This window comes from Acomys minous (genome assembly GCF_964271855.1).
Source record: "Acomys minous genome assembly, chromosome: 9".
In the NCBI taxonomy this organism is placed as follows: domain Eukaryota; kingdom Metazoa; phylum Chordata; class Mammalia; order Rodentia; family Muridae; genus Acomys; species Acomys minous.
In genome coordinates this window covers 115,775,909-115,847,997 of record NC_140490.1, presented here as the reverse complement: position 1 = coordinate 115,847,997, position 72,089 = coordinate 115,775,909, and the positions used below count along the sequence as shown (strand labels likewise).

At 41.5% G+C, this 72,089-nt stretch overlaps 1 protein-coding gene across 3 annotated transcripts; it reads right to left on the bottom strand.

The window, feature by feature from the left end:
* Positions 1-21,431: 21,431 nt before the first annotated feature.
* TSPAN8 (tetraspanin 8) lies at positions 21,432-51,229 on the bottom strand. 3 transcript variants are annotated; one of them, XM_084796613.1, is made up of 9 exons: positions 51,113-51,229; positions 50,437-50,602; positions 41,118-41,180; positions 35,512-35,649; positions 31,979-32,053; positions 31,763-31,870; positions 28,318-28,467; positions 25,512-25,595; positions 21,432-21,710 (listed from the first exon to the last, which is right to left on the bottom strand). In XM_084796613.1, the coding sequence occupies exons 2-9, from the start codon at positions 50,494-50,496 to the stop codon at positions 21,657-21,659; spliced, it is 732 nt and encodes a 243-aa protein (XP_084652739.1). In that variant the 5' UTR covers positions 50,497-50,602; positions 51,113-51,229; the 3' UTR covers positions 21,432-21,656. The 3 variants fall into 3 exon arrangements, with proteins under 3 accessions (XP_084652739.1, XP_084652740.1, XP_084652738.1); XM_084796614.1 differs by lacking the exon at positions 51,113-51,229 and adding an exon at positions 50,965-50,983; XM_084796612.1 differs by lacking the exon at positions 51,113-51,229 and having other exon boundaries at positions 50,437-50,837.
* Positions 51,230-72,089: the final 20,860 nt, after the last annotated feature.

Below are 72,089 nucleotides of genomic sequence, written 5' to 3'. Positions count from 1 at the left end.
AGTAAACTGGAGGAATTCAGAATTAATACTAATTTTCCCAGGGATATTATCCTCTCTGTACATAATGAACTGAGTAACAAGCACCCTGCCTTCTTGCCTGTAAAATGAAGGTGTTGGTAAATGTCCTCCGAAGTCTTCCTAGTTCAGGAGTCTTTAGGATAACTAAATTCATATAAGAACTAGTCATTCAAGACAATTCTTTGCAAGGCTACAGTTGGGGTATACCAAAAGAAAGCAGTGCTGCTTGTAATATTACCAAAATTTTAACACATACTACATGAAAATAAAGTCCCATACAGTCCTTATGTGCATTCTCGCTATAACCCTGCCCTCAGGAGATCCAGAATCCAGTGACTTTTTTTCTATCACTGAAATTTTCCATTTTCTGTTACAACCCTTAGGAATTTGCTAGCCAAGGTGATCATGGTCATTGGTCAATAACGCAAAACAAACAATAAGCCACAATTAGAAACTGTCCAAAATTGTTACTGTTTCAGAGATTTATAACTGAGCTCAATTTATTCAAATCCTCCATTCAGCTATTAGCTATTTACAAGTGTAACAAAAAATAAAATAAAAGCAAAATAAAACACAGATAAGCAAGCATCTCTGTGCTGTACACTTTCGGGTATCTGACTAGTAAGGACACAGTTGGACCGTGTGTTAGTTCTGTTTTTACCTTTTGGGCGGCGTCCACATTGACTTCCACAGTGGTTGCCCCAGTTTGCACACCTGCAGGCGGTGAATGGCGCCCACTTGAAGACCTCTGTTTCCTTCCATAAACCTTCAGCCGTGTTTGTGTTCGCTTTCTTCTCCGTGGCCGTTCTGATTGCTATGAGGTAGAGTCTCACAAGTTTCAATTCACATTTCCCTGCAAGTCAAAACTGTCAGACACATTTCAAACATTTTTTGTTGGCCATTTATGTTTCTTCTTTTGAAAGCTATTCCTTTCATGGTGGGGGTGAAATTAGAAAGGCTGCCTTGAGAGGGAAGAAGAGATCTGAGGGAGGAGGCATGGAGGAAAGAGGACAATGGAGCACTTGGACATGGCAGCAGATGGAAGCTGTTTTGGGGGAGAATGGAGCAGGAGGAGACAGAGAAGGGCAGTGGTGCGGAAGGATGACTTAGAACAAAAATTGTATCCCAATGCCATCAGGACAACATTACTTGGCATCCTAAATTTTAAAAATGATAATCCTCCACTCATGTAATTGTGTGTTTGTGTGGTTTTAGCTTGTTGTTATTGCTCTTTTTATAATCAGTCTGCATCATGCTGAAAATAAACCTCATCATTTTCAGGCATATAAATTTTCCTATCTTCAAACAGTCAAAATCAAAGTAATCATCCTCTTTTTTTATTCAACTTGACCACTTCACAGAGAAGTAACTTATAAATCTAATCCAAATAAATCTGTTACGTATCAGCCCAGAATAATTACCCAAGTTCAGCTCAAACCCTATCCAACTGACCCCAATTGGCCAATCCTTTTTATCTCTGTGATGTTTACATAAATCTTATCTTAATCATCACTCAGAGTTTGGCTTGGGGACTACAAAAAGAATAACAAAATTTTAAAAGAACAAAATTTATGTTAAACTCACTTTTACTAGTAGTGTGCTAAAAATGACCAATTGTGCCACAATTATATAACATTGTTTGTGTTTATGAAGTAAGAATCAAGTCATACAGGAAAGCCCTCCTACTTTGCTTTTTTAAAGCTAGTTTCTGAAGCTAAGTCAAAGTTACTACCATTCCTTGGACATAATTGAAAGAGTTAATTTTGCACCCCCAGGACTCCATCTGTGAAGGAAGGCTTAAGTTTTTATTATTTGTACATGACTGTATGTAGTGTGCATATATACATGTATGTGTAAGTGTGATGTTAATGGCAGGGCCTTCCGTGATGATACTCTATTTTATGGAGGCAGGAGCTCTTGCTGAGTCAACAGCTCACCGAATCCAGTCAGTCTAGCAAGCCATCTTGCCCCAGCATACCCTGTCTCTGCCTCTCTAGTGCTGAGGTTAAAGGAGTCATCACTCCCAGACAGTTTGTTCTGGGCATCTGAACTGTCATCCTAAGATTTGTATGACAAATGTTTTAGCTAGTGAGCCATCTCCCCGGCCTCTTAAGGATTTTTTTTTCTTTATGTGAATTAATAAGTTTGAGTAATCATATTCCTTCCCATTCTAAGTCAGGTACAACTGGAATTCAATTTTTTCAGAATTTTTTTTTTTAGAGGTACTGAGTTCATACGCTGAATAGAAATTAATACCACCAATAAAGCCTGAGGAAGCACCCCAGCAGACACATGGTTGTAGTTACAGAGAAAGATGAACATTCACACTAAGAGGGATAAATATAAACCTTATTGGCAGCTTCCATCAATCCAGGACAAGTTTCTCTTTAGATAAACTACGGGAGTGGTGGGGGGAGGAGGTGTGGGAAATCACCTTCAAGAGCTTCTGGGACTTTGGAGTTAAAGTTAATGCATGGGTACCCTGGAGAGAACCAGTTCTTAAGTCTAAAGGGCGACAGGGAAAGAAGTCAGCTTCGTTGAATGCTCCCCCCACCCCAGGCCCTCCCCTCCTCACCCCCCCATCCCTTGAAGAGAAGCTGTCTCCCCATTTCCAATACTTAAAAGACTCTTCCCAGCCTTGATCCTCACTAACTGAGATGCCAGCATCCCACCTTCTAAAGGACTCCCATGAGTACACCAGCACACGGATGTGCTTGCACTGTAGGCTGTGTGGTAATTTATTGCTTCCAAATTGCAACTGTCTTCTTGTATAATGTTCACAGATTTAGATGACAACCCTACTCACAGTTGAAATAACAGCCCACCTGGCTCCGTTTAGCCCACTTTTATACTAAGAGCAATGTAACCCAAAACCTTTATCTTCAAGCCTTAAACATCTCACACAGGCCCATTAGGAAATTTACTGTCATCTTTAAAAAGTCTTGCCTTTTACATTCAATGGAGCCCACTACAGAGAAACAGCTCGGTACCTGGCGGCCATCTGATCTCTGCACACACATACCAGGGCAAAATTTCCAGATTTTCTCCTTGGAATTTCCTCTCTAAGGATGAATCTGATTAGGTGGGGAAAAAAAATAGTTCTGGGAGAGTTACAAGTTATTATTCTGAACACAAATGACATTTTCTTTAATAAGTGTTCCCAGAATAAATAAGCTTTGAACTTCGGATCTGCCTGGGTGCCTGGCTGTGCAGTGGTCACGTAGCCAACGTGATGATACTTTTGGCTGTTACCCAGCTATTTTTAATTAGCAAAGCACAGTGTACAAGACAGACTTCTTCCCCCATGTTTGAAATGTCCAGGAATCACTTTGGTGTTTATTAACACAAAAGGAACAAAATTCAATCAGGCTTTCCCATTGTCCTAACAGCTAGTGCCCACCAAGATCTTTTTTTTTTTTTTCTGTTTCTTTTTTTTCCTCCTTTATTAATTTATTCTTGTTACATCTCAATGGTTATCCCATCCCTTGTATCCTCCCATTCTTCCCTCCCTCCCAATTTCCCCTTATTCCCCTCCCCTATGACTGTTCCTGAGGGGGATTACCTCCCCCTCTATATGATCATAGGGTATCAAGTCTCCTCTTGGTAACCTGCTGTCCTTCCTCTGATTGCCACCAGGTCTCCCCGTCCAGGGGACATGGTCAAAGGTGAGGCACCAGAGTATGTGAGAAAGTAATATCTCACTCTCCACTCTACTGTGGAGAGTGTTCTGTCCATATACCACTGATGGAAGAGAAGGTAGCAATGGTATCAATGCACGATGCTGGTGACAGCACATGGTGTTGGTGGCCTGGAAGGTGCTCCAAGCCACAGTGTCTCAGGGCTGCCTGCATCTCAGACGAACCTGGAAGGGGGAGGGGCCGTTGTCACTGCAGCAGGAACTCAACCAGCAATTCCACATATACGCTTCTAACTCTTATATCTCGGAAACTCACAGCAGGATTTCAATGTGCCGGCAAGTTCAGTAGCAGCTGTCCCAAGGCATTCGTTCAGTCATTTAACACACTGAGCACAAACTACATCCTGGGATTTTTGTACTAGATATTCAGAGGAAAAAAAAATAGCCAGAGTAGCTGGAAAATAATTATTAAGGTCATAGAGGCAATGTTGTATTTAGTGAAGGAGTTTCGTCACTCATGCAGAAATATAAAGAACTTTTGATTATTTATTTACTTACTTATTGGACTAAGAGCAGCAAACACGGGGCCTTACATATGTCAAGCAAATACTCTCCTGCCGAGAAGTACCTCCAGCCCCACGTCAGATTTTACTATGACGGAAATGAAAAGTCATGGGGTAACAGTTCAATTAAGCATTGACATAATCTGATTTTGCAAGGACTTTTTTTTTTTCCTGTTCTTTGCAGAGTTAAATCAACGCAACAGATATCACAAACCAAGTTTAGGATAAGACAGAGGAAACTATTGGGAACTTGCTTTATCGTTACCTTTGTCTGGGATCAAGGGAGCAGTGTGCTTGCTAACTTCCAAAGTCGGGATTCCTTAAGGCCGTGCTTGGATATATTTCTCAAGCATCAGACAAGTGACTGACCCCTCATGTTCGGAGGAGACGTGTATGGCTCCCTCAACTTAATCAAGCATGGACTAACTGCTTCTTACCTTAGACATTCCCGTAAAAAGAATCTAAGCAATTGTTCTTCCCAGCCAAGACATGCATCTGCTTTGTGGGAATGCTTACTCCTCTGTCAATGCTCACTGGGCTGTCAAATGTTGGTGATATCCACAAGTCATTAAAACACTATGGTCTCTTGTGCAAATTCCGTCTGGGTGATAACTAAAATACTGCCCAATGTTGTCATCATGAACTGCAGAGCAAGCATTTCTCCTAAAGCTTAGATTTGTGTGTGAGTCGTAAAGCCTTAGGACAAGCTATGATGCTGACCTGAAGAACTCAGCTGGGGTCTGCTGCTGTCGGGCAGCCCTCACCTGAGAGATCAGCAGTAGCAGATGAGTAGCGTGGGAGAAGCAAGAACTATAAAATATAGCAGCACCTACCTTGCTTTGCCAGAACCTTCTGTTTCATGTTGCGCTGTCTCAATTGTCTTTCCTGCCGTAAAGGCTATTCCCAAATGTAGTACAAGAAAAATGGTGAAATCAAAGCCAAAAGCTAGAGAAGAATCTACTCTGCATAAACAGGCAGGAGTACATTGGGCCCTCTTCATTTGGATCAACCAATTCATTAATTTTAGCAAGCAAATATTAAACAAGAAATTTTATAAGATGATGTCACTGAACTATATGCACAAAAACAATTTAGTCCTTGTTATCAGGAACTACTACAGTAGCTACTAAGCTCCCTTTTCTATTGACTATTTTTCCTAAAATAGCATTTTTTCTTTTGCTGAAGCAATTTTTTCTTAGAGTAATAACTAATTTTCTTGTAAAGAAATGTATAAAGATAAATTAAAAATCATTTGGGATGAGGCTAACTCTGCTGCAAAATTTTACTAAATTCCATCATATTTTTACAGAAGACATATATACTCGCATCTACTAACATTATAGTTAACTGGTTTACTGTATTTGTAGCAATAACCCCAGTCACTCAGTCAGTGGCTCTCAACCTTCCTAATGCTGTGACCCTTTAATACAGCTCCTCATGTTCTGGTGAACCCAACCATAAAAGTATCTTGCTACTACTTCATAACTGTAATTTTGCTACTGTGAAGAGTCATAACGTAACTATCTGATATGCAGGATGTCTGATGTGCAACCCCTGTGAAAGGGTCATTTGGTCCCCAATGGGTCGTGACCCACAGGCTTGAGAATCACTGCACTAAATTATTCAACAGGTTCACTGGGATTTATAGTGATTGACAGTGCCCCTGTTCGTTTTCAGCTTGCTCAGCTGCTGCAGCCTGCCTTAAGTTTTTGTCCTTTCCCCTGTCCTAGGACACCTGTCAGTGCTCAGAATTACACATTAATTTGTGTCTAGTTGATTTTTCCTCTACTAGATTCAAATAAAAACTGACTCACATGATGCATGTCCTTCAACTCCAGGCTCATATTGGGCTCCACACAAAGTGCTACATAAATAAGTGAGTGAGTACATCCAAGGCTACAGAAGACAAAGGCATGTACATTTTAAAGTTCAATAAAGCCTTCATGGTGTTTTGTTGTTGTTGTTGTTTATTGAGACAGGGTGTAGGCTCAATCTTCTTAACAAATATATTTTATTATGAATTTATCAGCCAAAAGTATCTCACTTATAACCCAACTAACCTAAACAATAGGAAAAGAAGATTAAAGAATACAATAATGAAACCATAAGGATATCAGTTCCGAGGAATGATTCTTCTGGCATAATCAGCAGGATTTCTTCTGCTGGAACCTGGAACATCTGGAACCCTGAGCCTCAGCCAGAGCCAGAGCCCCGAAGCCTTCCCTCGAGCGGTTCTCTCTAGAAGCGTCTCGAAGTGCAGTGTTGAACAGCCAAAACTATCCCAAGTCTCCAAAAGCCCCGCCTCTTGTTTTTGGCTCACATTTATACCTCCTCTCACAATTTGTTCAAGGATGTTTTTCAGCTGGTTAATAACCAATCTCCCCCACATGATGGTTCAACTTCTAAGGGATAAACATCACCTGCTCTTTCATAAGTCTTTTCTCATGCCCCACTTGTGATCTAAACAAAAAAAACATGTTTATCTCTCCTTCAACAGGGTTTCTCTGTGTAGTCCTCACTGTCCTGGACTCGCTTTATAGACCAGACTGGCCTCAAACTCACAACAATCCACCTGCTTCTGCCTCCTGAGTGCTGGGATTAAAGGTGTGTGTCACCACGCCCAGCAAGCCTTAGTTTTGTTTCACCTGGTATTTCTATTTGTTTCTTTTTCAATAAAATAGTCACAATTGACATACAATGTGTGAATTCCATGTGCGAAAATCCCCTTTTGTTAAGTTTTGAAAAGCCAACTACTTTCAAAATCTTTTATTTTAAAGGGAAAAAATGTTATTAAGTCATGTTTATTTCTAGGAACCAATGAACAGGTTTCTGGTTTTAAAAGGCAAAGACAACAGATATATTCTCAATAATAATGGTTTCCTGTAAAACTGCAGTCTAATTGGTCAAATTTTATCTGCATTTTTCCCTGTAATAAACATTTGGGAGAAAATGCAAAGTCAAGCATTCTGTATCTTTCAAGAGGGGTTTTAAAAACTTCATGTTGACTGTGGACAGAAACCCATCATCTGCATTCTAGTCTATAGAAAAAAAAAGATGCTTTGTTATCAACTTTGCTATTGAAACAAAAACATTTTTTGTGAGGTCTATAGTATCTGAATCCTTTCTGTTTTGTGTGAAAGAACTCAACTCAAACCCACTCATGGGAGATAAGTGGCTCTTTGACCTGTTCGTCAGTAAAATGGTTTGTCTTTGCCCTCATAGTTCTGCCAGAAATATGCTTTCTCTCTCAGTGCTGGGAAGGCCGGCTCGCAGCCAATCACTGAAGTGGAAACAGAGCCCCACCCCACCCCTGTCTATAATTGATACCTGAAGCACATCATGATTTAAGTGTTCAGGAGGATCCTCCCTGTACTCAGCTGAGTAGTCAACGCAAGACGGGGAAAACAGTGGGAAGGATGGTCAGGTACTCAGAGTCCAGAGAGCTCGTAGAAAATCGCAAAGCATGATGCCAAGGGCAAACAGTAGGAAATCGAAAATGTTTGACAGGGATTGAACATAGAAGGACCCAGAAACTTATATGGGACTTTGGGGATTACGAGGGCAGCAAACTCAAGACTTAAATCAAGGAGGTTGCGTGTGACCATGAGTTAGGTAATTCTAAACCCAAGAGAAGGACAGATTTGAGAACAGGAAATTTTATATAGCGATATTTTGAAATATATTAGGACAAACTTACTATCAAATTATTGGTAATTTCCCATATGTCTGATTTTCCCACCTGATTATCTACAAGTCAAGGGCAGCACCAGTTATTTTCTTTCAATCATTTAGCCTTCGTCTGTCCTTTAGGCTCTTAGGCCATTAATGAAGAAAGAAAAAAGAAAAAAAAAACATGAGAGCCATCTGTGAAATGAGTAAATTTTATTAAGTGAGGTCTGAAGGGAGAAGATAGCACTATGAAAATTGTTATGAAACCATGTTGATTTCGGTATGAGAGCCTGGGAGCTGAAATCCATTGCTCTGGATCGAGTTTGAGAGGCTTTGAGAGCTGAAATCGATTGCTCTGGATCGAGTTTGAGAGGCTGAGAGCTGAAATCGATCGCTCTGGATTCATTTTGAGATGCTGGGAGCTGAGATAAATCGCTCTGGAGGCTTATAAAAACAAGCTTTGCCAAATTGGGGGATAGCTTCAGAAAGAATATTTCAAATTTGGTTGGCTTTACTAGCGTTTATTTTATCAAACTCAGGACCTGTGCTGAGCTTTTCTGTCGAGGACTAAGCTACGATCATTTCCTTCATTTTGAGACAAAGCATTTTTCAGCTCAGGGGACAGATAAAGACGGATGGCAATGGGCCTATCCAAACAACAGACTGCTTTGACTACTACTCCCTTTCCTGAATACTGAGGAAACCAACTGTGCTCACGGCAGTACCATCAACAAGTATGGTGTGTGCCTATTCTGCACTCATGGCTTAGTCTTTGCTTGCCAACTTTTATTCAGATTATGTTGTTTTTTTTTTTCAAATCACGATACCATCATGTTTTTACACTTGGAAACAGTTAAATACCCACTCCATTATAACCTTTAAAGTAACTTAAATTTTATGTATTCTTAAAAATAAATTTAAAATTTATTCTATCTTAATTATAAAACAAAGATTTCAGCCACTTTTTAAATCTTCACTCTTTTAGACATAATCAAATTCATCATTTTATTATAATGAACAAGATGTTCCTAAAATCTAATTATAGTTGCCTGTGCAGTGACTGTGCTCGTATTTATATTTATTTTCTGTGTCTATTAGTCATCCAGCTATGGTTTCTCTTCTGAATAAGCAGGTATGAAGATAATGTGATTTAAGATGTGGAGAAGGCTCCCTGCTCCCAAATACATTCCTTTACTCTAACCATGTTACAAGAAATAGAAATCCATTTGTTTGAATCTTGTCTTATTTCTTTTTCTGTTGGCATGACAAAACACCATGACCAAGGCAACTTTGTTTAGGGCTCTTGATTCAGTTCTAGAGTGTAGGAGCGTCCATGAGCATCGGGCCAGGGAGGAGGGAAGCAGGCAGGCCAGCAGGGTACAGGAACAGTAGCTGAGAGGTCACCTGTTGAGAGGGCAAACAAGAAGCAGAGAGAAAGAGAAAGCTAACTGGGAGTCTCTTGGGGCAATTGAAACCTCAGAGCCCAGCCCCAGTGACACGCCTCCTCCAACGAGGACACGCCTCCTCCAACGAGGACACGCCTCCTTACTCTTCCCAAATAGCTCTGCCAACTAAGGACCAAGTATTCAAACATACGAGCCTACGGGAGCTATTCTCATTCAAACCAGCACAGATCTTGATTAATCAAGTATTCATTTCTCTTTGTAGTGCCTTCTGTTTCATTTCTTAATCCTTTATTTAAAAATGTAGTAACCAATGGAAAGCAAAATGACTCATAAGATGAAAACACCTTTTAGGCCCACCTGTGTGTCTACAGGGTAGGAAGAGGGCGGGAGGAGGCAGTGAGCTAGGGGGCGTGGGGGAAACTGTCCTGGAAGGGAAGATAAAAACACACAGAAAGGAGATCTTTCTGAGTTCGCAATCGTGGTGTCTGAGATGATTTCCTTGTGTGAGTCAGAGCATAATGTTTCAATTCTTAAAAATATTAGCCTTCCTTTCATCTGACGCCACCCATTGATAAGGTTGCTAAGGGAATAAATGGAGTTATTCTTATTTCCTGAGCCTTTTATCCCCCTTTCAAAGAGTCAGGTTTCTACACAATGGTAGTAAATGAACCATGGTGGGGCAGTTTGTGGAAAGTTTTACTTGACCTGTAACTTAGCTTTATAAATAATTCTAAACAGTTATAAAGTCACTGTGCTTCGAAGATAATTGCTCGTTGGGGTAAGCGAGTAAACTCTGTTTAGGAAACAGAGCAAGAAGAAAAAGTACACTACTCACAAAGAAAACCCTTTTCTAAGGTTATGCCTTCTGGCTACAACCTAAACGCACGAGTTTATGTATTTACTTACCGTACATACTTATTGGTTCACTTACAAAGGCAATGTTACATGTTCATAGTTACATGGCACTGCAGTGTGTTCTGGTTCACCCTGTCCATCCATTTCCTCCTGCTACCACCCTTCCCCCCAAACAGCACCTCCTGTGTCCCCCTGGTGTGTGCTGCCCTCTCCTGTTGCCCTCTCTCCCTTCAGGCTTCCCCTTCTCCACTCACCTTTCTGCATTCATGCCTCACATCCATCCATCCATCCATAGAAAGTTAGGTGGATAATTTTATATAGGAATTTTTTATATATTGGGATAATCACATAACCATAAAGTTCAGAAAGCAGTTCTCTTACACACTTAGAAAAGGAAGAATTCCTCCATGTTATAGGACTTTTGATATTGTTGTTGTTGTTGTTGTTGTTGTTGTTGTTGTTGTTGCTGCTGGTGGTGGTGGTGGTGGTGTCATTGTTGGGACAATGGAGACAAGAAAACCCAAACAAACAAATGAAAGCAAGTGTTTTGCTCTGTGACAATAAGAAAGAAGTCAACAAGCCCATCGAAACCCCAGAAAGTTGTTAAGAACAGACTCAAGACCATGCTAGTCTAGACCATGCTACCCAGGAAGTCTTCTCAGAACCCATGGTCACCGAGGGGCACAGAGACTTCCGCATCTGTGGTACCATAGGGTGTACCAATTGCTCAAGTTGGCAGAACCCTCCCTTGCCATTTTCCACATGATTCTGATTTTGCAAGCATCTCGAGACTCTGTTCTTAACAAATCTTTGAGGTTTTGATGGACTTGTTGACTTCTTTCTTACTGTCCCAGAGCAAAATACTTGCCCTCGTTTGTTCGGTTGGGTTTTCAACAAGGTCTGGTTTTAGCCTCACAAAATCTGGCATCACAAATGTGTACCGCCATGGTCTTACCCATTCAATTCTATTACAAGATAGTTCCTGTAAGCATTCCTATGACAAACACTAATCTCTATTATTTGTTCCATGGGGGATGCAAAGCTCTGCCATCGGTGTAAGAACTTCTGCTGTTTCACACACTCACCAGTCCTTCCCTTAACAGTCTTTGAAGCCAATCAAACTCTCTCATTATGACTTGTAGTTCTGTGGTGGTTAATAATGTGTATGTATTTATACTATTTTGATAGTTTTCTTGTGAACTGTATTTTTTTAAAAGTTTCCTATTAGCTGGGCACAGTGGCACAGTGGTCCTAATCCCAGGAGGCAGGGTACAGAGCAAGCAGATTGTTGTGAGTTCGAGGCCAGCTGGGTCTACAAATCTAATCCAGGACAGCCAAGGCTACTCAGAGAAACCCTGACTCAAAAAAAAAAAAATTATTTGAAAGTCTTCTTTATTTATACCAAATATAACTCCTTTGAGTTCAGTTCTAATGGAAACAAAGATTGATAGCATCCAGGTCATAAATTGCCTGTAGGTCAGTGACTTTTTAAAAAATCTCTCCTTTTGTCATGTTTATAATTAAATTGCTTTTCTTCCAGTATTTATATGTTTTGAAAATATTTTTCCTGGCCTATCACTTGTGTTTTCACACTTTTCATAGTTAACCAGATTACTACTTAACAAATCAATGCTCTCCTATCTAAAGTCTATCTAGGTCTATGGTCCATCTTGAATTTATTTTTATATATGATTTTGAAGTCATGATTAAAGCTCATTTTTAACAACTTGAAATTGTTTGCCATTTATTGGAAAGACTATTGATTTTCGGCTCCAACCTCTGCCCTTCAGCTTTGTTCTGCTATGCTGGGGACTTTCAAACTATTTTTCCACTGTGCTGGCTGGCTTACCCCTTAGATTTATATATAAGGTTGGCCAGAAAGAGATTTCAATGCTGGACAAAAAGGGTTTGCTTCTCCCTGATTCCTTGTTCGATTCTTGCCTCCAGTAGGATCTTCTGTGATAGATTATTTCTGTGTGTGGCACTTAATCAGCTTTCTTCCTGGAGACCTAGGAACCCGAGCCACAGGCCTCCTCCTCCTCCAGGACCATAACTGCAAAACCCAACTCAACGTTGGCCGCAGCAGCCTTTTCTCACACTTTCTCTGCTTTGCCCTTTGATCCCTCAGCCAGACGGGTGGTAGCTGCTTTCTGCACTTGCTACACCCTAGAGTTCTCTGTTTCCTCTTTTAGTACCTAATAACATTTTACTCTGTGCGCAGTGATTTATATTAAATTTCCTGGTCACTTTACAGTGCGGTTCCCATCTCCTGACGCCATCTGTTCACTGAGCTGTGGTTGGAATAGCCTTGTGAAGAAGGTGACCTCGCAGAGATGGGTATGCTCCGGCCTCTGTTCCATGTCGTGGGGCTGCTTGTTCCTTCGCGTCCCAGAGCATCTGTCTCAGTCCTGCTATTCTTGCACTAAGTTTCATTCCTATGAGTCAAAGGCTTACAACTTTTTTTTCTTTCTTTCTTCTTCTTCTTCTTTTTTTTTTAACCACAAAGCATTGCTTTGGCTCTTCTAGCCATGGAAATTTCACCATAATTTTAGCATTGATCCACTGGTTCTCATTACAAAATATGCTGAGGCTTTAATTGGTTTCCTGTGAGTCTGCAAGACAATTTGAAATGAACGGCTGTCACATATTAACTTTTTAATATAAAATCAAGAGATATATCCACGAGGATAACATGTCTCTGCACCTCTCTGCTTACACAGGATTCTCAGAATTCATCTCAATACTATATCATAATTTCATCATAGTTTTTCACATATTTCATTGATTGCGGGTGTATGACTACTTTGATCTTGCTATGAAATTTTGTTTTACCCATTCCCCCACTTATTTGTTACTGGCACATAGAGAAAGTCATTTTTATTGATATTATATCCATTAAATTAGTTATTTTATTAATTCTAATTGTTATGGTTCTATTTCCTTTTTTGTACATTTGAGATGCTATGGTTTGAAATGAATTTATTCATTTAAACTGGTCTGTCAAATGTTTCCAAGAGAGGTTTTAGTGCCTATAGCAAGACACGTCATCAGGGTAGGATTGTGTGATGGATGAACCTGATTATATCATGAGAGAGAGAGAGAGAGAGAGAGAGAGAGAGAGAGAGAGAGAGAGAGAGAAACAGACAGGAAGACAAAGACATAGAGACAGACAAACAGAGGCAGATATACCGGCATCCTACAGTCCTCTTTGACTATGTGCCCCTGGCCATCAGAAGATCTCCGCATGAGGCCCCACTTCTCAAAGGTTTCACTACCTCCCAAAGTCTGAAGACTAGGTCTTTCTTGTATAAGCCACTGGGGGAGCAGTTACCTAAACCACAGCAGGTGGCTTCGTACACATCCTCTTTGTATTGTGCAGGCTTCCAATGGTATGAAGGAGGAAGGACTGGGGTACAGGGAAGGGAGGATGAAGGGGTGCAGTCCAACCCTCAGGACAGATGAGTTTCACTTTGCCATCCTAAGAGGAATACTGGAGGGTTTATAATGTAGGCGGCCACATTTTCTTCCATATGTACTGTTATGCTGAGATTACCCAGGTCGTGAGACCCCCCAAAAAAGACCACCAGGACTCGACACCAATGCAATATATACAGGGACCTGTATTATGGGCTCAGAGCTTCGGATCACAATCCTTCCTGATGCAGCAGGACAGGAGAGTGATACCGGAGCTTCAAGGGTAATGAGTTTATAAGGAAAACCTGTAATTAGGGGTGGGGGTCACTGGGAAGTCGACCTTCAGGCAGGTTGGGTGGAGAACGGATCTCAAGGGAAAGTTGTGAGTCTCAGGAATGTCGTCCCTCAGGCAGGTTGGGTCCAGGAGGCTGGATCTCCAGGGAAGTTGTATTATCTCAGAACATCATTGGGTGTTGATTGTATCTAATTGTTCTGGTGGAGTTTCTGGAGAGTGCTGGCAGGTTTAGTTTATGGCAGTGTGTGGTCTTTCCCAGAATGCAGGAAGTAGTGAAATCACCTGGAGGACAACTTCTCACAGACCACGGCATTAATTGTAGAATATACATTACATATAAAAGATGGCATTAATTTTGCCCTTACAGTACATCTGAGGCAAAGGTTCAAGTTGGAGACAGAAGATGATCATTCTGCCTTAGACAGAACAGTGAAAGGTAGATCAACGTTAGACTACAGTGTGATGCTGGAAAAGCATAGCTTTATATTGTTAGAAGCTGTGTAGCAAAGAAACTCTCAGTCAGATGCCCCAAATTCCACTCTGAAGTTAGGACAAGGAGGAAGCCATAGAACCTGAGAGTTTTTAGACAGGTTCAAGAGTAAAAAAAATATGCAAGAATTGGTGGGTGCGTTCCTAGTTAATTGTGTTACTGAAGGTGGAATTCAGGTGCCTTACAAATATAACCCTGAAAGAATGTGTGGAATTTAGCTGCAGAAAGCAACCAATGCCTGGAATGCAGAAACCCTTTTCCAGTTTCCAAGAGTCTCTTGAAGTGAGCAATTCTCAAGCTCAGCTGCACACTATTGAATGAGAAGAAGAAGAAGAAGAAGAAGAAGAAGAAGAAGAAGAAGAAGAAGAAGAAGAAGAAGAAGAAGCAGAAGAAGAAGAAGAAGAAGAAGAAGAAGAAGAAGAAGAAGAAGAAGAAGAAGAAGAAGAAGAAGAAGGTAAAGGACAGGACTGCTCCTAGGTGCTGTGGATGAGAAAGTTAATTGTAGATACATGGGAGAGCACAGCCAGAGGCAGACACACCTGGAAGAGCCCAGAATGGCCACCATCCTGAGCCATGTGAGGAGAGCAGAAGAGGAAGAGAGGGGAGAACCGAATACAGCAGCCAGGAAACCAAAGGCACAAAAGGTACAAAAGGAGCTAGTAACAAAAATGTGTAGATTATAAAGGGAAGAGCCTGAGGGGAAGGGCAGCTGAGACCCTGGGCTACAGAGCTTAGGATAGAGAGTGGGGTATGGCAGCCATAACCTGTAACATGTAGTGACTGAGGGATGCTGGGAGAACCTGGAATTCAGGTATGCTTTGAAGTGTTAAATAGGCGCCTCAGCTGCTTGTCCCAGGTTTGAAACTTAACAGCTATCAACGTTAGTTACTTCAAAAATCTCAAGGGACGGAGCCCAGGCATCGGTGCTGAGGCATTTCCTGTGCAGTGCCTACAGTTAAGACTGACAAAGAGCTAATACCTAATATAGTTATGTCCCTTCTTGTCGCCATTCCCTCTCCTGGGCCTTTGACTTTCGTATAATGATTAAGCAAGTTGCACAAAGAATTTTAGTTATCTTACCAATATTTTACTCCACAAAAGCAAGTAATCCAATGTTTAAATGTAATCTATGAAGTTGAGGGGATGAAAAACTGAACAGCTATTTTGCTTTGCTGACTGTGTGGTGTCATAACCATGTGTATCTTCCCTTTATTTCTTTTCCCTCGGCTGGATATAACGTTTCCTCACTCCTTAACATGCTACAGCAGTGCCATTGACCATGAAGACGATTACACATGCGAGTAAGCTAGGTGGTAAGGAAAAGAAGCATTCTGGCTTATATTTCTCCAATAGACAGTGTTTCCAAGATACTGTTAGATTTATTTTTATGGCTGGATGTGTCCCAGAAAAGAGAGTTGGCTTTTCTCTCAGAAACTTGTTTCTTCTATCTAAGGATTTGTAAGATCGTTGGACCATTGAAAATATTTTCCAATGTGGAGATTTTTTTTAGCCACTGAGGGATAATTATCTAAGATTAAAAAAAAAAAAAAAGTACTGGAGACTTAGCTAGCATCACCCAGAGCCAGCCAAGGCCCGATTTACAGAACATAATGCCAGCTTTCAGCCCCATGAGACTCTCATCCTTGATTCAGCAAGCACTGGGCACATTCTAAAAGCTTATTATCCATCATTACAAACACAGAGTATTTGTTTGGCTTAGTAAGTGTTACTTTCCCAGTTCTGTACTATGTTTTTTTTTAAACTGAGAAGTTCAGTTGTCAATTATTATGCCTTCTGTTTATGAACTAATTAATACTCTCTTGGTTGTTGGCAGCATTCCCACTTGTTTTCGTCTTCACTTTTGCCAAGAACCCTAACCTGTTTTCCAAAAATCACAATTTCTTCAGAGAACAGCATGTTCTGTTGGAATCATTTGAAGTAGTATCACGGATTACTCTTGGAGCTCCTGGGAGCCAGGTGTGGTGCGGCGCTGGACTCGGCTAGTCTTTGCTCTTGGCTTCGCCATGACTGATGTTCAGATTGTGTTACACAGACTTGACTTGCTTAGGTTTTAGCTCGCCAACAGAGCTGGCGGTGCCCTCTGTCTGCTCATCCCGACACATGCTGTTAAACATCAGGATGATGGCCAGCCCCATTCCCTTTCATTTGCCGCCTTTCCCTCACTGAGGTTCTGTTCCTGGCTCCTGGTCTCGGCTCAGTCTCTGAGATTCCATACTTAACACACTATCTGGAAGAAAGCCTTGGGATGAGATTCTGAGCAAAGGATCTATCCTTTTCTGGAAGGGTTATTGTCAAAATCCATTTCATATTATATGGCTTTGAAGATGAAGTTGCTGATAGCCCTACACTTTCTTTGAAGTCTGAAGGGGTTTCCTAATTAAAGACAAAACTCTTTACAGTAATTTAATTGTAATAATTTGTATAATTGTGATATTATAGACATTGACACTTACTGGGGGCTCATCATAATGTGTGTCCTGAACAGTTTCCTTGTGTTATCTTAGTTAATGTCACAACAGCCCTGTAGAGACCTCTCTTCATTCTCAGTCCCTGGATGAGTCACAGGAGCATGAATAAGCCCAGCATCCCTCAGTTGCTGGATGCTGAAGCTGCGATTGGAAATTTAAGGAATCTGCTTCCAGTTTCTGTAGTTTGTAGTCTCCATCCATCATAATAGAAGAAGGAGATGGAAGAGGTGACTAAACACACTCTTCCCATGGAAGGAACACTATACTCTCATCCTCTTTTTGGAGTCAGATGAATTGGTTGTAAGTGACATGCCTTATTAACAGTCATCCAAGGGAGTGGCCATTTTGATGTATTTTAAGATGTACAACTTATTTCTTCTTATTTATTTGAAGGATAGTGTTTGGGCAAACACCTACAACTTGCCAAGCTATAAATAGATAGAACATACAGCTAAGAAAGAATGCATTTCTTTTTTCAAATTGGTGCTCCTCTGGTAAAATACATGACCTCAGAAACAAGTGTGTAGTTGATGTCTCCATGGGACATACATGTAGTAGAAGGGTGTAAAAAGGGGAAAGAGAAAGACACCCCATTGGATTGTGGCACAACTGGATGTTTGCGTACTATCCCTGACAACCTGGCTTCTCTGGACAGAATCTAAAACTCAAATTTTAATCAAATCAGCTTTTTCCCCCCAGGGTACGTATGAGGCCTTAATAATGGAACATGGAACCAGGGTTCCTGTGTTTGCATGGTGGCTCTAGCAAATTTGAATGATGTGCTTAACTTCCCTGTATTTCAATTTTCTCCTCTTAACACTAAGACTAGCTCTCATAGGAGACTTGCTGTGAGACTGCAATGAGCTTGAATTATTTCGAAGAACATTATAAATATAAATATATATACATATTAGTTATATATGACAAACAGTACAGAAATGCACCAAATAAAAGGTGGGACTCTAGCTAGATCTTTTTTATTTGTTTGTTTTTGTTTTGGTTTGGGTTTTTTTTTTTGACAAAAACATAGTTTAATATGAAAATAAAATGATAAGGGAAACATAACAGTCAGCATTTCTTCCTAGTGAGAAAGAATGTTGTTTTCCAGCTAGATCTTAAAGGAGCCAATGAAATGATGTAAAGTTCTATGAAAAGGAGCCTAGAGAGGAGCCGGGGAAATAGATGAAATGGAAAATAGATGAGGAGCTCCATACGCTATAGAAGACCTCGTAACATGTGTGTTCTAGACAGGTCGCTCCAGTGCCACCAGAGTCAATGGAAGTAAAAGGAAGTGAAATCAGTATGGAAAGCCTCATTGGGAGGTTACTGCAATGCGGTGTGGAGAGATGGCTCAATGCTTGCTGCTCTTGCAGAGGATCAGAGTTCAGTTCCCAGCACTCAGATCAGGCAGCTCACGACTGCCTATAACTCTAGCTCCAGAGAATCCAGTGCCAATGTTTGTCCTCTGTGGTACCAGCACACGCCTGAATGTGCGTGCACGTGCGAGCACACACACACACACACACACACTCACACACGCAGATATACACCATACATATAAATAAGTAAACAATGAAGTATTTTAAGAGGGGATTACCACAATGATTTCACTTCAGGGGAGATTATGAAAATATGATAGCAAGGAAGAGAAGCAGAGAAGTGAGCAGATTTGAGAAACATATCCAAGCCTTACTTTGAATTTCATGAATCCAAATCAGTGTCATGCATAATCTTAAACGTAATGAAAAAATAACAGCCTATACATCTCTGAATTGGAGAAACATTTCCATTTTCATTGGATTAGCAATTTAGTGGGGAAATTTTTTTCATTTTGTTCTTGCTACAAGTCTTAGGTGATTAATAAACTTTCATATACTTTATAATATTCTGGCTTGATCTTAGAGCCATAAAGTAAAAGATGAATTTATTTTTAAGTATAATTTAACATCACTCAGGAAAGCAATGGCTTCCTTTATAATCACGTTCAGAACCAAAACAAATTTTAAAAGCAAGCAAATTATCATAAGAAAGTAAACACTCTAAAACATGCGAAGCAGAGGTCTGAGCACATTTCAGCTGCTGAGATTCGCAGAGCAATGTCTGGAAATGTTAGCATCTTTCCGATATACATTTGTCACTTAAAGAAGAGAAAATCCACGCGGCTTGCGAAGGTCCCAGAGCTAACAAGTTGCCAAGGCCTTACCCCAGTCTAGTTGGCTTTAGCAGCTGCGTCTGGACGCTGCCTCCAGCTAAGGCTTTAATCCTGTTCCTGCTCCTTCCTGCTCACAGAGGGGCCTCTAACCAGCTCTCCTCACCCTGCACAGCACTACCAACATTTCGGACTGGATAGTTCTGGCTGTTGGGCAATCCTGCGTGCACTGTAGAGTGCACTAGGATCCCTAGCCTCTGCCCACCAGATGCCGCGAACCCCCTCCCCCACTTACGGTGCTGATAACCAAAACTGTCTCCAGAGACTGGCAAATATCCCCGCAAGGGGAAAATGGCTCCAATTAAGAACAGTTGCTCTCAAGTCCTTTCTGTCCTTGAAGTACCATGAATTTTAGCCAGGAAGAGGGGGGGGGGAAACAAGGTGAGAAACTGCACAATTTCTCACACAGATTCTAAAATTTCTCCATTAGCATTTTCACCATGTTTATGTCCTTTTCTCAAAAAGCTGAGCACCTGGGTGCTTTTTCTCAAAGTCTGCCATTGCTGTGATGATGATCTTCCCGTTTCTGCCCTCAGTTGGGTTTCCCCATTCCCAGCCGCGCTTTGCGTCAGTGGGCGCTGTACTCCCAGACTCTCCTTGCTGTCCGGTTCATAGATGGATTCAGGCAGCGGAGGGATGTGTGTGTTAAGCCATACGGTCAGCTGTATTTCACTATGGCAGCACACAGTACCTGGTGCATTCACCAGCTAAGTCTTGTACTATGCCTTGATTGTTGGAAGAGACTGCAGGTCTTCTGTTTTTCTACCAAGCCTGCCTAGCAAAGGTCCTTACCTCGCCAAGACAATGTAACATTTATTAAGCTCTTATCGTATGCCCAAAATTATACAGAAGAAACTTTAATATTCATTTTCTTCAAAAACATTGTAAGTTTTTTTTTGTAATTAACTGCCTTCCTTGTTTTCCCTCATGCTCTGAAGAAGGGAACAAACTGTCATATTTATATTGTATGAGAATAAATTGTCACAACTACTTTAGATAGTATGACATAAAAAACATAAGCTCTGAGTCATTCGGAACCAGTCACAATTCCTCCACTCACTACCTGTGTGGCCTTAAATTAATTAGTTTTTCTAGGCCTTGGTTTCTTTGATTGAAAATGGGTCTAGTAATAGTGACAATATAAGAAGGCTGTTCTGTGTAAAATGTTTAGATTGAGAAAACTCTCAGTAAATCTGTAGCTTTTAGTTAAATTTTTCTGTGTGCGTGTTCTGTGCTAGCCATGACGTAGCAGGGACGCACACACAATTAAGAAATGGTGTCTTCGGGGTTTCAGGAGAGAATTGGGATGAACACAACAGCAGTTATGATGAGACAGCAAAGTAAGGTGGCGGTGTGTCATCGGAAGGCCAACGCGAACTTCGGGCTTTGGGAGGCTTCGGTCAAGGGCTGAGTATCACTTCAGCCAATCACTAGCCGTTTGAGTCATGGGCAAGTTAGCTAACTTCTCTGAGCCTCCACTGCCTCGCCTGAATGAGGACCGTAATCATGGTGTCTACTTCATCAGGATGTGTGGGCAGAAGTCAGACCATAAACACATAAATGCAGACTTTTATTATAGAGTTCTTGGCAGATGACACAGATCCACGGAAGAGCTATTGCCTTTATCATTGACGGGGGAGCACAGAATAAAGGTGTCCAAACCAGCAAGGATGCCCCAAGTTTTCTACTTCTTGGCTGTCACTTTGAGCAAATGCTCCCACTGCCATAGTGTTGCAAGCTCGAACAGACCTCCATGAATAGACTTGCAAAAAGACACAAATGTGAATATTCTGCTCTGACTAATAGAATTGGGAGGCTGCATTAGGGAGCAGTGTGGTATGCTAAGAGTATCGTCATTGGGCAGTGCTTACACAGGCATATGCATAACCCGAGAGCTCTACACTTAGCAGGTATTAATATTGCTGCATGTTATATTTCAGTAGAACATAAAATTAAAAACCTGTTTCCACGAACTAGAAAGAAAATGTAGTTTTAACTCTTGTGTCCCCTAGGAAGGGTAGGACCCAGAAAGGTACCAGGGTTCTAAAGGCTGGAGTGTAGGCACACTTTTTGTTTGTTTGTTTGTTTTGACATTTAGAGTATATTTGAAGCAAAATGCAGACACCAGAAAGGTTTTTTTAAAAAAGCTTTTTTTAAAGGCAGTGATTTACACAGCTGGACTATTCTTAATTATTTCTACTTTAGACAACCTCATTGTCAGTCATTGATACTTCCGATGAAACAGAGCTGTGTTTTTGAAAATTCCCAGATTTATTGCCCTGTCTGTTGTCTTGTCACTTAGAGATGTGGTTATTCCACTGGACAGCTCAGTGGATGCCGACAGTGGAGACACAGAGCCTCCTGAACACAATGACTAGACACCAAAAACTGCATCAACACAGACACTTTTTATTTTGAGAAAAAATACACATCCATTTGTATTATGTCCCTCACATTTAAATATGCTGAGTATATGTGAAGATATCTGTAGTCTGCCTATGTTTCAATAAGACACTGGCTCCTGTAATTTACAGATACGCATCTATTTAACATTACAAAGCCAAAGCGAAAACTTAAATGGTGTTTATGTTAATTTGGTAAGTCCGCAGATTCATTTGTTTCCAATCTGGCAGTACAGCACCATTGAAAACACCAAACCAAGAATCTAGAAATAAAACACAGGATTAGTGTGGACTCTAAAGAATAAGACCAGGCAAATGAAAATTCTGTATTTAAAGACTGAGTCTCTCTCTCTCTCTTTGTCTCCCTGTCTCTGTCTCTCTCTTTCTCTGTCTCTCTCTCTCTGTCTCTCTCTCTCTGTCTCTCTCTGTCTCTCTCTGTCTCTCTCTGTCTCTCTCTGTCTCTCTCTGTCTCTCTCTCTCTCTCTCTCTCTCTCTCTCTCTCTCTCTCTCTCGTGTGTGTGTGTGTGTGTGTGTGTGTGTGTGTGTGTGTGTGTGTGTGTGTGTCAGATTTTCCAGCTTGCTAGCCAATCTTCAATGGCCCTGCTTAATTGTGCAGTACCAACTACTACTACAGGATGCTTTCCTCTTACAGTATGCACATTTGCTTTTGTAAACATTTCCCTCTGAGCTCTGGGTACCACCAGCCTGTGGGAGCTAAACATACTTATTGATTCCGTTGAAAGGCCATGGTCATCTGGCTTGGATCATCTGTTTAGAAATCAAGGAGTCTAAAATTTCTCCTACTAAAGTTTTAGGCAATGCTTAGAGGTGAAAAAATTAAGTAAGTTTTTGAAAAAGCAGGGGGAAAAAAGCTCTTGTCAACTCAACCATGGGTAATAACTTAACTCCAGAATTTTCTTTTGAAGTAACAAAACATAACTGAAAATCTAGGGTGTGAATTCCACCTCATTAGTTCATCCAAAAGTAAGGAACCTCGGAACTAGCTCTAATTGGCTTTGCAGTTGATGATTTGAATGCTTAGGTTTTGACAGAGAAATGATAGAAACAAGCTGTGTGCTGTAATGATGGGAAATGTACCCAGTTCCCTGTCATCTTAACCCCTCCTACTGTGTTGACTTTCTCACTAATAGCTTCCTAGACACAGAACTCAAATGAGAACTGCTGTCAATTGTTTTTCTGTCTTATAAGGAAAAAAAAAAGACAGGCACAGAAAACAAGCAGACAGGACTTCTCTAAAGCATTCGCTTTCATTCAGAGTGTTCTGAGATGCAGGCTCAACAGTAACAATCTTTTCGCCTTTATCCCAAACATTATTGTTGGGGCACAAGAACTAAAGAAGATGACCAAAATGCTGAGCTGGAACATCTACAGTCTTTACTGCCTTGAGATAATGCCTACCACCCATTGGGAACGGAAAGGCTTTAGACTGACAAACTGAACGAAACGCTTTCAAATGTTTATTTATATCAGTGTTTGACCACTAACAGCACACTTCTTTCAGTTCTTTATGCCTGGTAAGAACATTTACATTCAGAAAACAAATTCATCATTTTAGGATGTGTGTCTTAAGACTTAAAACAAACTTGCTGCCACATGCAGAGGCTGTTTTGTCAAATGTGGTTAAAAAAAAAACAAAAACATTTCTTTGAACTGATTTGTTCCTGTGAGGTTAACTTTCATCCTATTAAGTGATGAATATTCTATGTCATTTGATAATATTTTTGATTAGTGAAAGCAAAACAGAAAAACACTGACCACTTTTTAACAAGAAAAATAATCTGCTTATTGAACTCTAGATGAGGATTCCAAACATCCACAGATGATTTCTTTTTCGGAATCAAAAAGGAGCACCTTGCTTGAGTTTCTAGTATGCACTCTGAGAGGAAGCTGTCAGGTTCAGAGTCTTAAGAAAGGTTCCATCTAAAGTCTAAATACAAAATATCTTTTCCCCTAGGAGATTGTCTGCATATATTTTCTGCACTAGTCTATGAAAAGTTGCTTCCATTTCCTTAAAAACGTTTATGAGAAGAGATTCATCTTCACTTTTCCTTGAATTTGATAAGAAAAAAGAGAAGCACTAAGCAACTCCTGTAATGACTCTAAGACCAAAGTCTCAGCTGGGGCACATTTCTACTGATTGGGTAACTGAGGACCATTTGCAAAGGTCTCTTTTTTAAATAAGAGAGCAAATATTTTTCTTTTACATCAAACTCTAGAGGGAGGACAGACTTTGGACTGGGAAAGCAAACAAGAAAAATATCCAATACTTATTTCCTTCAGCCATTCACCATATCTACGTATAGCCGAGGCATCACAATTTAACCATCTCACTAATTGTTACACATGATAACAGTCCCATGCAAGCTCCACAGTGGTTTTATTCAGGTATTTTACTGGAAAGACATATAGGAGAATTAATAATGTCCCTCAATGTATAACAAGTACAAGGAGTAATATCAAGATCATAAAATATTGAAATGTGCTACTCCTTTCGCAATCTTATTTTCCACTAGATCTGTTAAGATTCCTTGGAAGTAATTTTGGCTCTGATATGCAAGCCACCAATCTTTCCAGCCAATCGTGTCCTTGTTACTCTTGGCCCAACTTCAATAAACCTCTTAAAAGCATATGCGAGCTATATTCTGTCACAGTCATCTCTCTAAGTTTGAGTCTAGCATGAAATTTAATACTTAGCCTCATTTAAGGCCCTCCCATCTTAGTTACTTAGTGATTAAACCCAGGTCTCCGACCATATTAACCTCACGCTCCACCACTAAGCAATATTCTCGGGCACAACCACTCATTTAAATCCAACTCTGTCAAACACAAGTATACGTGTGCCATATGCTTATATGACCTTGAATACATATGTGATTCTTCCCTCACCTTTGTAGCCATGGTCTCTAATTATTAAATTAGCACGAAAGCCAGAATACAAGGTAAACAAACAAGGGACACAGAACTAATGGCAGAGACAAGAGAAACAGACCTAATGCAAAAAGACACTTTTGACTTTTTGACTCTTGTCTGATACAAAGAAACCTGTGCTCTACCAACACAGCCTTTAAACTTGGGCTATGAGAAAATAATTTTTTTGTGCGTGTGATGCTAGTAATACCTTAGAACATTATGTTACTTTAATATCAAGCAAAATTGCTACCAGTCAGTGATGTGACAGGAGGCTGTCTCCAAAAAAGAGCCCAAAGTGACACCACCCAGCGTTCCATGAGAATGAAGCTAATGTCATTCAGAGGAGATGAGCACGGAGATGCCACATGGTGTTTGAACTCTTGCTACTGTATTGACATGAGCTCATGAGTGACTCTGACTCATTGGATAGCTACGTTTCTCAAGATCTGAGATAATTATGTAAATGCTCCTTTGAAAATGTTTTATTTCTTCTTCTTGGCAAATATCTAGAAGCCATACCAAGGAAGTCCATCAAGATAAAAATTTAATAGAGAATATATTTTTCAACATCAGTAACTGAAATGATAGAGCATTACACAAGCCTCACCCAGGGCTTTCATGGAAACATCTCCAAGTCTGTGTATAGTACCTAAGCTGAGAAAATGTGAGGAAGTTTTTTCTACTGTTTAGAAGTTCTTAGATTTCTCTAGAATGAATTAGAGGAAAAGCATTTCCCCTACTCCTTTGAGTTCAGCTTTCATTTCCTGCTTTGAGATCATGGCTAAAAATAAGCAATTGTGAGGGATGTTTCTTTTGCTTTTGTTTCCTGCTTTCTGCCCTACTTCAGGAAATTTTAACCCTTGTGTCAGTTTTGATGCAAAGGGGATACCTACGACTAAGAATTGTATACATATTAGTTAACTTTTTCTCTAGAAATAACAGCCCCAGTCCTTCTTGGACTATAATTTTACCTGTCCCAGGCTCAAGAATGAGTCACAGAGTTGCTGTGCCCTGGCCATGTATACCCACTGCCTGGTGCTTTGTAAACACTACTGTGTGGCTAACCATGAACATTTGCTACAACCCATGGAGAGAGGAGTGAAGACAGAGACCATCACACTGTTACACTGTACCTCGATAACTGCCAGTCCAAAAGCAAGTCCAATGACTATAATAATGTTCTTTTCAACCAGATCTTTTATCACATTGAGACAGCTCTGTTAAAAAAAAAAAAAAAAGAGGAAACATTGCTTTTAGTGAAATTTTGACCTCATATTGAGTTTTTAATTCTTCCGGTTGATTTTGTGTTGGTACCAAAGTCAACAAAAATATAAATATGATCGAAATATATTTAAAACTAAAAACTGTCCTAAATATTAAAATACAATAAAAATGAAAGACTAAAGCAAAATAATTTGGTGAAAGTTTGGAAAGAAATTAATAAGTAAATTTGTAACAATGTATCTCCAAACTATAATTTTCATAAACAAAAATCATGAAAATTGTGGGCTTGTGACAAGAAGCAGGAAAGTCTACTGTTGAGGTAGGTGTACAGCTAGGTGTAGTGCAGATGTCCCTCTTAAAAGCAAGGAATTGCAAATCCCTTCATTGATAAAGATGGCTGCTATTTTTGTCTTTATTGGATCCACTGTGTGTGCTTTTATGCTATTACTTTAAGAAAGAAACAATTTAGAAAGTTGTTTCTCTGATACATCATTTTAAAATGTATCCAAACCAGCCTGGAAATCAAATTGTAAAACATTTCAGACAAATTTTAAAGATTCCAATAACTGATAGTTAGAAAGATAGCTTTTTCTTTAAAGGGAAAAACAGTGCACAGCGTAATCTGTGTTGCCGTGAACGTGATTGTCATATGTTCATGAAGACTGACCAAAAATCATACTACTTGCTAGAAACAGTAAAAACTGCCCCCAAGGATGGGAAGGTCTTCATCCAACTTAATCCTTTAATGTAATGGACTACTTCATTCACTTCCAGCCCAAATCAGCAGACATCTGACATCTTCATGTCAGTTAAGGTCAAGACAGAGAGGAATGACTCCCTCTCGGTTCATATTCATCATATCTGTCTCCTCCAACACGCAGGAAAATAATGTTATCTCAGCAAAAGGCAGAGAAGAAAATAAAAGGGACCATGAATGATGTCCATTGCAGAGGGCCCGCTTTTCCAGGCTTGCCAATGACACACGGCAGATGGAGGTATTCAATGAATTTATGACCTTTTTTATAGGGTGCTAGGTCAGCGGTTGGCTTATCCTCAGCAGATTAGTGTGAGGAGTTTCAGGAAAAATAATTTTATATGGGCTTTTCAGAATGTATCCTGAGGAAAACGTCTTTCAACTGAGTCTTTCATAGGAAGTGGAGATCCACGTCAACAGAGCGTATTGAGCTCCTCATCAGCCTAGGGGGAGCTGCACCGATTAGTACCAGCTAATGATTTCCATCCTACCTTGGGAACAGTGTGCTTCTAAATTTAAGTAGGCAGGGTGGAGCAGAATCAGAGAGGATTATAAAAGGTAAGAAGAATAAAAAGTAATTGCTATTATTTTGACAGTGATAATGACACAGCAATGTAGCCATCTGATAATTTCTCCCCCCCCCCATGAACTACTGTAGATATGAGTGACCCCAATGCTACTTCAAGGCAGATGAGCTCAGTGCTCGTGAACAGCAGCAGTCTGGAGGAGAGAATGCTTCCCTGTGATTTGGTATTTTCTTTCATTCGTTAATGACACCAACAATAGTAAATCAAAACAATGCTAGATTGGGAACAGCCTTGTCTATTGTGAGTCGCAGTAGCTTTTGTGGATTCTTCATAACTAGATTATAACCGGATGCTGATGCCTTTATTATGCTACATGTTTATAACTGATATGGAATGGTCTCTGAAAAACAGCAATAAAAATTAAACATTAACACCAACTGTCATGTTTATGCTAAGCCTTTCCAGGCAGATGGAACAGCTTTGTGAAAAGCTTTGTGCTGAGGGACACATGTCAGGTCCCTCATGAGCCCACATTCAGAACTTCAACGATTAACTTAAGTGGGGACCCTAACACTTGTGTCTTCTCCAGCGCCTGCATTTTACCTATCTTTTGAGGCTGTCCAGCTATGGTCCTCTCTTCCCTGTTTGATAATCAGTTTTCATGAGCATAGATTTTATACCCCACGGTATACACGGACTTTCAGGAACTGACAGGAGAACTGTCCTAACTGTTCGCTGCTTAGGATTAGATGTGAATGAAAGCATGGATCTCCAGAAGGCCTGGCTTACAGGAGGTAGTCAGTAACTATTTTATAAGTAGTTATAAATTTTTGATTAAAAAAATACACATGAAAAGTAGAAGGTGGTACCCACAAGTCAGACACTTAAACATATATGTAACACATAGAAAGCATAAACTCATCTTTCAAATTGATTTCAAATATCCAAAGTAATTTCTTAATTAAAACACTACATAGATAAAGTAGCAAGTAGACTTAATATCAGGAAGCTAAAGTCCTAAATATCAAATCTTTTATTGATGGGTTCTTCCTTAAGTGTATTATGACTGACTTTTGAAAACTAAAGTAAAAATATTAACTTCCAGAACTTTTATTAAGATTAAAAAAAAATAGAGGATGGTAATTGTAGTCATTAAAGACAGAATAAAATAAACTTTTATGTTACTCTGTACTTGGTTGAACTTGGACCATTGAAAGCTGGATTTAAATGATGCTAAGCTCATAGACAAAAGTGCTTTTGTTTAAAATATCTTCTTCTATATTTAATAAAAATTAGTTTTATATTTGGATAATTGCATATTTTCATATTACAGTTCCCTTGGTGCTTGCTGTATTTTAAGTTTTTGCAGAGATGGCCATCGTGGAAAGAATAAAACAAAACTACTTACTGTGCCAAACTGAATAGTATTCTTACCTGTGAATAAATTAAAGATCCAAGATAAGGAGTACAGCCTGTGCCTGTGCCTGTGCCTGTGCCTGTGCCTGTGCATTCACATGACTCTTTTGCATTTTGAAAATTATTCCCCCAGTCTTCAGGGCCGTTGACCAATCCACAGCATTTGAACTGTGAAGAGAAAAGCAGACCGGAGCTTAGTCATTAGCATAACCAGAAGAATTAAATTACACTGTATTGTTCTTAAACATCTCATTACAAAGATGTCTCTTGTGCTAAAATATAGATTGTATTTTGTTTATGTGTTATGTGTATGTGCTTGCTTGCGTTGCACTGACATGTGCATGCATTTGTGTGTGTGTGTGTGTGTGTGTGTGTGTGTGTGTGTCTGCATATGCTAAAGTATGCTTTATCTAGCACGTGCTCATGGAAGGCAGAGAGAGTGTGGGGTCCACTGGAGCTGTGGTTAAGGGAGCGATGGCCAGGAATGAGCCAGCTGACTTGGATGCTGAGAACTGAACTTTTCCAGTCCTCTGAAACCAGAGGGTGCTCTTAGCCACTGAGCCACCTCCGCAGCACTACTTATGCTAAAATATGATGTGTCACCTTACTCATACAGAGCACAGGTAGACATAATTAAAATGAAAAACAAACCAAAAATAAAATCTACTTTTAGAAAGGAAGGGAATGTTTCTTTTTGGTCTCAACAGCAATAAAGGAATAATGACCAAGATAGTAAACATTTGAAGAAATTGGAAACAAAGTTTTAAAAATAAACAAAATTCTTATCTTTAGGTTTGTTTTCCTTTGGTTTTTGTTTTTGGGGTTTTGTTTTGTTTTTTATTTATTTTTTTCTTTTTTGTTTTTGCCAAGACAGAATTTCTTTGTATAACAAGCCCTGATATCTTGGACTTGCTTTGTAGACCAGGCTAGCCTCGAACTCACAGAGACCTACCTACCTCTGCATCCTAACTGCTGAGATTAAAGGCATGTGGCACCGTGCTGGCCCTTACCTTTTAGTTTTAATGAAAAGAGGAAGCATCTGATCTATGCATTTAGAGTCACAAAAAGTCAAGTTGTTAACTTAAAGACATATACTTATTGCTCAAAATTTTTGAGAAATTTTGAAAATAATTTTTTTATTCTGTGACCTTGGCACCAGGGACATTTCAAAGACCAGGACCTCCCTGAGACTGAATTTTCAAGGACATCTTTAAAGAAAACACTGTGTTTACAGACATCCATAACTTCTTTCTCCTATGAGATTCAGAAATAATTAAGACTAAATGATATGGATTCTAGGGTGATGGGTATTTTTTAGCTGAGGAAGAACACACTGATTATCAGACTAATATATAAGTGGGATGAACAAAACTGAGTAGACTTTCACTCACTACTTAAACAGTAAATGGTTAATGTAAAATATTTCAACTGATGAAGACATCAGCTTAGATAACCTATAAAATCCAGCCATCCTAGAACCTTCTAAGAATTTCCATGCCAAGCCACATATGTGGTGAATACTACATATGGTTATTATAGTGAGACTTTTAAAATCTAGAGGTTTCATTCTTCAAATTACATATATTCAAAAAGGGAAAGAAACAGAATAAGTGTGTTCCAAGGGTGTGGAATGACATAAAGACAGGAAGACAGAGCCGCTCAAGGGATCTTGGCCAGACAAACTTGGTATGACACAGCTTCCTCAAGAAGCAGAACTTAGTAAAGATTAGAAAGGAACCAGATAGTCAAATACGTTTAGTGCCTCCATACATTTTGATTTTATCTTAAAGGAGAAAGAAAGAAAGAAAGAAAGAAAGAAAGAAAGAAAGAAAGAAAAGAAGAAAGAAAAGGAAGAAGGAAGGAGGAAGAGAATAAAGAAAAGATGGCCAGGGGTCTCAATAAAAACATAATAACAATGTCCTGTGCATCTGGACTCAAATTCCAACCCTTCATTTGTTATCTGTCAGCCCCTCTCAGCGCACCAGCATGCAATTGCCATCTGCTTGGGGTTCACGGTCTGCAATCTTCTGGTGCAGTGGGAACCGCACCAAGAGGACTCCCTCTTGCCCACGCACTGCTGCGGCTTGCAGGGCTGAGTTATTTGTAGGACCGAGTTAGTTTGTAAAAGAAGGTATTACCGTGAGAGGGAAGGGGGGGGGGGTTAAAAAGGGTGGGGAGGGTGATAGGATACGTAGACATGAAACTAGACGGGACTACTGTGGGCTGAATGGGACGGACGAGCGGTAGGAGTGGGTAAGGGGATGGAGAGAGGAGTGGGGGAAGGGAGCCAACCACAGCCAAGTCTGTGTGAAAAGGACAAAATGAAAGCTATCGCCAACACGTCGGAACTTTGTATGTATGCTAATTATAAAGGAATTTTTTAAATTAAAAATCTGAACACTCAAAGCAATGTAAGTGAAAAGAGCATGGCTTCCACGTCTCTGCGCCCTTGCTTTTTGCCTCAAGCGACCTCTTCTGGGCTCGCTCCCATCACTGTGAGGCCTTCCTCCATGAGAACTTCCTCCTCACAGAACTAAGCAGATGAAGTCACGCTCTTCAACCTCCAGAACTGTGAGCAAAGTAGCCTCTGGATTCCTTCCAGGAATGGTGGCGCACGCCTTTTAATCTTAGCCCTTGAGTATGTCTGTTGAGTTTGAGGCCAGCCTGCTGTACACAGTGAGTTCCTGGACAGCCAGAGCATCGTGAGACCCTGTCTAAAAACCAACCAGATGAACGAACAAACAAAAAACTCCCAACAAACCAATAAATAAATAAATATCCTTTGTGTCTAAAATACTTAGTCTGGGGGATTTTGTCATGGCAACAGGAAACAAACTAAAACACCAATCCGTAGGGTTGTAAGGAACACGACGTGTTGGTTTTCAGTGGAAGGAGGTAGACTCCTTAGCACAGTACTTTGTTAGATTGTAAACATTAAAATTGGTTTGTCCCATAAAAGCTTAATTTGATACAGACATATGTTCTTAATCTCTGTTCTAAATTGCTTCAAATTCTCAGGGATTGGAAACTGTTAAAAATACCTTTTTTTTCCCTTATTACACTGTGAAATAATAATCAGCTAAAATCTACAAAATGGAGAGATTATCTTCACGGAACACAATAATTAAAAAAAAAATAAGTATCAGGCTGAAGAGACGGCTCAGTGGTTACGAGCGCTGGATACCTTCTGCTCCAGAGGTCCTGTGTATGATTCCCAGCACCCACAGGGAAGCGCATTAGCACCTGCAACTTCAGTTCCAGGGCATACAATACCCTCTTAGGCCTCTGAAGGCACCAGGAATACATGTGGCACACAGGCATACATGCAGCAAAACACCACAGACAGTAATAATTAACAACAAGAATAAAATTAATAACAATATCATTATTTCTTTTTTAATTTTAAAGTTAAACATTGAAGAATTACTTTCAAATTCCTACGCGTTCAAGAAATTCTAATTACCTCCGCTTGAAATGAAATCATGGCATTCTGGAATTCTTTTGCCTCTTCAGTCACCTCAGCCAAAAGCTTTGCATTCTCATAGAGAGTTTCATTCAGAATGCGGCTAGACTGAAAATTGAGGGGAAAAAATATATTGTTAAATTATTCATGTCAGAGTGTAGAATTTCAATGTCTTAGGCTTTTCCAAGAGTTGTCAAACATCATCTGTGAACTTACTTCAGATTTGAAAGAAGCTCCTAAGATGCCTGCAGCCACTTGCAGAAGCAGAATCAGGAGCAAGCCAATAAAAAACTGAAAAAGGACACAGGGATGTGTTATTCTCAGAGCAGCCAGGATTAAGAGTCATGTGACCGGACAGCCAGAATAGCCTCAGAGGTAGAGCACCAGCCTCAGAGGGAGCACCAGCCTCAGAGGTAGAGGTCATCCTCAGAGGTGGAGCACCAGCCTCAGAGGTAGAGGTCAGCCTCAGACTTCCTTTATTATCCCGTTGTGTTGAGGCTACAGATTTGTAGTCTTTTACTACCCAGAATCCTCTGCTTCCAAAATTGATCCAGAAGTGGTTGCAGTGAAGTCTCATTGAAAGACCATTGCTGGCTTTAGTGTATTAAAGGGAAGTAGCTTTGACAGCCCAGAGGATCTAAGTTGTATTTCTCCATTCCTGTAGAAATCGAGCTGAACACACACAAGCTTAAAACTGGTTTCCAAACAATCACTGCTGTGGAAATCGCTGGAACCGTGTTTCCTGTACCCATCCTGAGCTCTGCCTGGAGGATGCGGCCTACATACAAGCCTGTTTTGAAAACAAGTTCCTCAAGCAATTAAGTTCCCCATATGGCAAAAGAGACCTCATTACCCAAAAAGCTCTCACAGGAGGTGTTAAAAGGCCAAGCGCCATTACTCTCAGACATGGACAATGCTTACTTTATAACAGGAACAAGTTTAGACTCATTCAAATTTATACCCAACATATATATGCTCTATTTTCTAATGGTTTTACAAGATCTGTCCATTACTTTTTAGTGTCTATGTTAAAAAGTGAGTGCCTATCAGCTATCCCAGATTATCCACCCTTTTGGGAAATTTTCAAAGTGACAAATCTGATTACTTGCCTTGAAATTTTGTTGGCACAGCATGTGCCTTATGACTTAGCTACAGCCTGAACAAATACATTTCCTTCCAGCCACACCCAGGACAATCGCATTCCTCAAACACAGCAATCCTGGACCCTGGACCCGAGGCTCTTTTCCTGGAGACCACAGCACATGCTCACCCACACAGAGACCACAGCACACGCTCACCCACACAGAGACCACAGCACACGCTCACCCACACAGAGACCACAGCACACGCTCACCCACACAGAGACCACAGCACACGCTCACCCACACAGAGACCACAGCACACGCTCACCCACACAGAGACCACAGCACACGTTCACCCACACAGAGACCACAGCACACGCTCACCCACACAGAGACCACAGCACACGCTCACCCACACAGAGACCACAGCACACGCTCACCCACACAGAGACCACAGCGCACCCTCACCCACACAGAGACCACAGCGCACCCTCACCCACACAGAGACCACAGCACACGCTCACCCACACAGAGACCACAGCACACGCTCACCCACACAGAGACCACAGCACACGCTCACCCACACAGAGACCACAGCACACGCTCACCCACACAGAGACCACAGCACACGCTCACTCACACAGAGACCACAGCACACCCTCACCCACACAGAGACCACAGCACACGCTCACCCACACAGAGACCACAGCACACACTCACCCACACAGAGACCACGGCACACGCTCACCCACACAGAGACCACAGCGCACCCTCACCCACACAGAGACCACAGCGCACCCTCACCCACACAGAGACCACAGCGCACCCTCACCCACACAGAGACCACAGCACACGCTCACCCACACAGAGACCACAGCACACGCTCACCCACACAGAGACCACAGCACACGCTCACCCACACAGAGACCACAGCACACGCTCACCCACACAGAGACCACAGCACACCCTCACCCACACAGAGACCACAGCACACGCTCACCCACACAGAGACCACAGCACACGCTCACCCACACAGAGACCACGGCACACGCTCACCCACACAGAGACTACAGCGCACGCTCACCCACACAGAGACCACAGCACACGCTCACCCACACAGAGACCACAGCGCACACTCACCCACACAGAGACCACAGCACACGCTCACCCACACAGAGACCACAGCGCACCCTCACCCACACAGAGACCACAGCGCACACTCACCCACACAGAGACCACAGCGCACCCTCACCCACACAGAGACCACAGCACACACTCACCCACACAGAGACCACAGCGCACGCTCACCCACACAGAGACCACAGCACACACTCACCCACACAGAGACCACAGCGCACCCTCACCCACACAGAGACCACAGCACACCCTCACCCACACAGAGACCACAGCACACACTCACCCACACAGAGACCACAGCACACCCTCACCCACACAGAGACCACAGCGCACCCTCACCCACACAGAGACCACAGCACATGTTCACCCACACAGAGACCACAGCACACACTCACCCACACAGAGACCACAGCACACCCTCACCCACACAGAGACCACAGCACATGCTCACCCACACAGAGACCACAGCACATGCTCACCCACACAGAGACCACAGCGCACGCTCACCCACACAGAGACCACAGCACATGCTCACCCACACAGAGACCACAGCGCACGCTCACCCACACAGAGACCACAGCGCACGCTCACCCACACAGAGACCACAGTGCACCCTCACCCACACAGAGACCACAGCACATGTTCACCCACACAGAGACCACAGCACACACTCACCCACACAGAGACCACAGCACACCCTCACCCACACAGAGACCACAGCACATGCTCACCACACAGAGACCACAGCGCACCCTCACCCACACAGAGACCACAGCACATGCTCACCCACACAGAGACCACAGCACATGCTCACCCACACAGAGACCACAGCGCACGCTCACCCACACAGAGACCACAGCACATGCTCACCCACACAGAGACCACAGCGCACGCTCACCCACACAGAGACCACAGCACATGCTCACCCACACAGAGACCACAGCGCACGCTCACCCACACAGAGACCACAGCACATGCTCACCCACACAGAGACCACAGCGCACGCTCACCCACACAGAGACCACAGCGCACGCTCACCCACACAGAGACCTCAGCGCACGCTCACCCACACAGAGACCACAGCGCATCCTCACCCACACAGATTGCTTACTTCCACCTCTGGCTGGAAAGCTCCCTCCTCCATCCTCACCTTCTCCTCTTCAGCCACTCTCACTGCAATATGTTTTCATTTATTATTCTCCCCCTGACCCCAATGGATTCTGTCTTACTGTTTTCTGTGCCACTCAATACAGTGTCTGACATACAGAAACACGGTCATGTTGCATGAATGAATGCCTGAACTAGAGAAGGCGTGGCTGATTTAAAAACGTGTCTTCCTTTAGCCTCTAAAGTTGAGTAAACTCAGATTTAAAATGATGTAATCCAAAGCCTACGCCGTAGCATCTTGCATAATCAAATTCTCTAAAATACGTTAGGGTTTCATGAAGCTTGGCGAGTCCTCGGCAGATCACAGGGACGGATAACTGTTGAGGTCTGTAGGGTGGATGCTTGGGCTGCTCTGGAACCCACCAAGAGGAGCATGCAGCGGCTTTCCTTCACAGCTCCGCAGCATCCCAGGAAACCAAGGACCATGATGATGGCCCCAACCGCAATCAAGATATTCACAGAGACATAAGGGTTCGTGCCTGGGTCTCCAGAAGTGATGATCTAGAAGCAGAGAAGAGATTGGTGTATGCATTCCTTCTCTGCGTGTTTATTTTTCTCATACTCTAAATATTCCCCCTGCCCCCTTTGCCCCCCTGCCCCTTCCCCCCCTGTCCCCTGCCCCCTGCCCCCCTGCCCCCTGCCCCCTGCCCCACGCCTCCAAGTACCCACTGGGTGCCAGGCTCTTCTCTGAGACCCCAGAAGCTTCTGTGATCTCACCCAGTGAAACTCTCTGCCCCGGCAGAACTCACATCCTATGAAGCGCCACCTTCCTGAGTCGTGTTTCCAGCACTGAACTGTCCTATATGAAACTGTATGTGTTAGCTGGAGGAGCTATAATGGCCTTCTTGAGTTGTTTCTAAACATTTAAAATGAAAGATGCTTTTAGTCCTTTCTGATGGGATCTTTGCTTCACACATTGCCGATTTTGTACCTAGAGTAGCATGATGGAGCCTTTGCTCTATATAATAATCTAATTATTTTGACTTGGAAACATCCCAAGTTCGCCAAGTCGCTGCCGTTTACAAGAATGAACGTCAGAGTCATGTTGAGCTGAAGAAGCCGTAGGTGAAAGAGCAAATAATGTGAGATCCATTTACATGGGGCTGAAGAACAGGAAATGCTGTGGTGATTAAAAACCAAGGAAGTTTGCCTTGGCGTGAAATAGGGGAGAAAGCAGGACCTGCCTGAAAAGACACAATGGGAAAGGGTTCCAGGCTGATAAACAATGCTCTTACATTTTGGTAAGAACACAAAAAGCCCGGTTCCTAATGGTCCATATCAACTCTTATCTTCTCATTCCCAGAAGGACTTAACCAGGAAACTTAATTTTACAACTGTTCAAATTATGTGATGTTGATGAACATCTGGTTACAGTGGGTGGGCTACCCATCTGGTATAATTCAGTTTTTCTGCACAAAACACAAGTACACTCCTGGGCATTAACCTCATGGGATCCCAAACCCATATGCCCGCTTGTCCTCCACCATGCATGTGCAGTAGTCAGTCACAATTAAAGATGGAGATCCTGCCCCGGCATTATATATGCATGCTGAATAAGGTCCCTGTGCTACTGGAAGCCCCTGGGTTCTGGGCTGCCTCTAAGGAAAGGCATTCTGCCTTCCCTAACCTGCCAGGCCACTCATTGGTCACACCCCGGATGCAAAGATAAGAGGTGCCATTAGTGATCCTTCCATTTTGAAGGCTTTTTAAATCCACTCATAGCCTACAGGGAATATGTCTATTTACTCAATAGTCAGTATGAAGGAGTGTACGGAAATTATGAAAGCCTAAACACAAATATCCATATTCTACTTGGGGTCCCAACAGGTAACAAGTTTGTAACCCAGGACAGTAAGCTAACGTGAGCCTTTGGGACCATTTTGGGTTTGTAGAAGGGAAACAGGCCAATTCTGTGATTCCTCAAGCCTCCTTCGTCTGTGAAAGCATTTGCTTAGATGTAATGCTTAGGTTTACAAATTTTAGGCTCGGCTTGTATCCTTTTATTTTGTTGGAGGTGGGGGGGGGGAGATTTTTATTTGTTTTGTTTTTAAGATTGGAGCCAGACATCTCAGGAGGGAGAATTAGTTTTCTTTAAGCACGTGGCTCCTGGTATACAGATCGCTGCGCCTCACATCCATGAGTATATGGGCAATGCAAATTGGGCTTGGTGGGTTATTACAAAAACAAGAGTAAAAACATAAATTTTGGAAAGGGTTGGAAGTAGAACGCGTGGATCTGAGATCAGGGGAAGACTGGGTGGATGAAGATGAACAAAATACCTTGTACAATGTGTAAGATTCACAATGAATTGATAAAAAAATATTTTTTAAATTATTAGGATTTTATTATTGCTAGAAAAACCATTGTTGTTAGTAATCGGGCACAAGGTCAGAGACAAAGCATATATGCCAGGAAAACAGCTTTGAGAAGGCAGCTCTGTCTGGTCTTCAGGACATGCTGCGATGTCTAACCATGTGGAAGACTCTAGCAAAGTTATTAGAACTCAGGAGAGAGAGCCCAAACACAGCGAGAATAGATGGGCTTTCTCCACGGGGAGCTTAGTGCAGCTGATGCCTGTGCGGGCACTTGTAAAACCTACGGTGAGACTGACCCTGCTGGGTCGCCCACTGCCAGGGCTGGGCCGGAAGGAAAGCCTTGTGGGGCCTCACCAGCCATCACTGTTGCCAGTTCACCCCAACAGACGCCTGTTCTTTCTGAAGAGTGAGCTAGAAATCTGAGTTAGATGCTTTTTACAGCCAGAACCCAGCAAAGCTGTCCCGTATAAACAGAGTTTGTATGTTTTTTAAGAAAAGGGGAGAGAAAACACACACCAGTAATCCCAGCACATGCAGATCTCAGTGAGCTCGAGGCCAGCCTGGTCTACAAAGAGAGTCCCAGGACAGCCAAGGCTTCACAGGAATACCCTGTCTTGAAAAAACAATGCACACACACACACAAAAAGGGGGGAGGAATACTAAAGAGCAGCTGTGACTCTGAAAGATGAGGATGCTAGGATCTTCTTTAGCTTAGAAGAGACGTCTGAAACAAGGGTGGTGCCCATGTTTTTGGCCTTGGGAGCTATTGGGTTTATCCTTTAAAGCAATCTTTCCAAGGCACGTTAGCAGAAAGAGATGTCACCTCCCTGTCAGTCTTTTATGTGTTTGTGTTCATGTTGGCCCTTGTAAAACTGCTAATTCTATTTTCCCAGTAATAAAATTCAGCTCTTCGCTTGGTGTTGACTCTTTGCCGCTAACTGCAGATAAACACAAATGGCACTGGCTTTGTGTAAGGCAGGCTGGCTGTTGTCCGGGTCCTGACTTTTGTTCTGTGTAGGAGGCTCTAACTGTGACAACCAGTGCTGTCTAGCCCCGTCAGCCTATGTCATCCCCAGATGTGGAGTCACATTCTCTTAGAGACAACAACTCTCTTGTAATATGTTCAATGTGTGTTTCTTAGCAGACTAAACACCAAGTTTGCTTAACTGAAATACTGGGAGAAGGGAAACGCTGACCAGAAATCAAATAATGATATAAAATTCAGGCTGCCTACACATCTTCAAAACTCTAAAGCACTCTCAAAGTGATGGTTGTTAAACTTTGTTTTTAATTTCGAACCCCAAAGTCAGACAGATTATATACATCTACTCTCTTCCTCCTCTCAAACACCAGATGCTGAGGCCATCAGGAACTTAGAGCCACATTTATCAGTATAAATAACAAACGGAATTCTGATAAATTGGGAGGTAAGGCTGCCTGCTCCACCCAGCCTCTCCCAGTTACTCATTTGGTGAAGTACGGAATGAGGAAGTCGCTAACTGCCTCAGGGATTCTCTGGACTCTCTGAGGATAAAAGAAAGTCATAAAAGGGGGCTGAGGGGGGAGCTAGAGAAAGAGAGAAGAAGATGGGGGACAGAGAATAAATATTTCTGGCAAATCTGTCTATATTAGAAAAGGAAACAAAGTCATCAGTTTGCTTTTAATACGTCTTCCCACTGAGCTGTGTCAAAGAACATTTAGTTGCCCTATGATATAATGCATTTAAATAATTTTAAAATATTGTCTTTGCTTCTGGCTTAATATATTACCTTTATAATATTCATTAGGAATTGGAATTGTTTTTAAGGGATGAAAAACTACTGGAGCAAAACCTTTGAAAAGGTTCTGACCATAGCTGATTTGACCCAGGCAAGAGCCTGCCTTCACAACCAAGGGTGAGCAAATGGCTCTGCAGGGACTAAGAACAGGAAAGCAGGGCTGCGGGGTGTTCTTTGAACTGTGAGGGAAGAGGAGAGTGAACGTAAGAGAGGCAAGAAACGGAGCCAGCATGGTGTTATTCTGGATAAATCTGGAACAACAACCTACCCACCCCCTAGTGTTTTCTCCCTCCTTGCACGTTTGTTTGTTTGTTTGTTTGTTTTTATTAATTTATTCTTGTTACATCTCAATGGTTATCCCCTCCCTTGTATCCTCCCGTTCTTCCCTCCCTCCCATTTTCCCCTTACTCCCCTCCCCTATGACTGTTCCTGAGGGGGATTACCTCCCCCTCTATATGTTCATAGGGTATCAAGTCTCTTCTTGGTAACCTGCTGTCCTTCCTCTGAGTGCCACCAGGTCTCCCCGTCCAGGGGACATGGTCAAAGGTGAGGCACCAGAGTATGTGAGAAAGTAATATCCCACTCTCCACTCTACTGTGGAGAGTGTTCTGTCCATTGGCTAGATCTGGGTAGGGGCTTAAGGTTTACCGCCTGTATTGTCCTTGCACGTTTGTAACACTTGAGCATGGAATAGAAATAGTATGTGTTGAGTCCCAAGACTGGGGCTGGAATTGTGCCTGTAAATTAAACTTCCAAAGGTGTCCTGAGGACATCTTGATAAGAGTTTTGTCCCTGGGATGAAACCATCTGTAGCATGAGGAAATGGGTCTTGTTAATTGCATGCATGATCAAGAAGCTGAGCACCACCTGAATCACACTAGTGCAAGTGGCAGCCACTGGATGAAATGGCAGCCTCAGGGATACTAACAATTCCTTGAACTGTGCTGCCCTTGAAATCTGGAATCACATTTGTCTCCAAAAAGATATTTCATCTTCTTCCACTTTGGACCACCCACCCTGGGATGAGCTTCATGATAATCAGAATATACTACATAGAAGTTACTCTTGGTGCAGAGGAAAGACGTGCTGCGTCTGTAAGCTGTCCAGCCTGACCTTTAATAGCAAAGGAGGCAAGAGTTTACTTAGACCCCTTCCTACATCTCCTTGTGTTAAAGTCTTTCTAATTTGAGAATGATGATTCTAGAATTTGGGAGAGAGCCCCACCTCGGGTAACGCATGTTAACAGGGAAACTGGGGTCATTGCTCAGGGTTCTTAGTCTCATTGATAAAAGAATTTAAGAATGGCCTTAGAAGAAAGCTCAAGGACAGTTTTATTTCAGCTTGAAAAAACAAAAAACAAAACTGCAGGGCAGATGAGCTGTAAATTTTGGCAGATTCCTGGAGGAGGAAGAGGGCTAAGCGGGAGAGGGAAGCCATACAACTTGATCTGGGCTGGTATGTTCAGCCACGGATGTCAGACAAACAGCCATATTTTAAAATGGCTTAAGATAAATCAGCCTTCCTAGGAACTGGTTCCTTGGCCAAGTGATTGACTAGTCCAATTGGATTGACTAAGTCTTACATTTTGGGTGGCTTGGAACGTTAGATCTCTCCCCATGCCAGAGAAATAGCTTTCCCTTAAGGCACGTGGGTGCTTCTGTACCAATAGCTCACCCTGCTCAGCTCTCTAAAAGGACTGTTCCACACAAGGCATATGATAAGCAATTGTGATTGTCTAAATTATAAACCCATATAATGTCACAAAAGACAAGGGAAGAATTATAAGAAAACTGCCACGGTACATTTACTGTCTGCCATTATTAATGCCATTGCTTTTCATTATGGAGACACAGTTGCTTCATGCATCCATACTTACCTCTTTCCCGTCCTTGCTGACTCTCATCCATATCGCAAGTGCCAGGATCAATGTACCACATATCTGTAGAAAAGGAAAAGAAAGTTAGAACGCAAAGATAAAATGAAATGCTTTTTAAATTTTTTTTTTATTTTTAATTTGTTCACTTTACATCCCAATTGTAGCCCCTTCCGTCGTCTCCTCCCAGTCCTACCCTCCCTCCCTCATCCCCCTGACTCCATGAACTCCATTTATCTGGATGCTGCAATAGTTCATAAATAACTAGACCGTTGCGGGCTGAAGTGCTCCATAGCACTGATAAGAATAACAGCCCATTTATAGTGTTAAGACAAGACGAGACCTCTGCTGGGAGGAAAAAGACATTTCCCATTATTTAATTCAAGTCATGTGTTCCCCCCACCCCCTACGGTTTAAAGACAAGATATCCTTAATATGCCACTGGATGTGACTCTTGGATTCTCTAGACCAAGAAAGCAAGGCATAACTCACTAATCATTCAATATGCATTCAGGATTTCTGAAGAAGATAGAAGTTTCCAAAGACAGACAATAGTAGAACATTTGACAAAATGTGAAATTAAGCAATGATAGTATATATCAATCAATATTTTAAAACTCAAATAAACTTTCTAAAACATATTTTTTGTTTTTTAGGTAGTAACGCTTACCCAGTGAAAAGAAACAATGGTGAGCAGTATTTAATGTCTTAAATCCCTTTAATGGTTTTTCCAGATTCTTTCATTTGGACCATGGCCAACACACAAAATGCGAAACACATTTTACTTTAGTGTAAGGAAAACTCTTGTCTCTCAAGGTTAAAAAAGCAAGAGATATACAAAGTGGCCTCAGAAAACCAAAGATGTATCATTAGATAGTTAGATTGAGAGCAGCCCCGGTAACATATCAGACGCAGTAGGCCTTGGAGGACTTTCTAGACGTTTCTGACCTTTCCATACTCTAACAGAGAAATGTCTGAGTTCTCCAAAATCCAGTGGCCTTGGAGTGTCATTTCTTGGACCACAAAAGAAAGCGTAACTCACTAATCATCCACTATGCATTCAGGATTTCTGAAGAAAATAGCAGTTTCATGTATGGTTGAACCATACGCCTGCAACCCTGAAGCAGAGCTAAAGGTGCTTTCTCACTAAGTTTGCAGTAGAAATAAGATCAAGGGGCTTTTTAAAAGAACAGGGTGTGCACTGGGCAACTGAGAAGACATGGAATCTTTGCTGCCTAAAAGACCTCAAAAGCCTTCTTAGTCCAAACTGTTCGGATAAAGTAACTGTATCCTGGTAGATTACAGTCACAAGATTGAAATCCAGGCCAACACCTAGGCAATTAGCCTTTCCCACCTGCTCTAACTCCTACAAAAATTGCCTCAGTTATTCTAATGCAATTTAAAAAATATTTTGTCCACTAGCCAATAACCTATGCAATTGACTCTCTTCCATGCAGGCATGTGAGACAGCATAAGTTAATAAACGATTAGAGTTGTGAGCCTCTTTGCCCCTTCCTTCCAATAAAGCTAATATTTACAAGGGAAGATAAGGACCCATGTCAGCAGGTGTTAGTTAGCAAGTCAGAGAGTGAGAATTAGTGTCAAGTGATAACAAGACTTTCTGATAGTGATTTTGTAATAATCACATTTTTCTTGCTTATTAATTGATTTTCTTGCTGATATTTTCTGATTTTTTTCTTCTCCCTTTGCAAGTATATTTACACTTATCATCTTTTAAAAACTGTATTCCTTAAGAATTTCATACAGAAAAAGAAAAAAATAATTTCATACAGTGTATCTTTTATTATGTTCTTTTTCATCTCCAAATGCACAAGCTATCCTGTTTCTCTTCCTGCTCAATTTCATGTTCTTTCTTTTTTAAAAATAAAAACAAAAGAAAAATCCACTAAAAAGCATGGAGTCTGATTTGTGCTGGCCAACTACCCGTGAGCAGTCAGCCTGGAGTGTGGTCGCTGGACCCAGTCACTCCACTGAAGAAAACTGACTTTCCCTCTCCTGGCTGCTATCATTTGTGATAGCTTCTTGTCTAGTGATGGGAGTTCGTTCCCACTTCTTTGTGTTGGGATTTTGTTTCCCTTGAGCTTGTGCAGATCTCAAACACGCCTTCAATGTCTCTGAGTTCGTATATTTATCCACACCATTGCTTCTGTTTTCTTAAAATCGTCCACCACCTTTGCCTCTTACAATCTTTCTAGCCCCTCATCTGCATAGATCCCTGAGTCCCAGTAGGGAGGGGGCTCTCTCAATAGTGGAGAGATGTGATTTTTTAAAATCCCATTCAGGGCTGAGCACTCCAGAGTCTCTCCCTCTGCATGCTGTACAGTTGTTTGTCCCTGTGTCATTTACCATCTACTGGACAAAGACACTCCCCTGATTGAGGGCTGAGGGATGCACTGATCTATGAGTAAAGTAATATGTCATTAGGAGTCATTTTATTGGTAAGTTCATTTAGCAGAATAATAATAGCTTTTCCTTTTGGGCCCCATGACCTATCTGGTCTCAGGATCTCGGCATCTTTAATAGTATCAGGAATAGGTTCTATCTCATGGAATCCATCAGAAAGTGGTTGGTTGCTCCTACAACATTCCCGCCACTGTTGCACCAGTGGCCATATCTTGCAGGTAGGTTGTCATTATAGCTCTTAGAGGCCATAGTTGGGAGAAACTGATGATTACTTTTCTCCCCCAGTAGCATGTATAGCATTTAACCAGTAGAGATGAAGCTTTCATCGACTACCAGCCAGATTTCTCCATATCTGATGACATAAGTATGTGATGTCTTAAGCAATAATGTTTTACCATCACATTGTAGAGGGTAGCTAATAGCATTAGCAATTGTCTGTAATGTTTAGGGGAGTTTATGGGACCCCTTTGGCTAACAATTCAAAATTATCTAGCCATTCCTGGTACTAGGCGTTTTATTTAGTATCATTTGATGTGTAGTTGGAATTCTCTCTCTCTCTCTCTCTCTCTCTCTCTCTCTCTCTCTCTCTCTCTTCCCCCCTACCCCCAGCCCCCCTCTCAATAATTTAGTTTTAAAATGAAAAGATACTGTTTACAGCACATCTTTCTCATCTCATTGGAGAAATTCATATGTAAAGGTCACAAACTTAATATCATTAGAGCCTTCACAAGTGCTACAGCTAATCTTAAAAGTAGATGTGCCTTCTCTCAGCTTAATTAAGCGCCAAGGAATTCCACTCCCCTTGCTTTGAAACAGGCCAACAGAGTGAGCTCACATGACTGTCCCCAGGCCTCTCCTTTAGCTCTGAGGATTTGTCACGTTGTTAAGGCATGTCTAGCTGTAGGTATTTTTGGTTGTAAGACTGTGAAATGAAACAGATTAGTTAGCTGGCTCTAGGCCTGGCATCAGTGGACATGTAGAACTGCCTGGCTTATCTTTATTCTGGTTTCACACTCACTCAACAGTTGCTGTGGTTTTTACCCAGTTCTAACTTGACACCTTTGATTTTTACAATTGAGATGCAGTTGATCTGAATCAGTGTTCTGAGAATGGAGGCAACTTTGATATTCACATATGGGCAAGCAGTGGTGTGATCGCTATCTTCCCAGATGCTCATATACAACACTGCTTCAGTGCCTATATTCAGAAATAAGACTTTTTGGAGATAATTTAGGTTAAATGAGGTCTTCAAAGTAGAATCCTAATCTGGTAAGACTGTGGACTTTAGAAGAGAGATCTGTCTCTGTCCATAATTTGAACCCCTGGGAAGGACCATGTGAGAACATAGTTAGAAGGCAGAGAGACCCTCACTGCACATCCTGCTGGCCAGCACCTCAATCTTAGGCCTCCCACCTTTCAGAACTGTAAGAAATTAATTCCTGTTGTTTGAACTACCATTCATGGTAATTTCTTATGGCAGCCCACGCTGAATATGACAGAAAATGTGCCGAAACCAACGAAATGTCAAGAAGAGAGTGGCAAGCACTCTCCCAAGCACAGCTCCCAATGTCTCCATTGGCCATCAGGGAAGAACAGTCTGTATAATCAATAGCAACAGGCTTGAAGCCACTTGAGTGGGATATCTGAAGTGGAGTGCAGCATCATTGAGGGTGTACTCCCATTATCCTCGCAGACTTCTTGCCTTGTGAGAAAAGAGGAGGCTGGAGTAGGACTAAAAATATGCTTATATCTTAAACACCATTTGAGGGGTGATTTTTTTTTAAATATTAAAATGCTTTAAGCCAGGCATGGTGGTGCGCGCCTTTAATCCCAGCACTCGAGAGGTAGAGGCAGGCAGATTGCTGTGAGTTCGAGGCCAGCCTGGTCTACAGAGTGAGTTCAGCATAGCCAGGGCTACACAAAACAAAAACAAAACAAAACAAAACAAAACAAAACAGCAATATGAGCCATCACAGGAATAAAAAATTATATCAATTAAACTACTGCATCCAATCCTTGCTTATAAGTTGTCTTGATAATCAATCCTTCCAAGTAAAAGTGCCACCCTCCTTTTATGCATGCAGAAAGTGGAGCACAGAACAGCTAACGAGAATATGTCAGCACACAAGGCGGTAGAGGACAGGATTCAGGATCTGAATCTCAATTGGTGTAAATCACATTTTTTTCCCCATTTCTTTAACTATGATGGAAGAATGCTTGTCTTCTTACATGTTCTTTCTGTTCCAAAATCCAACACAGAAAATTATTCATTGTGATATGAAATAGTTTCATATCTTTTTCATTAAAATGCCTTTAAAATGTTGGCTGAAATGCCATTTTTTTCCATCAGCAGTTACTGTTATGTTGAGTCTTTTATGGCCATTAATTCATTTAATCATCACAATGATCTAAGGAGGTAGGCAGAGCTTTGGTCATAATTTGTGTAGATGACAAACTGTGAAGTACTGAGAAGCTGTGCCCTCCAAAGCTGGTGAGGAACCAGTACATGTTCGGCCCATGCTCATTACAGCTGGGCCCTTGCACCTTTGCTGTTGTCATAGTCCAACCAAATAGCATAACTGTGCAAAGACAAGCAGCCACTGTATTAACAAAGCTCATAGATTTCAGTCCCATTTAACTGTTCATCATGGGGCTTTTCATCAGCTGACAGGATAAGACATAATTATGTCATATCATTTGTGATGTGCCCTTATCCCAAGAAATATGTCTGCTTTGCATCCAAGCTCTTGACAAAGCTGAGAACATCCAGTTAGAAAAAAAAAACAGTAAACAAGTAAACATTAAATCACTGGTTCCTGGATTTGCTTCACATTCAAACTGCTCTCTGGGCACTTCAGACTCCTTCCTTATGCACTCATGGCTTCAGGTGCAAATGCCTTTGGCTTTCTGGCTTAAGCCCTTTTCCTTGCTGTGCTCATTTAAAGCTTAGTAATGTGTCACTTGCTTTTCTTCATGAGACCTAATGGCCACATGATGCTCTGTGTCTGGAATTTATTATCCTGTATCTTCCCATAGAAGGCCCCACACTCCATGCTCACCCAGATGCCCAGGAAACACTAAGTTTCTTTGATACTGCCAGGCCTGTCCTATCTAAGAAGGGTGTGAGAGAATGTGGGCATTTCCTGTGTTTGACATGAGACTCGGGGAAATAGGTTTTGTATCTGCAGTGTTCCTATTATCGATAATACCTCCAATTGTCCCATTTGCAGCAATCTCCAGGATGATTAGGAATGATTTTCAATTCATGTGGGTTTTTTTCCTTGCCATAGCAATTCTATCACATGCAAACCACCACATATGTGTATGGCACATCAAGTTCTCCCTGAGGAGAAACCCGTATGTTTAGATCAAATGATCATATGCATATCTCAGAGATATGTCAACATCTGGCCCCACTTTACCAAAGGCAACTTTCACAAGTTAGAACCAGAAAGAATGTACTTAAAAACACAAGGCCTTGGACTTCAACAAGGAAACCACATCAATGGGAACACTAAAATTTTTGCTTAGGTAAACATTAAGAATGTGACAAATTGCTACTTTCCTGTGAAGGATCATAACTTTCCCTGAGAGCTCTGGGCTGAGGGGAGACAGGAGAGTGAAAAAAGGAATGTCCCTTGGCTTAAGGAACAGCTCCAGATGCCCATATTTTTGCTGATGTGACATGTGGCTAAGAAGTTATCACTGGCCTTTCTGACTGTTGTTCTCACCAAGGGTCTCTGTCCCTTACGTAGAGCCTGCAGGTCCCACCATGCATGGCGATGAGACAAACCCATGAGGAAAGTTAGAATTATCTAACTGAAATCTATAGTATTAGAAAGATTTCCTGTGTGACCTCAGAGAAAGAATAGATTGCAACCATAAAGTAATCAGAGTTCCCCAGGAAAGCTGGGACAGTGTCTGGGAAGGAGATGGCGCACAGTGAGGCTAGCTGGAGCTGACCTTGAGCCTTTATCTTAAACCCATTCTATAGCCCTTTCCTGGATTATCTTTATGTAATGTTTTTGGTTAAAATTTGGATCTATTCCAAATTCCTGTTTGTGAATTAGACAATGAATTCTCAATTTCCATCAGCACTTTGCATTCTTGGTTTATAAAACAAAGATGTATTTTAACTTCTTCCTAGTTTGAAAAGTGTTTCTGGTTTGTGTATTTTCAGACACATTTTTAACATCTTAAACTCTATGCACTTATTAGCATATTAATATTTAGTTGTTTAAATTATCATAAGTATATGATATCATATATATCATAGAAATATAAACAATGGCTGTAGTTCTGGAAAAAGCAAAGTGATCAGGATTTCTTAAAGAAATAGGTAGTTCTGACTGTTCAGAAAATGAGCAAGTGAGTCTTGCCCCACTTAGTAATAAAAAAGTTATAAGGATTATTATAATCATGTCAGAAAGAATCAGAAGCCAACTTGAAGTGCCTCTTGACAAAAAGCCAGAATAAACTGCACATCAATAAGAATAAAAACTTTATTGAACAATATTTTCATTTCATAAGGAAAATATCTTATTGTTGAATGATATGAGAAAGTTAACTCATTGTTTTGAAATCTGGTAAAAAGCAAGAAAGAAGCATTTGTATCATATTTGTGTATGCATTCATAAAATCTGATAAAAAGCAAGAAAGAAGTATTTGTATCACATTGTGTATCCTTTCATTATATATAATGTATGTGATATATTTATGTACATATATGTGTTCTCTCACACACATGTGTGTGTATGTGTGTGTGTGTATACACCTATGTGGGTGTGCATACACACAAACACACACACACACACACACACACACACACACACACACACACACACACACACACGCTGGATGCTCTGGAAACCAAACAATAAAATCCTCCTCAACTAACATGAAGAAATATTGATAGCACTAGATTTTCATCCATTTCAATCTTTTAATGACCAAAGAGTGAACTGGAGCATCATCACACACAGTGACGCATCATCTATGTCCTGATGAAAGAACATAGCACAACTCATGTAGCAGCAGCTTCTCCTGCACAGAAGACTAAATCTTGACAAGCGGCCTGACGCCATTGCTAACTTACAGAAATACAGAAGATAAAAAGGTATGGCAGGGCACACCTTGAGTGTGTGGACAGGAAAACTGAAACCACAGAAACCTCGAGAAAAAAAAAATGGCACAAAATCTCAAAAAGAGGGGAAGCGACAAGGTTTGAGGAAGAGCCACAGATTCAAATGGCTGCACGAGCTGTACCAGCTGGCCCCAGCCTGCCAGCCTTTTCTGGGTAATAGTTCAAATAACCTATTTAAAGCAATTAGAAATTTAAACCCCAATTAAGAAATCTTTATTTGATTATTAAAGTATAAGAATGATATTGTAGATACATTAGTAAATGGATTTTCCTTTCGAGATGCATGCTAACATACTGATAGAGGAATGATAGCCCTCATAGTTTCTTCATAATTGTCTGGGCGAGGGGTTGAGAGCGTGCACATCTATTTCATGGTTTTAGAGGCCGAGTAATGGAGTTTATTTTCCAAATTTGTCTTCTTATATGAATGTTGGAAGGCTTGAAAAAAAAGCCAAAGAACACATTCGTTTCTTCCTTTATATTCTACTCTCAATGACTTTAATAATTCAAGAGTAGCAATATATCGATTACTTTTTAAATTTTGTCATATATGCTTGAGTTTCAAAAAAAATTTTATAGTTTCTAGTAGTTTCTTTTTTCTAGGAAAAAAGGACAAAGTATAAAGAAAAAGTTTTTAAAATTAATTTAATTCACTACTATGTCACCTATATTCATTAGGGCTACTGGCCATTAAGTGGGAAGTCATTTCACACAGCAAAGTTTTATTAGTTTGTTTATATCATCATTATTTTAATGCAACAGAAATTTATGGGATTGGAGCTTTTCTTTCACCCCACTGTCCATGTCTAGTTAAGAAAAGGAAAGGAATTTATTGAACTGAACCAGCAAAAGGTTCAGACACCAAAACCATCTTTCTTTATTCTTAATAATGCATAAGCTACTTTTCTATGTAGAATATAAAAAATGTTTTCTGTTTAAGCACCCTGGGATATTTCCATTGCTTTACTCATGGACAGATTTTAGTTATTCTGTATATATAAATCAGTAAGGCTATTTCCCAAACATCCCAGCCCATCCCTTCAAGTCGCGATATTCATTTTTCAATGTTAAATGATACTTTCAGTGTATTTGTTTTAGCTACATCAACAGACTCCAGCAAAAGCATAGTTTGCAAGGCCAAACCCTGTTGTTTGAAAGGGTGGGTTGATGACACATCAAAATACTGACTTCAAAATACTAATACATAGTCACTGGCTTAGCTGACTCTTGTGATTAAATACTCTCACGGCTTCTCCTGGAGTATTTCAAGACCTATTATTTTTCCTGGGGGCTCTGAAAATGATCTTTTCATGTACTTTTCACTAGTGCCAGCCACTAGTTAGTCACCTGTTTTCAACCCTGATGTCAAAAGGGGGAAACCAGAAGCCACACTGAGTCAAACTGTTTTCCTTGGAGTCCTTAAACCGTACAGTGCTGATTTACATATAACTAGGAATAATTGTGCTTTAATTAAAGGATATTTTCCCCCTGTGTTTAGTCTTGCAGCAATATGAAAACATTTGGGAAATGTTTATCTTCAAAGAACTTGAGTACATTTTTTTGAGTCATTGGCTTATTTTCAGTTCCCCAAACATCCAAAGAAAGACAAACAAATCTAAACACTTAGACGGAAAATGTCTCCCCCCACCCCATCCCCCAATCCTCTAACTCTGCTTAAGTCTGTTCTTGGTTGTGATATTTATCTCAAGATCTTCTTTCTTGTACAAAACTGATAATTAAAAGAAAAATACTTACCCAGAACAAGAAGTTGAAGAAGAACATAGAATATTTCAAACAGCCACTCACACCTGCCATTTCGGAGAACGGACCCTAACCCAGGCACGGTAAAAACTAGTGCTTACAGGGCTGCCCTGCAGTAGGCACTGGAGGATTTTGTCTGCAGAGATCTGTGTGCCAGCAGCTTCAGGGCAGAAACAGAGAGCAAAGAAGTAGACGGAAGAGAAGGAGAAAAAAAAAAAACAGTTATTAAAGTAGATAAAAAATTAACCGGCACATTTAAATATCCCTATAACATTATCTTCAGGCGAGTATGTTCTTTTTCCTTGTTGTGGCTGCTAAGGCGTTGGGCCAGGATATTTACGATCTGTTCTCAAAGCCCGCTCCCTCTAGAGTAAACAGATATCAAGTTAAGGGAGTGGCCGGAGCAGAGGTGGAGAATGGCACCGCGAGATAGTAGGTGGATAAACTGGCGTGGCCGCCCTCTATTCTAAGCATGCGGAAACAGGCTATTAGGCTCTCAAGTAAAAAGGCCTAGTGTCTCACTTCATTTTGCATTAGGTTTTGATAAGAGCACAAGGCTCCTTTCAAATGCAGCAATCCGTATTTGGGGTCCAGGATCAATTACAGCAGCCTCCCTATCCTTAGCTTCAATAAAAGTGAAACAGCCATTGATCCGTGTTTTCTTTCCTACCTGTGCAGCGTGCCTTGTTTGTTTTGTTGTTGTTATTGTTTTCCTTCAAAGGAATCCCAGGGCATTCCTTAAATATCTGTCACTTTCAGGAACTGAAAGGGAGGTGGCCTTGAATGTTAGGGTAAGACCATTCAAGGAGAGAGAGGGAGAGGGAGAGGGAGAGGGAGAGGGAGAGGGAGAGGGAGAGACAGAGAGAGACAGAGACAGAGACAGAGACAGAGACAGAGACAGAGACAGAGACAGACAGAGACAGAGACGGAGACAGAGACAGAGAGAGCGCTCATTCTCAGCCTGCCCCTACTGTGTTCAGTTTATAGCATGGTTTGTTTTTAAGGTGAATTCTGGTTTCTTTCTTCTGAGAAATGATCTACAGCAACAGTTGCAGTCTAACTCGGTTTCTGGGTTCTGGGAAGTTGACAAAGAAAATTCCTTTGGGAGGCTGCTTGTGGGCTCCTGAAAGCATCTCATTCAGCTGTGTGTGCGGCTAATGGGATGTAGCCTTCACCAGGTGAATGCGCCCTTCTGAGATCTATTTAGGCAAGTTGCTTTGAGAAAAGAACCTGAGTCTTGGGTTTTTCCATATCCTGCCCCTCAAAGGACCCTCCTTGGCCCCTAAATAAAACAACTCTATACTTCAAGCGTTTGTAAGGAAAAGAATTCCTTTTTTAAAATCTGTATTAAATGTGATTATAAAAAGTAACCAGGGTCTTATCCCATCTTCCCACTTTTCTCTTATATTTGGCTTTACTCTGTAACTATACAACTATATTTCTGATGCACTGTCAGCAGTAATGTGGTGCCACAGGTCAAATTTAGGGTTAGCTCCCCAAAATAATGCTGAACATGAAGGCCATTGATTAGTAGGACAAGGAGATTCGGAACTTGGTCTCTAGCACCCCTGCACTACAGATGTCTGTGTCCTGCCACACCAAAGACCCACACTTGTTTCTCTGTGCCTCTGCCACAGGCTCTTTACTGACCGAGCCGTTGTCTTCCCAGCCCACGCCCATCATGATCAGAACAAACGTCTGTGGTCTCTTATCTTCACTTAAGTGTGTCTCCCTCCTATTTGACTGTTTATGGCAGAAAAGCAGAAACTCTAGCCCACTTCCCTTTATAGTCATAGCATCTAATATGGGAGATAAAGGGGAGTGGACCTACAACCCGGAAGCCCAAAAATTATGATTAGTGACTCCTTCGCTGAGCTCCCTGGGGAACTGTGAGTGTGGTACCCGAAAACCAAATCACATGTCTGTATTTCAAGCCTTTCTGGAACCTCCAACTTTCTAATATTAATGCTGGTGATAGACAGCAGTGCACAAGTGAACACACCCATGGAATACCTTTCCAAGAAGACATCCAGAGCCAGTTGTCATAGATGTGGGCACATTTTCAGAAAGGCAAATCTATGCAAAAACTCAAACTTGTTACTTTAAGAAAGTATCACGGAACTGTCTTGTGACAAAGTCCCTTCTAGAAATAAAACCAGATGATGATTATCAGATCTGGATTCTGTCCATCAGTGCCAACTGTTGAATTTTGAGGTTTGAGTCACTTATCACCTTAATTACCATGGTGATTGTGGTCCACATGTAACACAACAAGAGGAGGGTGGCGTGGAGTGGGGTTGGAAGTCTCAGTCATAACTATTAGACATTCTAAAAGATCAAACCAGAAAAAGAGAGGCAGTGGCGAGTGGGACATTGTAAAGAGAGACAACTAGGAACTGGCAAAAACTGTCAATAGCTTTAGATACAGATGCCCTAGTGTTACCATCATCGTATTCAAAGTAAAATAAATGCACATGGTAAATAAAGGAGGAGGGACTCAAGTCTGACTAATCACAGAAACTCTCGCAGTCACCACTGAGTCAGGTTTGCTGACAGTATGAAAACCCTGGCGGGGAGAGAGTCCACTCCAGGTGCTGGAAAGGGCACAGTAGGAACAGCAGGGCCCTTATATTTAACGCAGTGTTTCCTCCAGGCTGTCAGATTTCCTCTCTGACTCAACAGGGTCGAAAGGTGGAGCCTGTGAGGGGTGATCAGGTTATGAGGGATGTAAAGTGTTTTGGTAGGCGTGGGTTCTTATCTTGAGAATGGATTGTTTTGTAAAAGCCTGTTCAACCTTTCTCATGCCCTTTCGGGCACAGCATGCTCTCCCCCAATGCCTCCTCCTGCACGCGCACGCACACACACACACACACACACACACACACACACACACACACACACACATACACACACACACACACACACACACACACACACACACACACACACGTTCCTCTAAGCTTCCCCCATCTGTGTGAGTTATTGCAGCATAAAGGCAGTCATCCGATCCAGCCTCTTGGATTTGAATTGCCTAAGCTGCCAAACCGTAGGAAAGAAACCTCTTTCAAAGCTGGTGTACTCTGTTTTAAAAGCATAAGATGCACAAGATAGAATGGATTGAGAAAGTAGTCATAACAATTACACCACCATGGTAGTCTCTCCTCCTGTTCAGGACACAGCCTAAACTCCATCCCCCAAGCTATATCCTGTGTGCCTTACTAACTGTTGTGAACACTGCGGTTTAGAAACCAAGGATCAAAGTACCTGTTTTCAAACAAGTTGTACTAAGAAGATGACTTCCTCCTTATAATTATGTTTTCTAGATCCAGTGATCTAAACAATAATTATCAATGGAGTACTTTAAAAAAAAACTAATAACATATTTTATGAAAGAAAGGCCGTTTTCTATATTCTTATGTCTCTGTCACTCTGATAAACAGTTATCACATTGTGACCAATGAGTTCATTTTCTCAAAGGTTAATAGCAGTGGCAAGAAAACGATGTTGTGATATTGGGATGACTCTACTTAGAGGTGGGTGCGTAAGGGCATCAAATCCCATAAAGTATGTATGTATATATGTATGTATGTATGTATTTATTTATTTATTTATTATGGATAAATTTTTAAAATTAATTTATTCATATTACATCTCAATTGTTATCCCATCCTTTGTATCCTCCCATTCCTCCCTACCTCCTGCTTTTACCCTATTCCCCACACCTATGTCTGTGACTGAGGGGAACTTCCTCCCCCTCTATATGATCATAGGGTATCAAGTCTTTTCTTGATAGCCTGGTATCCTTCCTCTGAGTGCCACCAGGCCTCCCCATCAAGGAGACATGGTCAAATATGGGGCACCAGAGTTTGTGTGAAAATCAGTCCCCTTACACCCATCAGAATGGCTAAGATAAAAAGCTCAAGTGATACTACATGCTGGCAAGGATGTGGAGAAAGAGGAACACTCCTTCATTGCTGGTGGGAATGCAAACTTGTACAGCCACTTTGGAAACCTATCTGGGGCTTTCTCAGAAAACTGGGAGTAGGACTTCCTCAAGACCCAGCTATTCCACTCTTTGGAATATACCCAGAAGATGCTCCAGCTCACAACAAGGACATATGCTAAACCATGTTCATAGCGGCCTTATTCATAATAGCCAGAACATGGAAACAGCCTAAATGTCCCTCAGTAGAAGAATGGATAAAGAAACTGTGGTACATTTACCCATAAATTATTTAAAGTGAAAAGAAAGTTCCATTTGGAACCCTCGCCCCAGTCTTTTGGGGGAAAGCTAAAGGGTGGAGTTTCTGGTTTGTTGTGCACTAATCCACTTCCTGCCTGTGTCCAGTGTTGTGCTTAGCACTTCCTTCCCTGTGCGCGTACACAGTCAGCCCAGGAAAACCCTTCCTGCACCCCCAATGAAGGGGGAAAGCATATGATATGAGCACAGTCCCTTTTGCTCCTTTGTAGAACATTTTAAACAACAAGGCTGTACTTACATTAATTATAACTCAGAAATAATTATGGTCACAGTTACAATGCCAGTATTTTGTATTCTTCATCCCCTATAAATATTTTTATTTTAAAATATTCTTGACTTGTTCTTGGACATAAGACAATTAACCATGTGAATTGGCACAAGGGAAATATATAAGTGTGTGTGAGAGAGCGGGAACTGGAATCACTAAGATATGTTAGTAATGGTTGTAAATAAAAATTGAGTCACAATGGTGCAGTGATTAAAAGTGAACGTGGACTTGAGATGCCTCTTGGCTCCTCCTTGGTGTCTCTGAAACACTGCATACTCCTTCTAAGCAAGCTGAGAAAAAAGCCAGATGCTGCCTGGGATTCAAGCTCAGGCCTTTGGCAGCCCTTAAAGACGAGCTTTGCCAACCTTCCCTGGAGTGATCTAAATCTTAAGGGATTCACTTTAAATGTTCTCGTGGGAGCTGAGGTGCCATTTTCTTTCATTTATGATAAAAAATATGTTCACCTATAACATGAGAGTAACTGTTCAGAAAATCTACTCCCTGTTTAAAAAAAAAGTACAAGATCCTAGTAATAGATGAGATTCAGTAAAGAGAACAGTATATGTGTCACCAAGATTTGTTAGGCTCCGGAGCTTAGATCTCCCAGGATCCGAGCAACCAGCCAGACCCTCTGGCTGGGGCTCCTATTGGGCTCAGAGTGAATGCTGCCTTGACCTCTGGCCAGCTTTTCTGCTCAAGTATGCCTTTTCTCTCTGCTCTATCTAGTCTGATCACTAACAATGCCCAGACAAGGCACAGGGTGACTTGTTAGGCTTCTGTGTGCTGCACTGTCATTTCAACTCAGTCTTTCTTCTAATGCTGTATTCTTTTAAAAACTCCTCACTTACATATGATTGACCTTTCAGTCCTAAAGACTTTACTACCTGATCTCCTGGAAGTTAATCTTGTTTGTTTTTTGGTTTTCCCCTTTCTTCATAACCATTTTCAGACCACGATGTCCATCAAGAGACCGAGGAATACAAAGCAAGACTTTGAAATAACCAACTGAGCTTCACTGGACAGTTCATCTTTATACCAAATATTTGCCTGGTTGTTTGCCCTTTCAGTTCCAACGGCAGCCTCGTCTTCTGTGAGCTCTCTGAATAAGTCCTTTGTTTGACACAGTCACAGGGTTTACATAGCTGTTGAGCATGATTAAGCTCTGAGTTAATGGTGATTAAACATTAGGAAGTGAGTAAAAGTCACTAACAAAAGCTTATAAGTAACATAATCATAACAGAAGAGTCCGGGCAGGGGCATTTAAGGCTTACGTCAGTCACCCACCACTGAAACGGAAAGAGCCAACAGATCCCCCACTGACTTCAACACAGGCTTGCCCTCTGACTGACCATGAAGAACATTTTATTCATCATAGAAATTTGGATCTCACAAGTGACTACTTCCAAGTCAGAACAATTTGTTCAAGAGAGGAAGAGTATATGCATTGCTATTATGGATCCCAGAAAACGATTTAAAAAAAAACAGTAGGAATTCAGGGCAAAAGCTCATCTAGAAGGAAATCCTGCAACCTGCATTTCCACCTTCATAAGAAGCAACAAAACATATCCCAAGTAAACTCAGATGAAAAACTGCAGACAAACCAGCAACAGCAACAAAGATAAACACCTGCTCTGGTTTAAGTGGATCTTAAAGCCACCAAGAGCCCTATTTTAAAATTTTCATAAGGGACTTGATTATTTCCTTAGTATAATAAGAAGACATAAGGAAAGAGAGAAACAAAAGAAAGAGTATCCTAAGGAACCTGTGGCTAAATACCCGGGACATTGTTCCAAAAATGAGAAGACAATAGTCTGCCTGTGTTATCCTCACCACGTTCCCTATAAATGGACACCCTCAATTCTAATCAGCTAAAGTGGACTGTATGAAGAATACACTATGTTCATGTGTTTATAGTTTTACAGTAGTTACTTCACAAGGGAACAGTGCTCCTCCTATGAACCGCAGACTATTTAACACTACTAGCCAGGGCAGGGAACCTCCCTTCCTACTTGTAAGTCAAAGGGTTCCAACCAAAAGACCCTAAAGCAACGCAGACTGTTGTCATTGCTCTTGGTTTTCTACCAGAATATAAAGGTTGATATCTGTTCCTGCAGACACCATACACTTTGGTCATAGGGCGTGGATAAGTCAAACGGATACTAACCTGAAAACCTCCTCCCTAAGAACTGGCTTGCATAGATACTACACAGGCCACTAAGGGATGGAAGTTGTCAGCAGTCCTATCCAGCTGTAAAGCTTGAGAACCACAAGATAGAACTGACACGATATCCCTAAAGATGCCTGTGTGGGGGAAGTAAACAATGTCTGTTGAATTAGACCAAAAGTTGGCTCAACTGAAAAAAAAAAACAACAACATACCTGGTACTGTACATGTAGCCAAGGACTCTTGGCTGGAGAGGTCATAGGTTCCCCAGAAGAAGGTGCTCCCTCTATATAATAAAATAACATACTCTGCACGCACCTCCTAAAGACTCATTCTTAAACTCGTGGATAAGTGCCATCCTCCCACCTCATTGAAGTTTCTTTTTGTAGCAGATGGAGACGAGTGTAGAGATCCATGGGGTACCCAGGCCCAATCAGGACATTTGTAACATGACATCTACACCTAGGGCACATCATGGAAGGACACATCATGGAAGGAGGAACAGAAAGGCTGTAAGAGCCTGAAGACCACAATGTCTGCCGTGCGAAGGTTTCTTCTGAAAAAGGATAGAATGCTGCTCCCATGAACTCTCAACACTATGGGAGCCTGAACAGACCCATGCAGACCACACCAATCAACGTGTCAACATAGACGAAGGAAAAACTAGCAAGCCCCCATCCCTAAATGAATATCTATAGGTAGTCAATGGCTAACCGAGAGAGGGAGGGTCAGATTTTTTTTCTTTGTATTTACAGGGATGAGATCACCAATCCTAAGGCGTCAGCACCAAACAACTGGGGAAATGGCAACAGAGCTCAGTAGATTGAGTAGTAGTAGTAGTAGTAGTGTGTGTGTGTGTGTGTGTGTGTGTGTGTGTGTGTGTGTGTGTGTTCATGAATTTGAGAGGGTGTGGTTGGGAATAGAAGAGGCGTTTGAGAAGAATAAAGAAGGGGTAGGAAGAATGCAAATACAGTGTACTCATATACGAAATCCTCAAATTAAAACACACACACACACACACACAGACACACACACATATACACACACATACACACACACAAAAACAAACAAGTAAAAGGCTTAAGAGAACATAATATACTCAAACAGTCTTTCTAGAAACAAGGAAGTGAATGCGTGGCACATGGGCTCCCTCAGAACATTCTTTGGCTCCCATTTTCACTTATGGTCAGATCTCACCATGTCCTTTTCCAACCTTCTCAGAAATTCTTTTACTTATTAACATCATGGTTGACTCCAAAATGTCTCTCCATGGACAAACCATGTGAGAAAGTCAAAACGTGTTTTAAAAAACATTAGTCTTAGGGGTCATCCAAACGTGTGTAGGTCAAACAGATCCCAGGGACTGTTTTGCTTTACACAGTCAGTTGACCTCTACTTCTGCCTACATTAATCATTAAACCGAAAAAAGAAATTCCAGAGAAGACCTTCTTGGCTCGGGGTCTTTGGGGTTTTGTTTGTTTGTGTGTGTGTGTGTGTGTTTGTTTGTTTGTTTGTTTGTTGTTGTTGTTTGGTTGGTTGGTTGGTTTTTTGTTTTGGGGTTTTTTTGTTTTTGTTTTTTTGTTTTTGTTTTTGTTTTGGAAAGGACCCAAACTTTGGGATGCATGCTCTTTGTTTATACCATTCTCTTTAGTCAGTCAGCGGATTTCTGTGACCTCTCTGCAGACCTCCCTCTCACTTCATACTTTCCTTCCTTCCTTCCTTCCTTCCTTCTGTCCTTCTTTCTTTTTCATAGAAGAGTGTGAAGAGATATTCTTTAGCCAGACAAACTGGTCAAGAGAGAGCCCTCCCCCCAAAATGTCCAGGTACAGGAATTTATAGGCACACATATGCATATGTAACCACACAGACACATACACACAAGTAAAATAATTAAATTTAAATGTAAAAATCATTTTTAAAAAAGAGTTAGCAGAAGTTTAATTCAATGAGTGGTATAATCCAGTGTTCTACGCAGCAGAAGATGATAGCTGGTTAAGATTAATGAGTGTGTGTGTGTGTATGTGTGTGTGTGTGTGTGTGTGTGTGTTTAGTGCATATTTAAAATTAACATAAAGAAGAGGAAGAGATGAACCTTAAGAATCCCATGAAGGGGCCTAATAGAGATAGATACCAAGCGGGCTGTTCAAAATATAAATGTAGGATTTAGGGGAAACATCACGACTAAGGATAACCAAGTGACGTGAGTGATATTTAGAAGCAGAGGGCCAGGTAAGGCTGCCTACAGAGAAGAAAGGATGATAGCAAAGCTCTGGACTGCGTCCTGTTTCAGAATAGTGTTCAGAATTACAAAAAAGGAGACATGAACGCACAGGACTCCAAAGCAGTTAACAAGGAGTTAAGTGGGGGGAAAAAAACACAGCAGGGAGGTGTCCAGGGAGCAAGTGAGGAAAGTGTCCTGAGGAGAGAGATGGGGCGCTGCCAAGAGCTGTAAAGAGAGAAGTCTAGTAAGATGAGAACTCCCCTCGCCACTGGTGTGAGCAGGATGGACATCACTACTGGGCTCGAGAGAAAACCAGTTTTAGTTGCAAAACCGGAACCGCGCCCCAGTGAAAAGGACTGAAGAAAGGATGAGAAGTGTTCCAATCAAATTACGTCTTAAATGATCATTTCAAATTTGACCACAAAAGGGAGCAGTCAATATATGGATTTATCCCACAGTCCTCTAGACATTTCAGAGGGAGATGTGAGAATGCATTCTCGTATAAAAAGAAATGTGTTCTCACAACGTGGACAAGTATTATTGTGTCATATGGATTTAAACTCCTCGTTGGCTCTGTGAAAGCCTGTAAGAAATCTTTAGCGCGCTGAATACTGAGTGCCGCGCAATAGAAATATAGGGCTCCTTGGATACTAACTTCTTACATAGGCACTCAAATAAATCTCTCTCAGATTACACAATAGCTAAAAATCATATTGAAGAGCAGAATCTGATGCTCTGTGCAGCCAAGAAGGAGGCTGGAATCCAGGCTTGTAAGGCGCCGCCGGATGAGCTAGGCATGCGCAGATGTAGACATTTTCCATGAACCTCCATTCTAGGATGAGGAGCTCCGCTCTGGGTTTTTTTTTCACATTTCCCCAAAGTTTGAAGTTTAAAACGATGTGATGCGTGTCGTGGTTTTCTTTGGGTGGCAGGGCTGGAGAAACAGGATATCATGGGCTCTGCTGAAGTTGGAAAGTAATGACCACGGGGCCCTATGACCCGCCCTTGGGGCTGAAGCGCCAGCTCCGTTACGAGTCTGTAGAGTTATAGCAGCCAGATACAAGCAGTATTTTGAATTCAGCTCATTCTGAGCATCCCATTAGCATTGGTGGCTCTTCTCAACATTGATTCTTCTGTATTTGCCCCTCGCCCTTTTTTCTCTTGACACCAGTTTCTCCCCTGATTATTAAATCTCTTTGTATGTCATCTAATAGCATAACATCTCTCAGGACCTCAAATTCAAAACAATTAAATTACAATGAGTTATCTCTTCAAACAACTAAGATATATTGTATTTGCTTTTTTATTAAAAAAATCAATACACTATTTTTTGCAATAGTTACAGATTTAGAAAGAAACTAAGCAGAAAATAAGGATTACCTGCATAATCCAAACCCCAGGCCCACCACAATTTCCCAAATTGTTCACATCTTGCATCTGTGTGGAATATATATACATTTTCATTCTGGGGAGCCACTGTTAATGCGTTACTATTAAATAAAGTCTGTAGGGCCATCTACTCAAGTGTGGGCAATCTACCAAGGGCCACGCCCATGAAGAAAATTGGCTCTCCTTTATCCAACAGCCATCAACTACCACAGCTCCTCAGTTAGGCACGGGCCCCATGAGGCCCTCCTCCTGTCCTTGCTGGAACGCCGACTGGCTTGCTCTTGTGGAGGGATCCATGGCTTCTATGAGTGTGTGGGGAAAAAAAAAAAGCCAGCCCTTCCATGTCCAGAAGACACTAGGTCTGGCTCTGGTGGTATGGCATCGATATCCCATTATGGCTGAGCCCTCTACAAACTCTTACTCTCTTCACTCTTATCAGTTGTTTATCTCTATATTAACCATAATCCATGGTGCAAAAAAGGAAGCTTTTCTGATAAGGGGTGAGAGCTGCACTCACTTCCGGGGATAAGGATAGGTATTTACAAGGCATCGTGATGCTATGGGCACTTTGTCGACTAATAGTTGTAGAGTCTCTCCTAGGGCTTATGACTTCCCCAGGCATAGGCTTTTGGTCCAGTTAATTGATAACAGCCATGTGTTCTCCTGTGGGGCAAGCTTCAAATCCAATTCAAGAATTGTACAGTACTTCTAGAACATTCACCTCGCTGTTGCACCAATTGGCATATCTTACCACACTAGTCACTATTGTACAGGATTGACAACTGACTAAATCTGTTCATTTTTCTTCCCCCAGAAGTTTACATTGCATCTCCCAGCACTAGAAAAGCTAGCTTTCAGACTAAGTCACACTTGATTTCCCCATGCTCTGTAACCAAAATTCGTGGCATCTTCAGCAATCAGGTCTTACCACCAAGGTCTGGAAAGCAATAATAGTAGCACATATAGTTTTGTGGGGTCTCTGAGACCCCGTAATCAGCAAGTTGAAACAGGTTCCCTAATGCTTGGTTGTGGAATATTTAATTACCAGGAAACACAAGTTCTGGATTATATGGTGAAGGATCTCTAGGCTTATAAGCAGCCTTCAGAAAAAATGTATACTATTTTATACTTCTGCAGGCAATGAAAAAGTGTTTTAATTGCTTTATATTTTTGTCAGCATTCAGTGTTGCCATTGCTTTGGATTTTAGTCCCTCTAATAGACACACCGTGAAAGCTCATTATTGACTCATTAGCAATCCTCTAATGACTTGATAGTGAGCACATTTCCACATGCTTATTTGCCACCTGCACATCTCCTTTTGTGAGTTCTTCAGATCCTTTGTGCAGTCTTTAACCTTACGAATAAAAACTAACAGTTATGGACTTGCTGCTTGCCATAGTCTCCTTTGAAGTGTGTGGTTTGTGTGTGTGTGTGTGTGTGTGTGTGTGTGTGTGTGTGTGTGTGTGTGTGTGTGTGTTGAGAGAGAGAGAGAGCCCACGTGGCAGAAGAGGACCATCTCAGGGTGGCCTTCTCAGTGTGCTCAGCAATCCTGTCCCTGAAGGGGGGTGCTGATGAAGTAGCCTCCCTTGGGGATTGCCCTCTCAGCTTGAAAGACTTTATCGAAAATGCTTTGCCTTGAGATTTACCCAAGGGGCACAGGCTGCCTGAGGCAGACACTGCAAGCAGCCCCTTAACCCTTCCTAGAACTCAGCCAGCTGTGTTCTAGAACAGCAGGAAGAAGAGGCTGGGTCACACAGCCTGACTGGCAAAGCTGCTCCACGTAGTGAGAGAGCATCTGAGGTATGCCATAGAGCAGTGGTTCTCAACCTGTGGGTCATAACCCCTCTGGCAAACCTTTGTCTCCAAGAAGAATTACATTATGATTCACAGCAGTAGCAAAATTAGAATTCTGAAGCAGTGACAAAAATAATGTCATGGTTGGCGTGGTGACCACAACATGAAGAATTATATTAAAGGGCCGTAGCTGTAGGAAGGTCGAGAACCCCCTGCTATAAAGGCTCTAAGGGTGTCTCATGTAGGATGGTCCACCAGGCCTCAGTCTCTCATGTACAGCAGAGTGAGCTGACGTTGGATTATTTCAGTCCAGCTTTTCCATGCATTGATTGGGCTTTTGAGCTGACCACTGAAGCCAGCCACAGCCTGCAGGATGGTGCCTGAGGCCAACTTAGGATTGGACTTCTAAGTGGGACTCTCCACATTCGTCGCTCTGGTTGCCATCTTCTGTGTTGCAGCAAACCTGGAGCCTGAGTTACTATAACAACACACGTGGAAGAAATAGGAACACAAACACACATACATATATCACACACACACACACACACACACACACATACATGTGTGTGTGTGTGCGTGTGCGTGTGTGTGTGTGTGTGTGTGTGTGTATGTGTGTGTGTGTGTGTGTGTGTGTGTGTGTGTGTGTGTGTGTGTTTTGCTTTGTCTTTGAAAAGGTCCTCTGTGCTGGTTGGTCTTTTGTCAACTTGATGCACCTAGAGCTGCCTACAACTAAGAACCTCAATTGATAAATAAATAAATAAATAAATAATGCTTCCATCAGATTGTTTGTAGACAATCAAGCTGAGCAAGCCAGAAGGAACAAGCCAGTAAGCAGTGTTTGCCATGGCCTCTGCTTCAGTTCTTCTCTCCAGGTTTCCGCCTTGAGTCCCCGCCCTGCCCTCCCTTCAGGACAGACTACAGCTGTAGGCTGAAATAAGTCCTTTCCTCTCCAGGTTGCTTTGGCCGTGGTTTTTGTTTTTGTTTTTGTTTTTTTATCACAGCAATAGGAAAGTAATAAGAGATTCTCATTCTATAGCTCATGCTAACCAAAAACAAACAAAAAACCAAAAAAACAAAAACAAAACAAAACAAATACCCTCAACACGTAGCTCAGACTAGCCTTGAACTTGTAAGCATCCTACTGCTCCAGCCTTCCGAGTGCTGTGATTACAAATGTGAGCCACCAAACCTGGACCCAACCAATGACTTTTCAGAGGCAATAAAAGATTGAGGAGTACAAATGAATGGTGGTCTGGGGCCAAGTTCTCCGTGTTTTAGGGAGATGTCAGGAAATCTGAGGGGGGACATTGAGAATCTTCTTGCAATATAATCTCTCTAGCTCCAAACGAACTGCCAGAATAAGGACTCCATTGTCTGATGGTAAACTTAAAAATTATCTTACAATTTTCTGCAGTGTAGACAGAATATAAACTCCTTACTGGAGCATGGACCCTCTTCTTTAACAATCTATCTCCAAGTTCCCTCTTCTAATCTCAATCCCTAAAATGCCCTACCGTGTGCCATGGATGCCAGCTAACACCGGCTTCCTTACCTTTCTCTTCTGTAATTAGTTCTGTCTTTTCAGTCATCTCCTTCTCCCTGTCTCAGATGCTTGCCCCCACATAGACACCCTCATCCAGAAAATCAGATTTATTTGTGTATTCAACCAAATAATAGTGCTCGTGTGAGATACTTTTAAAACGAGTCTTTTCCTTCTCCTGAATTCTAATCACACTTGCACCTCTGTGTTTGTCAGCTTTCTGGCACGGAAACAAAATTATCTAAAAGAAGGAAAAGAACATATGTTGGCTCATAGTTTCACCGGTTGGAGCCTATGGCCAGCTGGGGTGGTTGCCTTTGGGCTTCTGAGTCAGAGGGTCCTGGGGGAAGTATGTAGTAAGGGAGAGGTACCTGCATCATCTCAGCCAAGGAGGAAGAAGAAAGAGAAGACAGGCAAGGCTCTATGTCTCTTTCAAAGGTACAAACCCAATGATACAATTTTCTTCTGCTAAACCCAAGCCTCTGTCACCTCCCAGCAGCACTATAGGCTAGTACCCAAGCCCTCAATATTTCAGGATCATTTGAGATCCAAACTACAATTCCCATAAGTCAGTGTAAGCAGTGCATTGCTGCCTTGTATTTCTTTCTACTGAAATGCCACCAGTTTACATTTCTTCAGCTGTGTGTCTCTCATCTCAAAATCTGTCTGGTAAATCTTAATTGAATGGAAGAAGAATGCATGTTTTAATATATGTCATAGATGTTTGATAGTATATTTTAAATTTTGCTAAGGAATCTAAAAGTAAAGGCATAGCCTTGAAAAACAATCATCTCTATTGCACTAACCAAGGACAATACAAGTAATAAATATCCAACCCCTACTCTGATCTAGCCAATGGACAGGACATTCTCCACAGTTATGTGGAGAGCAGCAACTGACTCTGACACGAACTCTGGTGCCCCATATTTGACCACCTACCCTTGGTGGGGAGGCCTGGTGGCACTCAAAGAAAGAATAAGCAGGCTACCAAGATGAGACTTGATAGCCTATGACCAGATAGTGGGGGAGGAGGTCCCCCTCAGTCATAGACCTAGGGGAGAGGAATAGGGTGAAAGCAGGAGGGAGGGAGGAATGGGAGGATACAAGTGATGGGATAACAACTGAGTTGTAATCTGAATAAATTCATTAAATAAAAAATAAATAATTAAAATTAAAAATTAAAAAAATTAAAAAAGAAAGAAAAACAATCATCTCTTTATGATTCCTTGCAAACAGAGCAACTACTCCCAAACTCACTTTATCCATTGTGGCCATTATTAGAGATTTGGGGGTGGGGTTAGACTTTTGAGCACCGCAGCTCACAGCTCAGTGCTCTCTTTTCTTAAACCTGCTATAATGTTGCAGCCTAATGTGAAAGTAACTGGGCAAAACCAAAGACGGAATTCTGGCTTGTCAACATCCCTCTTTTTGTATCCCTTTTATCTTCACTAAAATGCCTCTGCAGCTTTCCTAGCCAGGCTTTCATGTTTGCAGCGCCCGTCATGAAGTCACCTTGCACAACCCGGCCCTCCCAAGAGGAGAACAGGTTCCAATTAAGCTAACAGGGGTGAAGACAGTGTCCACTGAGATCAGAGTAACACAGTGTTTTCAAGAATGAACGGATCACAACCCCCCATCCCCCATGCCTGGAAACCGTGACATAGAAGACAGCTTGGTTTGCAGGAAAGACAGTTTGGCTCCAGCCATGAGGCTGTGAGGTGAAGGGGTAAAACAAAGGAGACGGCAAATCAAACCAGCGGCTCTTGGCAAAAGAGTGAGTTTTACCTTTTCAAAGTCTAGCCTTGAAATTAAGATACTGATTCTGACCATCTTAGAGAACTCTTTTGTTTGTTCAAAAACCATTTTTAAGTGCCTAAAATATTGCTGAATTGATAAAGCAATGTAACTTCAACCTTGATAGCTTTTACACTCTAGCAAGGCAAAGAGAAAAAAGCAAAAAAGCCAGCCAACCAATTTATATCGATTAGTTACCATTGAGTGCATCATGAAAGGTGTGGTTGTAAAAGCCTACACCATTGCTTGGGCTCGACTTCCTCTGATTAGAGAAATTATGTGAATTGATACAGAAAATATAGAGAGAGGGCTGAGGGTTTATATCTCAGTTACTGAAGTGCTTGCTGCACAAACATGAGTGAGGACTTCCGTTCTGTTCCCAGAACCCACATAAGAAGGCCAGGCTGGCGGTATGCACTCGTAATCCTAGAGCTGAGTAGGCACAGGCAGGAAGAACTCCACAGTCTTACTGGCGAACCAGCCTAACTTGACTGTGGAGCCCAGGCCAATGACAAACCCTTTCTCAGAAACCAAATGACACCTAAAGTTGTCTGTCTTCAGGACTCTACACGCATGCACATCTGAGCTCGCACATATGCACAAAGAAGCTAGCCACTTTAGGGTGTGAGGAAAATAAATAAGCAGGAAAAGTAGAGATAATTTACCTCACCTACACAATGAATATTCTTATGAGAGTTTGCACATAAGGCTTTGAACACTGACTGGCATTTTGTAAAATGTTTAGCTAGAGTTTGCTGACCTCATGTATTCTGTAGCCAGCCTATGAAATCTTAGGATCACTAAAGAATCTTTTAACCCTCAACAGACACCTACACCTTAAGCATACACAGCTGCATATTTTAAGTAGACAGAAATATATGAAATGTTTTATTAAATATAGAGGAAAAACCTTCTAAGGTTCGCCCTTATTCTCTTCCTCTTTCTTGATTAATTTATCATTTGAATTTTTGTAATACTGCAAAATCTTACTAATCTGTGATGATAATTAGGCATTTTACATTTGTTTTTAGAAGCAAATGAATAATGTAATCAAAATCCATGGAGGCAGAATGTTTAACTATGGAAACCTGTTGTTTCTGAGGCTTTAACCACAACATTTGCATATAATTAATGTGTTGATTACAAATGACTTGAATTTTCTCATTACAGCAGAGTAGGCAGTTCCTCTGAGGCATGACCTTGGTAAACTTGTGTTTCTTGACAAAAGTTTGCTCTAAGTCACTTCTGCAGCTCATTTAGACTAATTTTTTTTTCTTCACTTACTCCAAATCAGAATTTTCTGTGTGGCTGATCCTAAGCTGACCCATTCCTCTTAGAAGTTTTTGATAATTTACACTTTGTCATTTTCCAGAAGGCCACGAATTTAGTTAAGGTAGATCCTTTATGCTTAAATGATCTTTATAATATTTATAATTTGATAAAAAAAAAAATGAAAGGGTGCTCAAAGATGCAATTTTCCTCTCTTTATGATTCTGCCAAATTTTCCTTTCTCTAATCCACAAGAGTGTTCTCACATCTCTGGTTCCATATGTCCAGAACTGCATAAGGGCCCCATATGACTCCGCATGCTTAAAACTCGCCTTTGTTCTCTGTCTTGTGGAAAGACATGAATTGTTAGAATTGTGCAATTTTTATCACAAACACCCAGAAATCAGGCCTCTTTTTGACAAACTTGGCCTGTAATGACTAATGTGATTCATTAATTTTGCATCGCTGTCTTGATGTCCCATTGGTGAAACAGTTTCCAAACATCTCAGGAACATATCTTATTCAAGTGTCCAACATCATCAATGTTAAAGGGACAGCCACTTTAAAAAAGTTATTATATGACTGTCCCGCAGATGACAATAAATAACTTTTAAAGACTTTATTATTTATCATTAACGATGTCACAGAGAAGAAGTTACCAAAAAAGTCAAGGGAGAATTCAAAAAGCAGTTTATCAACTACAAATATGGAAATGAAATTGAAAATGGAAACAAAAATCTCCTTGGTTTCATAGAGTGAAAGAAGTCAGTAGACCCTCAGCTTAGCTTGCTCTATTTGCATGTCCTAAATAGCTCTACTCATTGCTATCAGTCACCAATCACAGAGCTACAAAATACCTCATAATTGATAACATAAACCTTCATGTTATCTAAACTCAAAACTCCAAGAGATTATTCTAATGATACAATTTCCTCTAAAGCATAAACACGCTGTGATTTTCTGAAACTTATTCGCCCACAAAATGTATGTTGAAGTTGAAACAAATATATAAATGCATTCTAAGTACATCAAATACCTGAAGAAGGATCTCTGAGTAATCAGTGTGAATCCTAGTCTGTAGCTTTCTTCAAAAAGCACAAAAAAGAAGCAATTGTATAAATACACGAAGGCAAAAATTGCCAAGTCTTTGCAAGTGTTTGCAAAATGTATCAGGGTTGAAATGACAAGAACCCTTATATTTTGGGTTTGAGCCTACCCTTTAACAGCTGAACTGTATATAAAGAACTAAAAAAAAAAAAAAAAAAAAAAATTAAGCACTAACAACCCAAATGATCCAATTAAAAATGGATACAGAGCTAAACCAAGAATTCTCAGTAGAGGGATCTCTAGTGGCTGAGAAGCACATAAAGAAATTCTCAACCTCCTTAGTTATCAGGAAAATGATAATCAAAACAACTCTGAGATTCCATCTTATGGAATGACTAAGATCAAAATTTCAAGTGACAGCACATGGTGCTGAGAATGTGGAACAAAGGGAACACTCCTCTATTACTGGTGGGAGTGTGAACTTACACAACCACTTTGGAAATCAATCTGGTGCTTTCTCAGAAAATTGGGATTAGTTTGACCTCAAGAATCAGATGTACCTGGTCTTATACCCAAAATATGTTCCACCATACCACAAAAGACACGTAGTTGCTCAACTATGTTTATAGAAGCTCTATTTGTAAGAGCCAGAAACTTGAAACAACCCAGATATCCCTCAACCAAAGAATGAATACAGTGGTGGCACACGCCTTTAATCCCAGCACTCGGGAGGCAGAGGCAGGCGGATCGCTGTGAGTTCAAGGCCAGCCTGGTCTACAAAGTTAGTCCAGGACAGGCAAGGCTACACAGAGAAACCTTGTCTCTAAAAACCAAAAAAAAAAAAAAAAAGAAAAGAAAAGAAAAGAAAAGAAAAGAAACTGTGATACATTTACACCTGGAATACTATTCAGCTATTAAAAACAAGAAAATCATGAAATTTGCAGACAAATGGGTGGAACTAGAAAAGACCATCCTGCATGAGGTAACTCAGACCCAGAAAGGCACACATGGTATATACTCACTTATACATGGTTATTAGCCATTTAATACATAATAACCATGCATACTATCATCCACAGACCCAAAGAAGCTAAGTAACAAGGAGGGCCCAAGGGAGGACGCTTGAATCCCATTCAGAAGGGGAAATGGAAAGGACGGTTGAAGAGATGAATTGTGGGAACTGGGTGGGAGAGGGTGAGAAGAAGGAGGAAAGGGTGGGGATCAGAGGTGAGGAAAGCAAGGGTGAGAGGTGAGAGAGGTGGAAGAGAGAAGGAAAATGGGGGTAGGGAAAAGCTGGAGACCTGAAGCAGGGTAGGCTCCTGGGAAGATATGGGGGTGACTCTAGCTGAGACTCCTGGAAGTGGGGGGGGGGCATGAAGACAGAAGCGGCCACCTCATAGCCAGGCAGGACTTCCAGTGGAGGAATCGGGACACCATCCCCCACACAAAACCTTCCACCCAAAATGTACCCTGTCTACAAGAGGTGTAGGTATAAAGATGGAGCCGAAATGGAGGGAATGGCCAACCGATGACTGGCCCAACCTGAGACCCACTCTATAGGAGAAAGCCAACCCCTGAGACTCTTAATGACACTCTGCTCTGCTTACAGACAGGAGCCTAGCATAACTGTCCGCTGAAAGGCTCCATCCAGCCCCAGATGAAAACAGATGGGAACATTTGGCAGAACTCGGGGAGTCTTGTGGGACAGGGGACAAGAACTCCACAAGAAGACCAACAGAGTCAAGTAACCTAGGTCCATGGGGCCTTACAGAGACCGAAGCATCAACCAAAGAGCATGCATGGTCTGCACTTAGGCCCTGACATATATGAAACTGATGGGCAGTTTGATCTTCATGAGGTTCCCCTAGCAAGCGGAGAGGGGGGCTGTCTCTGACATGGACTCTGTGGCCTGCTTTTAGATCACCTGCCCGTAGCTGGGCTGCCTTGTCCAGCCTCAGCAGAGGAGGATGAGCTCAGGCCTGAGACCACTTGATGTGCTGGGGCAGGTTGGTGGTGGAGCTGGCTCCCTTCTTCTGAGGAGAAAGGGAGTGGGGAGAGGGGGAAGAACGGGAGGGTGGGAAATGGAGGAAAGCAGGGAAGGGGCTGCACTCGGGAGGTCAAGTGGACAAATAACAAATGTAACTAGTAAAATAAATAAGGAAAAACGGACAATTAGTTGTTCTAAATGTGTTTCCTATGGCTGCTTCCTGTGAGCCTCTCCTTAGCTTTATACAAAGGATCCAGTCGCTAGCCCTGTTTTGTCCATGAGTAAACTCGGTCACAGAGAAATAAAGAGAATGAATGCAAGGATGCAGGAGGCCACGGGTGGAGCTGAAATTCGATGAAAATAAAATTGGAAATGGAAGCCAAACTTCAATGTGACTCACACCTGTGTGCTATGTAGTCCAAGGACAGGGGGCTTACTTTTTATTGTAGAATGAGAAAGGGACGGGAGAGTGAAAGGGGCAACATGAGTGAGTGGGCCAAGATCTAAATCTGGAGAATAAAGTGCAGTTACGGAGCGCCTCTTAGGCCAAATGATGGATGTTTCTATCTAGGCTGGATGGAGAACTCACAAATAATTCGAAGTTGTGGAAATGATGATCCGCTTTGCTTTTTATATTCAACTTAAGTTTATTTTTATTTTTATTCTTTGATGGCAAAGCAGAAAATGAACTGGAGCCTATGATAATCACTAAAGGACTATGGGTATAGGGCAGGTAAGAGGTGAGAAATAAAGACCCAAACCAATGCAACAACACTTGAGAGGTGGGGGAGGTATACACATCATCACCATCATCATCGCCAGCATCATGTAAATTGTAGAGGCCAAAAAAAAAAAAATTACTTTTCTACCAGCAGTGAGTGATTTTTCAAGATACCGTAATAATGTTTACAGGTTAAGTTACTGGGAAGTTGTAATAAGCATGACAAACACGAGAAGGGGAGCGGGAAGTGGGAAAACTTTCAGTTGTAGATGTGTTAAGTTTGAAATAGAACCATTCAAAATAAATTACATACGTTTTATTATAATCAGGATGAATGAGCACCATAGTTACAATCAGATAAAAAGCAAAGCCGGACTCCCAGTAATGCAAAAAATAAAAATAAAAAATAAAAAAAGTTACTCAGGATTTAACACCGGAGACTCATTTATATTCTTCTGGGCTCCAAAGAGTTTTGGCAGGCCTGCTTCTTTGGATCTGCCGTTCCCAGTCATGCAGCTTGTTTCGTTGTCTCAGGCCTGTTCCACTCATCACCTGCTACTGTCTTTAGTGGTCAACTTTTGATGCTGCCATCGCCAATATTCTGGGTCTCAGCTGCGGCTGAGGGCACAGCTTCACCATTGATCAGCCCCAGATTACCAGTATCAATTGTCCCGTAGAGCAAAGCTTTCCTTCCATGTAGTCTTAAACTATGCCGTCAGCAGTCCTGAGAGAGTCCTTTGCCTCTGAGGCTTCACAAGCCTCCACACTTCTCTCACCGTTCTTATCTTCACGTTCCCACAGAACATCCCGAGGCTTGACACTCTCGGTGGTGTTTTCAGCCTGAAATTCTAAACATTTCCATAACCCTTCCCAAAACAACATGGTCAGATCTATCACAGAAACAGTTTACTCTCTGGTCCCAATTTCTGTCCTGGTTTGCATTTGGCCGCTGTGATAAAACACTAACCAAAAGCAATTTGGGAAAGAAATAGTTCGTTTGGTTTGCAGGTTACAGTCCGTCCCTGAGCAAAGTGTGGCACAGATGTAGCCAGCGATATATTTCTAAACCATGCTCATTACCTTTTATCATGCAGGAACAGCCCCCAACGTCTTGGCCACACATAAGTACAAGATTATTCAACAACTACTCCTATGTAAGGCTTCTTTTGAGCAACTTGAAGCTTAACAGTT

Excerpts from the sequence above, each read along its gene's own strand:
- TSPAN8 (XM_084796613.1), bottom strand. The coding sequence starts at position 50,496 with ATGGCAGGTGTGAGTGGCTGTTTGAAATATTCTATGTTCTTCTTCAAC. Across the intron at positions 25,596-28,317 it reads GATCTTTAATTTATTCACAG|AGCTGTCTCAATGTGATAAA; the intron begins GTAAGAATACTA and ends TTTTTTTAACAG. Across the intron at positions 21,711-25,511 it reads TTGGACTGGCAGTTATCGAG|ATTCTTGGTTTGGTGTTTTC; the intron begins GTACAGTGTAAC and ends TTTTATTTCTAG.